General features: G+C 44.9%; 1 protein-coding gene and 1 non-coding gene across 5 annotated transcripts; both read left to right on the forward strand.

Annotated features, from left to right (window-relative positions):
- The first annotated feature begins 756 nt into the window (after positions 1–756).
- PRPS1 (phosphoribosyl pyrophosphate synthetase 1) lies at positions 757–41,968 on the forward strand. 4 transcript variants are annotated; one of them, XM_068962425.1, is made up of 8 exons: positions 757–997; positions 13,258–13,441; positions 18,214–18,312; positions 19,427–19,551; positions 22,681–22,854; positions 25,738–25,897; positions 26,483–26,607; positions 41,951–41,968. In XM_068962425.1, exons 1-7 carry the CDS (start codon positions 876–878, stop codon positions 26,573–26,575), a joined length of 957 nt encoding a protein of 318 aa, XP_068818526.1. In that variant the 5' UTR covers positions 757–875; the 3' UTR covers positions 26,576–26,607; positions 41,951–41,968. The 4 variants fall into 4 exon arrangements, with proteins under 4 accessions (XP_068818526.1, XP_068818527.1, XP_068818528.1 ...); XM_068962426.1 differs by lacking the exon at positions 41,951–41,968 and adding an exon at positions 15,405–15,407 and having other exon boundaries at positions 13,258–13,447; positions 26,483–27,913; XM_068962427.1 differs by lacking the exon at positions 41,951–41,968 and adding an exon at positions 16,892–16,894 and having other exon boundaries at positions 13,258–13,447; positions 26,483–27,913.
- TRNAG-CCC (transfer RNA glycine (anticodon CCC)) lies at positions 35,196–35,268 on the forward strand. Its single transcript has one exon. It is a non-coding gene; the product is annotated as a tRNA-Gly (tRNA).
- Positions 41,969–71,644: the final 29,676 nt, after the last annotated feature.

Consider the following 71,644-nt stretch of genomic DNA (forward strand, 5'->3'; position numbering starts at 1 on the left):
CCTTTCCAAGGGTCAGATAAATCAGACCCTTTATCACCCAGATATTGTGGAAAATCCATACTCCAGCACCTGTTTGAACGTACTTGGTCCTAGTGTTAAAAACAAAATGTGACTTCTCTTGCAGTGTCTCTGGATGACTCAGGTAGTTTGCCCTCAGTCACTTTCCCCTTGGGACTTGTCTGTCAGGCAAAGGGGATAGTGAAATTACCGGTTTGCCCTTTGGATGAGCCTGTGCTATGGCGTCTGTCTGTGATGCAATCATGCTTTAAGTTCAGCCCCATCCTTACAAAAAGACAAAAATCATGTTCAGAAACATGCAAACTTATGTTTGTATGAACTGTGGCTGCCATCCTGAGAAATAGATATTTTTAAAAGAAACTGTAAAAAAGAAAAGAGAAAGGAACTGTAAACCAGAGCCAGGTTTACTTTCAGGTGCTGAAGGAAAAAAAAAACAAAAAAGCGTGGCTGATTTCCCGCTTGCAGGAAAGATCTGGCCCTACGCGTCACCAGCATCCCTCCACCCCCATCGGAACCCGGGCTTCTAGGCGTTCTGCCCTCCCCAACTGCCTCGCTACAGCGGGCGGGGCGATTCGTTAGCCTCGCCCCTTTCAGAGCCTCCAGTCAATCCTCGAGACAGTCGGGGATAGGCGGAACTACAGCGGGGACCCACCAGCGCTCAGCCAATCGGAGAGGGCTTCCCCGCTGACTACACCTACCCTGCGCTGGCGATTAAGAGCCGCGCACCGGGCGGGAATGTAAGATGGCGGAGTAGAAACGCGAGTGCTTAGTACTGAGTCTCTGGGCCCACTCGGTTCGGGTCTCGGCGGCAGCAGCAGTGATCGTTAAGCAAAGAGAGCCTAGGGTAGTTGGCCAAGATGCCGAACATCAAAATCTTCAGCGGCAGCTCCCACCAGGATCTATCCCAGAAGATTGCCGACCGCCTGGGCCTGGAACTGGGCAAGGTGGTGACTAAGAAATTCAGCAACCAGGAGACCTGGTGAGGATGAAGTTGGGACGCCGACCGGCCTCACCTGCCGGAGAGGCCAGGGCAGCCGAGGGTAGGGGGATGAGGTCACAGCGTGAGTTCCAAAGGGCCGGGTTTGGGGGGAAGGGGCAGCTCTGTGACGAGCGTGCCTCACGGGCTGTTTCCGTTATTTTACCTCTCGCGGGAGGGTCACGTTCATTCTCACTGTGTGGTGGGTGGAGTCAAGATGGAGCAGGAGGCGAAGCTACTGGGTTTGAAGCCAAGGGCGGGGATGGTGGCTTCCTAGAGTGGCTAGAGGGGAAGAACGCCTGGGCTTCGCGCTGGGGACACGTGGCTTTGCCGCTTAGCTGTTGAGCCATCCAGACTGGGTTTTCTTCCGCTCTTAGACCGGCTCGCCTGGGAGATCCTACTGCGTACTGAGCCCTCGTGGTGTTCCTCCTAGTGTCTGAGAAGCAGCTTTTCAATTTGAAACCGTGTTGGTCCGATTTCCTGTTGAGGGAACTTGACATTATGTGCTGAGGGCGCCAAAATTAATACCGAGGACTTCCTTAGATTGGCGAGTGTTGAATTTTCACATCTTTAAACTCGAAGTTAAATCTAGTCGCTTGAATAAAATGATGCGTTAACTGCATCCCGATTGCCAGCATCTTGGTTTGAGCCATCCAGAAAATAATAGGGAACCTTAATTCTGGAATCCTTGATCTTCCCAAGCGTAGCTGTTTGTAAAACAGTGCAAAAGCATATTTTTCAGAACCAAAGTCTATCCTGAACTTGCACTTCTAATGTTGTGTGGGGGATTTAAGAAACATTTTAATCCCTGAATGTTAAGATAATAGAAGAAAGATAATGGAGTGGAAGGCTGGAAATGCATAGTTCATTGCAATGAATTTTTTGTCATTGCTTTGCTGATTAAATTTGCTCCCTCCCCCCCACTTCCACCATGCTCCTGAACCTTGGGGCCATCTTAGAGATAACTTGGTCACCAAATCCTTTCAGTACCACTTCCATCTAAATCTAGAATCTTCTGGTTCTGCTAAGTGTTTTTCTGTATTTTGTTGTTATCCTGTTGATCAAATCAGAACAGTACCCACAGTCAGTCCTCTATTAAGGGGAAAATTTACACCAAACCTAATGAGTCAGTTAAATTAGTGAAGATTGCCTTGAACATTTTTTCCTAAGTGCTTTTGTTTTCCTTTTCTCTTCCCAAAGTGTAACTTCCCCTGTCCTATGTAGACCCTGCTGGTAAAAGCATTCATCTGTAGTGGACAGCTTCCTTCTGGATGCTTGATCATTGTGCCATTGGTTGTGATGCAGATGATGGTGCAAGCCCTGATGCGGTCTGTAACCAGACAAAACCTTAGTCAGAAGGCTAGCCAAGCTGCTGTCTTTAGCTTAACCACACCATTATGACTCATGGGCTGTAATAAAACAGGACCAGACTTTGCAAGTGGCAGTATAGCTAGGGGACCAGAATGATTTTCATTTGGAGGTGGTTTTTTTTATTTTTTGTTGTTCCCTAGAGAACTGTGACTATTAAATCTTTTTTCTATGCTTCCAGGAAAAATACAAAGACTTTATTTTCCCTGTGCACCCTCTGCCTAGTGCACCACATCAGAACCTGAGGCTAAATTGGGAGAGGAGAGGAGAACAGTTTAGTGGTCTACTGATTGATTTCTCTAAAATTATCTGGAGCCCCAATCTACTTCGCTGAGCTAAAAGGCTGATTTCATTTTTAAATAACCAGACAGTAACATGCTTGGAAGCATTGAATAAGATTAAGCCCAGTGGAAAATTGCTGACTGGTTCGGTTGCTTTGTTTCTGGCTTAATTAGCTTTTTGGCTCCTTAGATGTCCTGAAATCTTCATTGAACATAATTGAATATGTTGCCTATGGAGCTTCCCCTCACCTCCCTCCCCCAACCTTTGGCTTTTCTGCACTGCAGAAGTGGTCATTGCTGCCCTGACTCTAGGATCTAAAGGTCATGGACAGGATAGCACCTACCCACAGTGGGTGCTGGGGGGTCATTAGATGGGGAACTGCAGAGCCCATCCTCAGATGAGACTGTTCTGCTGCAATTTGGCACAATCTCAGGGGTTGATGCTCTCTCGAGTAGTTTTCTCCTGAAGTCAGGATCATCCTTTGCTGTCCAGTTTTTTTAAATTCGTTAATTTTTTGTTGCACTGGGTCTTCCTTGCTGTGAGTGGGCTTTTTCTATTTGCAGCGAGTAGTATAGTTGGCAGGGGAGTAGGGGGGCGCACTGCTCTTCATTGCTGTGAACAGATTTCTCATTACGATGGCTTGTCTTGTTGTCAGAGAAGGGCTTCAGTAGTTGCAGCTCCCGGGCTCTAGAACATGGGCTCAGTAGTTGTGGCACATGGGCTTAGTTGCCTCGTGGTGTGTGGAATCTTCCCAGGAGGGATCAAACCCATGTCCCCTGCATTGGCAGGCAGATTCTTAACCACTGTGCCACCAGGGAGTTCCTGCTGTCCAGTTTTTAAGGAGAAACATACATACATATATGTGGGTGTATGGCACACGGATAGTTATGAGAGAGGTTGAGGGTTCAGGCTCTGGAATCAGAGAAGCTGGATTTGAATCCTAAGCCTTTCTTTGTCTCAGTAATCTCACCTGTAAAATATTATCTACCCAGAGTATTGTGGTGGCTCAGACAGTAAAGAACATGCCTGCCATGTGGAAGACCTAGGTTTGATCCCTGGGTCAGGAAGATCCCTGGAGAAGGGAATGGCTCTATAAAACTATAAAATAATAAATTTGGGCTTCCCAAGTGGCTCAGTGGTAAAGAATCCAGCTGCCAATGCAGGAGACTCAGATTCCATCCCTGGGTCGGGAAGAACCCTTGGAGGGGGAGATAGCAACCCACTCCAGTATTCTTGCGTGGAAAATCCCATGGACAAAGAAGCCTGGTAGGCTGCAGTCCATGGGGGTCTCAAAGAGTCGGACATGATTGAGCATACACGTTTTTTTGGAGTCTTTTGTGACAATTAAATGAGATGGGAGTAAAATTCTTAGAACATTGTCTTAACAGATTCTCAGTGTTGGTAAGGGATGGTGATGGTATTGCAAAAAATGTGGGGAATATAGGATAAAAGATGTCCCAAATAATTCTACCACCCAAGATAAACTGTTCACATTTCAGTTTATGACCTTCCAGGTGTTTGTGTGTTTATATACTTTTTAAAAAAAGTATGGCATATTGTTCATAGCTTTCTTCACTCAGCACTATATTTTGAATACTTCTCTTAATATTTAGTCTCCACTGTTTTAAATAGCTGTACAGTCTTGTCATGATTTTACTATAATTTTAGATCACCAAGTCCCTATTCAATATTTATCATTTTTGATCTAATGCTTTTATACGAAAACTCCTGGATCTCTACAAGAATTACTAGGTTAAAGGGTATACACTACTTTTCAGGCCTTTTAATACTTATTGCCAAATTGATCTCCAAAAAAGTTGAACAAGTCTCTGCTATTAGTAATGGTGATATTAATAATAATAAATAGTGAGTGCTTAAAATGTGCTAGTTCCTACGCTGAGTACTTTATACACATTTTACATTTAATCCCCTCCACACTGCTGTAAGAAATTACTCTTACAATCCCCATTTTATGGATGAAGGAACTACGATTCAGAGGGTAACTTCCCCACCTCTGGGGCAAGTCCTTTAATTTTTTTGCTGATACAATATTTATCTGGCTTTTGGAACTTCTGAATGTATTAAGTTTTTTACCTGAGGTGTAGTTGACATGCAGTATTCATATAAGGTTTCAGGTGTACAACAAAATGATAAATAATTTTTAATGTTATAGTCCATTTATAGTTATTATAAAATGTTGGCTATATTCCCTGTGTTGTACTATATATCCTTTTAGCTTTATTTTATACACAGTAGTTTGTACTCTTAATCTCCTACCTTTATCTTCCCCCCTTTCCCTTCTTCATTGGTAACCAGTGGTTGGTTGTGTGTGATTCTGTTTCTTTCTTTTTCAGAAATATTTCGGCTGTGTCGGGTCTTAGTTGCAGCATGCAGGCTCTTTGTTGTGGTGCGTGGGCTTAGTTGCCTTGCTGCACATGTGATCTTAGTTCCCCAATCAGGGATCTAACCCGCACTCTCTGCATTGGAAGGCAGATTCTTAACCATTGAACCACCAGGGAAGTCCCCTGGGTCTTTTTCTTGTTTTATTATATGTACTAAATCAGTTCAGTCACTCAGTCATGTCCAGCTCTTTGCGACCCCATGGACTGCTGCACACCAGGCTTCCCTGTCCATCACCAACTCCCAGAGCTTGCTCAGACTCATGTCCATTGAGTCAGTGATGCCATCCAACCATCTCATCCTCTGTCGTCCCCTTCTCCACCTGCCTTCAATCCTTCCCAGTATCAGGGGCTTTTCCAATGACAAAACATGGTCCACTGGAGAAGGGAATGGCAAACCAGTTCAGTATTCTTGCCTTGAGAACCCCATGAACAGTATGAAAAGGCAAAAAGATATGTACTGAATGTTTGGACTCAACTCTCTTCAATATTGTTAAATAACTTTGTTTTCTTTGGTTACTCTAGATAGGCTGAAAGGGGGGTGACTAACCTTGGTTCCCTAGGATTTTCCTATAGTTAATCCCCTGTGTTTTGCATGTGCCAGCACCCATCTAAATTCTTGAGATTTTCTTAAAAATACCACCAATTAAAAGGCATTTTTAAATTCACTTTATTTTCTGTTTTGTGTTCAAACGAAATGGATGGAGCTAGTCATCTGGCCTCCCCAGAACAGCTGAGAGAATCACTTGCCCAAAGCCAATTTGGAGGACATGCCATTAGCTAGGAGAAGGAAATGGCAACCCACTACAGTATTCTTGCCTGGAGAATCTCGGGGATAGAGGAGCCTGTTGGGCTGCCGTCTATGGGGTTGCATGGAGTCGGACATGACTAAAGTGACTTAGCAGCAGCCATTAGCTAGAGGGAAAGAACAAGAAGTGTTACCTTTCAGTTGCTAAACCAGGTCTTCCTACCTGGTTTAAAAGCAAACAGGTTTCAGGCACACCATCAATTCTTCTGCCATACACCACTGCCTAACTTATTATCTCTGAGACTTAGAGGAAACCATAAGAATCATATTAAGGTCTTTTGAGGATTCATTGAACTGTTTATTGACCAAACTGTATAATCTAAGTGTAGTTCCTGGGCTTTTGAAAAAGACTTTATGAAAAGACATCATAGTACTAACTGGAGGAAAAGATTGGTCTTAATTAGTGAGATTGGAATTGCATACAGTAAAACAAGGACAGTGTCCTAATTTACATGTGCTACTTTTATTTTTCATATAGTTAAATAACTTTTTCTAGTTATTAAATGCATGTCTGGTCATAACATCCTTCTATGCTTGAAAGGTAAGTGCTAGTCCTAAGTTTGGCTTTGGGAAATGGCCGCACTGTTGGTTGATTATCCTTAGGTGATATAATACAAAAGTGGTACAAGTTGGCAGTGAAAATTTAATTTTGTAATTAATACCTTGCCTGCTTTCAAGAAAGGTTTAGTGTTTCATGATAGTCACACATACAAAAGTTAGATAGGTACAGCAGAAGCCTATTAGAACAAAGGACTGTAGTAACTATGTGAAGAATTTGGCATAAAGTGATTACTGAAGTTTATTTAGTGTTACTTTAACTGTATCCCTTGGCTTCCTGGCAGCCACAGGGATAAAGACTTGTGCAATAAATTATGTAATTTTTATTTTCATAAAAATCTTTAGATACTAATTCCAGACACACAATTCTGCAAATTTTTTGGGTGAGATCCTTAAATAATGATACCCAGTAATATAATGAACAATGTAAGCAATTTTTTATATTGACTTTGATAGTGGAGGCATTTGTAAAAAAGAGATAAGCCACCATGGTGTTAGGTATGTTGCTTTCTGGCCTTATTTGATAAAAAGACAGCTTTAGAGTAGTAGATAATTAGCCTGTCCCTTATACTGTCTTAGATCAATTGTCAAACTGCTCTTTCCTGGCTCCTAATCCTGCAGTCTGACTGGTGAGTGAATGGAGCACAGATGATTCTCATAGTGTTCTTGACTCAAACAAGGGCCATAGGCTTCCTATACGAAATATGGAAGATCCAATTGGCTTTTATGGGCAATCAATGTGCCTGACTTTCATTCTCCCCGAGAGAAGTGGAGAGCTTGGTCTTGGACAAGGAGATGATGTAGTAGGGATGACAGTGGGCAGGACTAAAATTTTCTTGAGTTTTGAAGTTGCTCAGATATTTGAAATACTACTTTGTCAGGACCATAGAGTTGTGCACCATAAAACATAGAAGGGACTCCTAGCCTGGAACCTCTCAAAGGGCAGGCAGTGTTAGTAAAGGAGATTTGGAAGCACCTTGAAACTCCCTCAGCCTCTTGTTTGGGCCCACCTCAGTGAGGAACTGGCAGAGCAGGCTTAGCTCCACAGGTGTTACTGAATTCTATCCATTTGAGTGGTCTTTTTTTTTTAATTTTTGTTTATTATTTTATTTATTTAATTTTTTTGTTTGGAATATTTATTTATTTATTTTTATTTTTTTATTTTTACTTTATTTTACTTTACAATACTGTATTGGTTTTGCCATACATTGACATGAATCCACCACGGGTGTATACAAGCTCCCAATCCTGAACCCCGCTCCCACCTCCCACCCCATATCATCTCTCTGGATCATCCCCATGCACCAGCCCCAAGCATCCTGTATCCTGTATTGAACATAGATTGGCACTTCGTTTCTTACATGATAGTATACATGTTTCAATGCCATTCTCCCAAATCATCCCACCCTCTCCCTCTCCCTCAGAGTCCAAAAGTCCGTTCTATACTTTACAATATTGTATTGATTTTGCCACACATAAACATGAATCTGCCACGGGCGTACACATGTTCCCAATCCCGAACTCCCCTCCCACCTCCCCCCCCCATTTTAAGTTAACATGTAATCAATATAAAAATCAATTCATTTAAAAGAATTTTACTGTCTTCACAGAAAGGTATGGTATTAATATTACTTCGCATCTCAGTTCCCTTCCTCAGTTGCAGTAGCCACATCCAAGTGCTCAATAACCACACGAGGCCAGTGACTCCCACGTTGGACAGTAGTGCTCTTGGGCCTACTTTTGGACAACATGCAAGTTGTTCTTCCAGGAAGCTTTCCCTGGTCCCCTCCTGCCTGCTTATTTGAATTTAGAACAACGTCTCCCGAAAGCAATTTTGGCACTAGCATAGTTGACGTTACCGACAGATTTAGTCGTTTCTTTCTTTTTTAAAAGTATTTATTTGATTGCTCCAGGTCTTAGTTGTGGCACGCAGGATGCTCAATTTTCTTGTGGCAGGTGGGATCTTTAGTTGTGCTGTGGAGGATCTAGTTCTCTGACCAGGGATCGAACATGGGCTCCCTGCATTGGGAGTGTGGACCACCAGGGAAGTCCCTTTAGTTGCTTTTCTTTTTTTTTTTTTTTTTAATCTTTTAAAAAATGTCTTCTTTTTGGCTGTGCTGGCTCTTCGTTGCTGCGTGGGCTTTGCTCGAGTTGTGGTGCACAGGCTTCCCATTGCGGTGGTGGAGCATGGGCTCTAGGGTTTGCAGCTCCAGTAGTTTCAGCATGTGGGCTCAGTAGTTGTGGCTTGCGGGCTCTAGAGCACAGGCTCAATAGTTGTGGTGCATGGGCTTAGTTGACCCACCCCATGTGGGGTCTTCCCAGATCGAGCTCAAGTCTCTTGCATTGGCAGGCAGATTCTTTACCACTGAACCACCAGGGAAGCCCACTTTAGTTGCTTCTTAAGGCTGATCTTGGTAGTTAATAGATGTCTGTTCAAGTATGTCTTAGGGTCCACAAAATTGATGTTTGGCTCATTATGTTGCTTGGCATCACTATTTCAGGATCCCACCATAAAATTCTTTGTAGCCATCAAATCCTGGTGAACTCATCAGGTTGTAGTTCCACCCCCATTAAATATCTGTCAGCTGAGTGTCTGTTAAAGGGATGAGCAGATCTGTCAAAACCTTTGGAAGAAACATGTTGGACCCACTTACCTCTAGTGTGAGGTGAGTTAGTTTGTGAGGGACAATCAACAGTCTTCTGAATTCACAACAGCAGGCCTGCAGAAGGTTCATATTCTGCCTTAAAGTGAGCAGATTCAAGGGGCATCCTAATCCTGAGTGGTATTCATTCATTCACTCATTCATTCATTCTTTGTGTTATTGGCACTGGCTGGTTGGGAACGACAGATCCGGTTCCTGCCTTCATGGATCTGGCTTGCATTCTAGAGAGGGTAACAGATAAACAAGTGCATAAAATATAAGGTGATGAGAAATTGTGATGTGTTCTGAAAAGAATAACCAGGATAATGAGAGAATACCTGGGGAGAGTCACTTTATTTATTTAACTCAGTTATAGAACATTGCAAACATACATGCAGAAGTAGAGAGAGTAAATGATCTTCCTGCCTTTCACCCATCACCCAGTTCAGTTCAGTTCATTTGCTCAGTCATGTCCGACTCTGTGACCCCATGGACTGCAGCACGCCAGGCTTCCCTGTCCATCACCAACTCCCAGAGCTTACTCAGACTCATGTCCATCAAGTCAGTGATGCCATCAAACCATCTCATCTTCTCGTCCCTTTCTCCTCCTGCCCTCAATCTTTCCCAGCATCATAGTCTTTTCCAATGAGTCAGTTCTTCGCATCAGGTGGCCAAAGTATTGGAGTTTCAGCTTCAGCATCAGTCCTTCCAATGAATATTCAGGACTGATTTCCTTTAGGATGGACTGGTTGGATCTCCTTGCAGTCCAAGGGACTCTCAAGCGTCTTCTCCAACACCACAACAAACTGGAAGATTCTTAAAGAGATGAGAATACCAGACCACCTGACCTCCCTCCTGAGAAACCTATATTCAGGTCAAGAAGCAACAGGTAGAACTGGACGTGGAACAACAGACTGGTTCCAAATAGGAAAGGGGTATGTCAAGGCTGTATATTGTCACCCTGCTTATTTAACTTCTATGCAGAGTACATCATGAGAAACGCTGGCCTGGAAGAAGTACAAGCTGGAATCAAGATTGCTGGGAGAAAAATCAATAACCTCAGATATGCAGATGACACCACCCTTATGGCAGAAAGTGAAGAACTAAAGAGCCTCTTGATGAAAGTGAAAGAGGAGAATGAAAAAGCTGGCTTAAAACTCAACATTCAGAAAACTAAGATCATGGCATCTGGTCCCATCATTTCATGGAAAATAGATGGGGAAACAGTGGAAACAGTGAGAGACTTTACTTTCTTGGACTCCAAAATCACTGCAAATAGTGACTGCAGCCATGAAATTAAAAGACACTTGCTCCTTGGAAGAAAAGCTATGACCAACCTAGACAGCATCTTAAAAAGTGGAGACATTGCTTTGTCAAGAAAAGTCCATCTAGTCAAAGCTATGGCTTTTCCAGGAGTCATGTATGGTTGTGAGAGTTGGACTATAAAGAAAGCTGAGCACTGAAGAATTGATAACCTGGTTTAGCAGTTATCACTTCATGGCCATTCTTGTTTCATCTAATATTCCCCCTCCCCACACTTCCCATAATTGGATTATTTTGAAGCAAACCTTGATATTCTGTCATATCACCCGCATACATTTCATTGACCACAATACCATTTTCTCACCTAAAGCAAATTAACAGTAATGTGTCTTTTTTTAACAGTTGCTTGAATTAGTATGCAAATAAGGTTCACAGTAAAATTGGTTGATATTTTTAAAGTCATTTTTAATCTTATAGGTTCTTAGGAAAGTCACTTGTATTAAGATGGTCAGAAATGATATTTTGATTGGAGACCTAGGAAATTAATGAGTTAGGAGTAGGAAGAGCATTCCAGATAGTGGGAATATGTGTGCAAAGGCGGGAAAGGGTGAATCAAGGAATATAAAGGAAGGTGGTTTGACTGATGCATAGTAAAGTGAAAGTGAAGTCGCTCAGTCGTGTCCGACTCTTTGCGACCCCATGGACTGTAGCCTACCAGGCTCCTCCCTCCATGGGATTCTCCAGGCAAAGAGTACTGGAGTGGGGTGCCATTGCCTTCTCCAGGGGATCTTCCCGACCCAGGGATCGAACCCTGGTCTCCTGCATTCCAGGCAGATACTTTAACCTCTGAGCCACCAGGGAAGTCACCTAGTAAACTAGGGAGAAAATATTTTTCCAGATGAGCTACTTCTCAAGTTAACCTCAAACTAGAACTCATTTCTCAGAAAATAGTAATACAATCAGACTAGTTTCTTTTGACTTATTACAGAAGTGCCTGTTTTTAGATATATTGGATTGGCCAAAAAGTTCTTTCCATAGAATGGTACCAAAAACCAGAACGAACTTTTTGGCCAACCCAGTACTTTTATGACCTCAGCTTTCACTGAGGGCTGCAGTAATTTACTCAAGTATGCACAAGGTATAATATTACATGTTTTGTTAAAATAGAATTTTGAAGTCATCGTAGGTTAGCATGGAATCGTAAGAAATAACAGAGATCCTGTGTACCCATTATGCAGTTTTCCCAAGGTTCCCAACTCTAGTTTTCCAAACTGTAGTTTTCTTGGCTGTTGCTTTTATATAATGCAGCCACCAAGATATTGACATTGATAGAGTCAAGGAAAAAAAAAAAAAACATTCTGTCATCGCAAGGATCCTTCCTGTTGCCCTGCTGCAACCACACCCATTTTTATCTTCCTCTTCCTCTGTAGTTTTCTTTTTTTATATTGCCTTTGTCTGGCTTTGGTATCTGGGTAATACTGGCCTCATAAAATGAGTTGAAAAGTATTCTCATCTATTTTCTTGAAAAGATTATGCAAAAATCTGTTTTTATTTATTTATTTATTTGGCTGTGTCAGGCCTTAGTTGGGGCATGTGGGTTCTAGTTCCCTGACCAGGGATCTAACTTGGGCCCCCTGCATTGGCAGCTTGGAGTCTTAGCCACTGGACCACCAGGGAAGTCCCCAAAATTCGTGTTAATTCTTTAAATGTTTGGTAAGCTTCTCTGGTAAAGTTGTTTTAGGTCAGCCTTTCTAGAGGTTTATCAATTTTATTGATTTCCCTCCGACCAAGAGCTTTTTGTTTCAGTGGTTTTTCTTTATTGTTTTACTGTTTCATTGGTTCCTGCTCTTTATGTCTGATTTCTTCCTTCTGCTTATTTTGGGTTCATTTTGCCCATTTTTCAGTGCCTGAAGGTTTATCTCCAGATATTCCAAACATCCCTGTTCTAACTGGTTTCTGGTTTGATTTTTACCATTTGCTTTTATTTTTCTTGCTTTACAATATAAAGTAACCCCATTCTTTTAAAAAGTAGGATCCTTACAACTGTTACTTGGATTGGGAACAAATGAGTTTTAAATAATGATTATGTCTGATATCAGCTTCTGACAATGGAATTATGTCCTGTTGAAGTTTTCCTCTTCATCAGTACAGGTTATTAACTGTTCTGATCTGCTTGCCTACACAAGCATGCATGCACATATACCCACACACTCTCCTCTCCCCCATGTCACCTACAATATTAATTGGGGAAATGGTTTTGCTTTGAGGTATCATTGAGGTTATTATTTTTAATAAGTTATTCTTGGTAAGGATCCAAGTACAAATATTAAAACTTGCATTTTATAGTAAAATATAGCCTTATTCCATAATTAGAGTAATTTCCTATGGAATTCTTTAAAATAAGACTTACTAATTGGACCAGAGCACAGTAAGCATAGAATGAAGGCAAGGACCACATCTGTTCTCCATCATGTTGCTGGCACCTAGCACAGTGACTGGGATATGAGCATTTGTTCAGTGAACTGCCAGTGTGGTAGACATGGTACAGTCTTCTGTAGAAGGCATCATCCTAAAACAGTAGTGATTCATTCCTTGTACGAGCTTTCTGGTTCCTTTATTATATACTGATGACAGTCACAGATGCTGTATCAAATTTGCATTCATACATATAAAATGAGATACAGCCTGCTTACTGAAATTATGGTCCAATTACTAAGTACCTTAGCCAATTTTTTTCATGTCATGTCACCTATAAAAATAGGTATAGTACACTGGGGTAAATAGGCGATACACAGTTTCTGGTACAGGGGCTCCTTCAGGGGAATCTCCTATAATCCATTCATAGCATACTAGTGGGAAAGCTGTGTTTTTTAGACTTTACTGTAGATGTACAGTAGAGTGCTTTAAAATCTGTTTTGTTGTCTTTCCTTCCTTTTCCTATAGTGTGGAAATCGGAGAAAGTGTTCGTGGAGAGGATGTCTACATTGTTCAGAGTGGCTGCGGTGAAATCAATGACAATCTCATGGAACTTTTGATTATGATTAATGCCTGCAAGATTGCTTCAGCCAGCCGGGTTACTGCAGTCATCCCGTGCTTCCCTTATGCCCGGCAGGATAAGAAGGATAAGGTAGGAGTGGAATCTCTCTCTTTTTTTTTTTAATTCTTATTTTCTCAAATCAGGAGAAGCAGGAGCACTTGCCCAAAGTCAAAAAAACTTCCTTAATTATCAAATGTATATTTAGAGGATATTATTTTTTTTATCTTAGGCATTATCTGATTTTCAAAACAATTGATGTGATTGGTTTGTATAAAGCAACACATTTGCATTCTGTCTGTTTTATCCCAGTCATACATATGTGACTGTTGGCTAACTCGGTGCTACTGTTTTCATTGTATCAGTAAGACTAGGAGAAGGCAATGGCAACCCACTCCAATACTCTTGCCTGGAGAATCCCATGGATGGAGGAGCCTGGTAGGCTGCAGTTCATGGGGTCGCTAAGAGTCGGATATGACTGAGCAGCTTCGCTTTCACTTTTCACTTTCATGCATTGGAGAAGGAAATGGCAACCCACTCTAGTGTTCTTGCCTGGAAAATCCTACAGACAGAGGAGCCTGTTGGGTGCCGTCTATGGGGTCACACAGAGTCGGACACGACTGACGTGACTTAGCAGCAGCAGCAGTAAGACTAAGCACCAGCTCCCATGGAGCAGAGAATTTTTTTAAACTGGTAGATCCTCTGGGACCCTCTTGGTTATAGTTGTGACCTCTTCATAGAACTTGAAGTCTGTTACATGAATACACGCATGCACACCTCACCTTCTTTGGAGTATTAGAAGATAAAGCATATAGGTGAAACTTTGCTGGTCCATGTAATTGATGCCCAAATTTTATTAATATGTACGATACCTGGGAGAAGGACAGATACTTTTATTTCAATAGAATACAGTGCTGCTAAGGAGTAGAGTGTAGGACATGGGCCTTGTTATTTTATGCTGCAGTCAGGTCTGTTTGCCTGTTATTTAAGGGGGTTGAGGTTACTAGAAGTTTAGCCTCCGGATGAGTAAGGGGAGTGGTGTAATTAATAAAATAAAAGCCATCCAATGTTGAAGGTCAGGAAGGGTGGTGGTAAGGAGATACCCTTCATCCAAGGTAAGGAGCAGCGGCTGCGCTTTGCTGGAGCAGCCGTGAAGAGATACTCCATGCCCAAAGTAAGAGAAACCCACGTAAGATGGTAGGTGTTGCAAGAGGGCATCAGAGGGCAGACACACTGAAACCATACTCACAGAAAACTAGTCAATCTAATCATACAAGGACCACAGCCTTGTCTAACTCAATGAAACCAAGCCATGCCCGTGGGGCCACCCGAGATGGGTGGGTCATGGTGGAGAGGTCTGACAGAATGTGGTCCACTGGAGAAGGGAATGGCAAACCACTTCAGTATTCTTGCCTTGAGAACCCCATGAACAGTAGGAAAAGGCAAAATGATAGGATACTGAAAGAGGAACTCCCCAGGTCGGTAGGTGCCCAATATGCTACTGGAGATCAGTGGAGAAATAACTCCAGAAAGAATGAAGGGATGGAGCCAAAGCAAAAACAACACCCAGCTGTGGATGTGACTGGTGATAGCAGCAAGGTCTGATGCTGTAAAGAGCAATATTGCATAGGAACCTGGAATGTCAGGTCCATGAATCAAGGCAAATTGGAAGTGGTCAAACAAGAGATGGCAAGGGTGAACATCGACATTCTAGGAATCAGCGAACTAAAATGGACTGGAATGGGTGAATTTAACTCAGATGACCATTATATCTACTACTGCGGGCAGGAATCCCTCAGAAGAAATGGAGTAGCCATCATGGTCAACAAAAGGGTCTGAAATGCAGAGCTTGGATGCAATCTCAAAAACGACAGAATGATCTCTGTTCATCTCCAAGGCAAACCATTCAGGATCACAGTTATCCAAGTCTATGCCCTAACCAGTAACGCTGAAGAAGCTGAAGTTGAATGCTTTTATGAAGACCTACAAGACCTTTTAGAACTAGCACCCCCAAAAGATGTCCTTTTCATTATAGGGGACTGGAATGCAAAAGTAGGAAGTCAAGAAACACCTGGAGTAACAGGCAAATTTGGCCTTGGAATACAGAATGAAGCAGGGCAAAGACTAATAGAGTTTTGCCAAGGAAATGCACTGGTCATAGCAGACACCCTCTTCCAACAACACAAGAGAAGACTCTACACATGGACATCACCAGATGGTCAACACCGAAATCAGATTGATTATATTCTTTGCAGCCAAAGATGGAGAAGCTCTATACAGTCAACAAAAACAAGACCAGGAGCTGACTGTGGCTCAGATCATGAACTCCATATTACCAAATTCAGACTTAAACTGAAGAAAGTAGGGAAAACCACTAGACTATTCAGGTATGACCTAAATCAAATCCCTTATGATTATACAGTGGAAGTGAGAAGTAGATTTAAGGGCCTAGATCCGATAGAGTGCCTGATGGAATGAGGTTCGTGACATTGTATAGGAGACAGGGATCAAGACCATCCCCATGGAAAAGAAATGCAAAAAAGCAAAATGGCTGTCTGGGGAAGCCTTACAAATAGCTGTGAAAAGAAGAGAGGTGAAAAGCAAAGGAGAAAAGGAAAGATATAAGCATCTGAATGCAGAGTTCCAGAGAATAGCAAGAAGAGATAAGAAAGCCTTCTTCAGTAATCAATGCAAAGAAATAGAGGAAAAGATCAGAATGGGAAAGACTAGAGATCTCTTCAAGAAAATTAGAGATACCAAGGGAACATTTCATGCAAAGATGGGCTCAATAAAGGACAGAAATGGTATGGACCTAACAAGCAGAAGACATTAAGAAGAGGTGGCAAGAATACACGGAAGAACCGTACAAAAAAGATCTTCACGACCCAGATAACCATGATGGTGTTAGCACTAATCTAGAGCCAGACATCCTGGAATGTGAAGTCAAGTGGGCCTTGGAAAACATCGCTGCAAACAAAGCTAGTGGAGGTGATGGAATTCCAGTTGAGCTGTTTCAGATCCTGAAAGATGATGCTGTGAAACTGCTGCACTCAATATGCCAGCAAATTTGGAAAACTCAGCAGTGGCCACAGGACTAGAAAAGGTCAGTTTTCATTCCAATCCCAAAGAAAGGCAATGCCAAAGAATGCTCAAACTACCGCACAATTGCACTCATCTCACATGCTAGTAAAGTAATGCTCAAAATTCTCCAAGCCAGGCTTCAGCAATACGTGAACCGCGAACTCCTTGATGTTCAAGCTGGTTTTAGAAAAGGCAGAGGAACCAGAGATCAAATTGCCAACATCCGCTGGATCATGGAAAAAGCAAGAGAGTTTCAGAAAAACATCTATTTCTGCTTTATTGATTATGCCAAAGCCCTTGACTGTGTGGATCACAATAAACTGTGGAAAATTCTGAAAGAGATGGAAATATGAGACCACCTGACCTGCCTCTTGAGAAATCTGTATGCAGGTCAGGAAGCAGCAGTTAGAACTGGACATGGAACAACAGACTGGTTCCAAATAGGAAAAGGAGTACGTCAAGGCTGTATATTGTCACCCTGCTTATTTCACTTATATGCAGAGTACATCATGAGAAACAGGGGACTGGAAGAAACACAAGCTGGAATCAAGATTGCCGGGAGAAATATCAATAACCTCAGATATGCAGATGACACCACCCTTATGGCAGAAAGTGAAGAGGAACTAACAAGCCTCTTGATGAAAGTGAAAGAGGAGAGTGAAAATTGGTTTAAAGCTCAACATTCAGAAAACAAAGATCATGGCATCCAGTCCCATCACTTCATGGGAAATTGATGGAGAAACAGTGGAAACAGTGTCAGACTTTATTTTTTTTTGGCTCCAAAATCACTGCAGATGGTGACTGCAGCCATGAAATTAAAAGACTCTTTGGAAGAAAAGTTATGACCAACCTAGACAGCATATTCAAAAGCAGAGACATTACTTTGCCGACTAACGTCCGTCTAGTCAAGGCTATCGTTTTTCCAGTGGTCATGTATGGATGTGAGAGTTGGACTGTGAAGAAAGCTGAGTGCCGAAGAATTGATGTGTTTGAACTGTGGTGTTGGAGAAGACTCTTGAGAGTCCCTTGGACTGCAAGGAGATCCAACCAGTCCATTCTGAAGGAGATCAACCCTGGGATTTCTTTGGAAGGAATGATGCTAAAGCTGAAACTCCAGTACTTTGGCCACCTCATGCGAAGAGTTGACTCATTGGAAAAGACTCTGATGCTGGGAGGGACTGGGGGCAGGAGGAGAAGGGGACGACAGAGGATGAGATGGCTGGATGGCATCACTGACTCAATGGACGTGAGTCTGAGTGAACTCCGGGAGTTGGTGATGGACACGGAGGCCTGGCGTGCTGCGATTCATGGGGCTGCAAAGAGTCAGACACGACTGAGCGACTGAACTGAACTGAACTGATACTTTTCATCCTTTGATGTGCCTTTAAAATGTTGACATGTTAGATGTTGCACAGGTTTGAGTATGTATGTCTTAAAAGAGATTTTAATACAATTCTTTCAAAAAAGATTTGTATACAGTCTGCCTAATTTAAATAATTGAGCATTGGAAAGACTTTAATAGGCTGAAAATATGTACATGAAGAAAGTGAAAGGTTGGGAAGGTTTTTTTCTGACGTATGTATCCTGATTTGGAAAAATGATGTTCCACTTCCTATTTGTGCCAGATTGTGATGAACTGAAAATCAGTGGCTGTATCACTTTGTATGAATTTTCTGGTAGCACAGTGCCTTAAACACAATAGGTATACAATAAATAAATGCTTCTTGAGCAAATGAATTGTTTTTCAGATTGGCTTTTTTTCCTCTTTCCTTCCCTCCTCTTAGAGCCGGGCTCCAATCTCAGCCAAGCTGGTTGCAAATATGCTCTCTGTAGCAGGCGCGGATCATATCATCACCATGGACCTTCATGCTTCTCAAATTCAGGTATCATTGCAAGCTAAATATTAGCTTAGGGATTATTAGGGATTAGACATGGGGTAAGAGAGGACTGAATGCTGAAAACCACAGGGTAGCAAAAACTGCCCAAGTACAACTCAAACTAGACATTGATGACATTTTCAGCATCCTCACCTGAAGCATAGTTCATGGTCTTAGTCATGTGGGCTGATTGTACAGGGAGGCAGTTTGGGATTCTGGGAAGAACGTAGTAGGCTTTGGCATCAATCTGAGTTTGAAGACTGGCTCTGACACTTACAACCTTTGTAACCTTGGGCAGGTTATTTAACTTCTCTGAATACACACTGCTTTGTTATCGTGAGAATCAAACAAGAAATAAAATTCATAGTGAAACACCTGGCTCATGAAAGATATGAAATAAATGGGAGTTGTTATTGTTATCATTAAATTTAGAACCATAGATATTGGAGCCTACTTTCTAGCATTAAAAGAGTTGGGGAGCAGAATAGTACCTTATAGTTGATAACTTTTTAAAGAGACTTTGAAATCATTATCTTTGGAGGCTTCTGAGAATTCAGTGAGATACAGGCCAGATGATTATATACCCATTTTATAGAAGAGGGACAGATAAGTTGTGAAGTACAACAACTCAGTAGCAACTAGTATTAGAACACAAATCTCCTGACTGCTAGTTACTGTGACCATTTATTATAAATGCCTTCCACTAGGTTTATATACCATAGCATCTCTAACTGGTGTACCGTTAGCTTTGGCTCTCTTAACAAGCCAGCCCAACATTGAGTGGCAGAAGGTAGTAAGTATATATTACCCCTTGGGTCTGCACACTGGCTGGGTAGTTCTGATCTTGGCTGGACTTGGCTGTTTTCCTCAGGAGCTTGTTCATATGGCTGTGGTCAGTTGCGGGTTATCCGGGGGTTCACTTTGTGGCTGGGCTTTCTTGCACAACCCACACTCTAGGAGTCTGCTTTTACAGTCTGCCATACTGGGCATGTTTTCGGATCAGTTTGAATGTTCCAGTAAAGTATTCTTTGGGCAAGTTACTATTCTCTTTGTGTTCATTATTTGTAAATGGAAGAGAAGGGAAACAAGCCAAACTGACCCAGGTTCGTTCTTTCTGCAGGGCTTTTTTGATATCCCAGTCGACAATTTGTATGCAGAGCCAGCGGTCCTCAAGTGGATAAGGGAGAACATCTCTGAGTGGAGGAACTGCACAATTGTCTCACCTGATGCTGGAGGAGCAAAGAGGTATGGTTGAAATTCATATTATTCCCAACGTAGTAGGGAAAGTTTTCAGACAGTTGTGTCAGGAAGTGATCTTTTGTTGTTGAACTGAGTTTTTCTTTTCTTGAAGTATAGTTGATTTACAATGGTAAGTTTCAAGTATACAACAAAGTGGTCTGAAAAAGACTATAAAGACTACATATATATATATATATATAAAGTCTTTTTCCAATTCTTTTTCAGTATAGGTGATTACAAGATACTGAGAAGCAACAGTTTTTAAGTATATGGATGTTCTGATAGCTTAGGACATGGGCTGGATATGGTTTTACTGGCCTGAGTCACTGCCTGAAAGATAAGATAGCAGCAGAGGGGCACAAAATAGTCTGGCATCATGGGCTTGACCAAAATCCATCAGTGACTCAGCACTGCAGGGTCAGTGACAGCGCTATGACCCATTAGGAGGAGGCAATTTGATTTTCTAATGAATGCCACTTGCTATCAAAACCTATGATGATAGTGAACAAGTAAGCTTTTACATGGACTTCCCCTGTGGCTTAGCAGTAAAGGATCCGCCTTCAATGCAGGAGACACGGGTTCAATCCCTGGGTCAGGAAGATCCCCCAGAGGAGGGCATGACCACCTACTCTAGTATTCTTGCCTAGAGAATCCCATGGACAGAGGAGCCTGGCGGGCTACAGTCCAGAGGGTCGCAAACAGTCGGACAGACTGAAGCAGCCTAGTACTCATGTACAACCTTTTGTGCATACCTCTTAATGTTGTTGGTTAAACCATTTTGACCTTTTGAATTAGAATACTAAGCAGGTCGGAAAAGAAAGTGTGATTTTCTTTAAGCCAAGCGCTGAACAGTCGAAACAAACTGATTGCCAGGGATTGCCAGTTGCAGTGCTTCAGCTCACGTGGTACAGACTAAGAGCTTTTCATTTCCTTAGTGGCTCACTCGTTAGTAATGCATTCAGAAGTGTGACGCATGTTCTTCTTGTTGTGGAAATAGAATGAAGAGCTACAAAACACAGATGATTAGGAAATGCCAATTCACATCTTTGCAAAAGTCATTCAAATTTTCAATGACTATTTCTCAACGACCTCTTTATTTCAGGAACTTCAACAGAACTGATAAGCTGAGAGCTTGAGTTCTGTTCTCCAGCCAGATGCATGGTTTTGCGAGTCTGTTGTTGTTGCTAGTTACCATCTATGACACTAGAGATAGAGCCTAAAACACATCCCCCTCACAGTGGTTGTCATGCTTGTGAAGATCATCTTCCACAGAGACTGAGAAAACAGTCTCATTTGAAATAAGTAATCAAGCACAATTTTCTTTCCAAAGTTGGGTACAGAAAAACTGCCTTCAGTAGATGGTTTAAAGTGAAAGTGAAGTCGCTCAGTCGTTTCCAGCTCTTTGTGATCCCGTGGACTGTAACCCTCCAGGCTTCTCTGTCCATGGGATTCTCCAGGCAAGAATACTGGAGTGGGGTGCCATTTCCTTCTCCAAGTAGATGGTTTATTGCTCCATAATTGTGTTTACTGTTTTCTTTTTTAAATCATTTATTTGTTTATTACTGTCCTGGGTCTTCATTGCTGCTCTTGGACTTTCTCTAGCTGTGGCAAGTGGGGGCTAGTTGTGCGGTGTGGACTTCTCATTGTGGTGGCTTCTGTCGTGGAGCGCAGGTTCAGTCGTGGTGGTGCATGGGCTCAGTTGCCCTGAGGCATGTGGAATCTTCCTGGACCAGGGATCCAATCCGTGTCCCCTGCATTGGCAGACAGATTCTTAACCAGGGAAGTCCTGTAATTTTCTTCTAGTGATGGAATCTTTTCAAAGTGAGTGGCTATCACATCTGTCTTGGCAGGGTTTGGGGGCTAGGTAGAAATGCCTGTGCAGTTGTGACCTGCATGCAGTTCTCCCCTCAAGGACACAGGGAGTGACTTTTTGGAGCCGTTCATACTTTGTCAGGCACTGAGTTTGTTGGCCACTGAGTATGGATGGCTTAGGATGCTTGAACGAAGTGATCATGCATTTGCCTCATCTAAGTAATCATTCCAAGCAGATGGGTGACTCTTGATGTTATGCGCCCACACAGTAGGGATGGAGAGCACACAGGATATGGGGCGTTTAGATCAGGTGCAGATGCTGCCTAGGTTGTGGTCCAAGTCTTGTCTGTTCTCTATTATATGGTCACAGCTTCTCCCGTATTCTGCACAAACTCAAAATATGTGAGCGTAGTCACAAGGGAAATAGGACATGATACTCGGTTGGATCAGCACTCCATTAAGAAACAAAGCCCAAAGCACAGGCCTCTTCACACATAACAAGATGGCAGGGTGGAATGTGGCCGCAGATGTCACAGGCAGCACAACCATGCGCTGAATGGATTGCTGCTTGAGAGATTACGTGATACTTTGTCACCAGACAGATTTGTCTTCTATCCCACCTTCTAGTCTGGTTTGTATTACCTTGTAATTTAAACAAAAGGAATTGTTTTGATTTGGAAATCCTTTGGTCTGTACAGCAAGATGCCCAGTTTGCCTGCTTAATTGGTATAACTTTCTTTCTAGCAGTCATTAAAGGAACTCCCAAGCTTGGTGTCCAGGTACGGTTGACATCAACAGTTGGTAGATCACTGAGGAGAGTGTGATGAGGGCACAACAGAACAGGCTGGGCACTGCTTCTCTCCCACCAAATTCAGGTTCACTTTTCACCACATTCACATGTCATAATGGGACCGTCGACACTCCCGGCATTGGTTAACCAAGTTGTATATTTCTCCCCTTCTGCCAGTCCAGTAAACGAACATGCCCTAGCATTCATTATACTGCTTCCTGGGATTGCTGAGAGTTAGTTGTCTATCTCCTACTGTAACCCAGAGTGAATTTTAATCTAAGTTTGACTAATAATTCATAAACTACTCTTAAGATGTGGGAGGCATCTTGGAGTATGAAGCCATTCATCTATGAAACCCAATTTGTGATGCCAATTAATTGCAGTTACTTTCTTCCAACCCTGGGTCCCGTTGAGTTTCATGGAGTATTCTCACCTAGAAAATAAGCCCATCCTTTAGTTCCTTTCTTTGTCTTAAGATACACACACACACTGGTTTTAAGTGAGGTTTTAACTGTGAATACCCGGTGTTGCAGAGTGACTTCCATCGCAGACCGGTTGAATGTGGACTTTGCCTTGATTCACAAAGAACGGAAGAAGGCCAATGAAGTGGACCGCATGGTGCTCGTAGGGGACGTGAAGGACCGTGTGGCCATCCTCGTGGATGACATGGCTGACACTTGTGGCACAATCTGCCATGCAGCTGACAAGTGAGTGCCTGCTGGTGGGGCTGGGCGCTGCACGTGAAAAACTACTGTCTGACTGCCCTAAGCCTGCTGATTCTCTTTGCAACTCAGTTTAGGGAATTCTAACTGACTGTTTTGTCACCCTAGGCTTGAATTGCAATGCATGTAGATTGACGGGTATTCTTACTTTTTTTCCTCTAGAGTTTCTTAGTTTTATTTTTCCTTGCTATTGTGCTAGACTGTATACAACATGAAATTTGCCATTTTAACTGTTTTTGGGGGGATCGTGCAGCTTTTGGGATTTTAGTTGTCTGACCAGGGATTGAACCCACAGCAGTGAAAACAGAGTCCTAATCACTGGATCACCAGGAAATTCCCCATTTTAATCATTTTTAAGTGTGCAGCTCAGTGACATTAGTTATAGTCACAGTGTTGTGCAGCACTGTATTTCCGAGAAATTATCTCATCTCTCTGAGTGACCATACTTTGCGGCTTGTGGGATCTCAGTTTCCTGACTAGGGATCGAGCCTGTGCCCTTGGCAGTGAAATCGTATGGGGTCCTAACCACCAAACTGCCAGGGAATTCCCTGAGTAATCTACTTTTGATAGTTCTTTAAAACAGGTTAAGGTAAGAAATCCATAGCCCTGAGCAGACAGAAATATATTCCCATATTTATTTATTTTTTATGTTTTTTTAAATTTTATTTTCTTACTTTACTGTATTGGTTTTGCCATACAATGACATGAATCCACCACAGGTGTACATGAGTTCCCAACCCTGAACCCCTCTCCCACCACCCTCCCCATAGCATCTCTCTGGGTCATCCCAGTGCACCAGCCCCAAGCATCCTGTATCCTGTATCAAACCTAGACTAGCGATTTGTTTCTTACATGATAGTATACATGTTTCAATGCCATTCTCCCAAATCATCCCACCCTCTCCCTCTCCCTCAGAGTCCAAAAGTCCGTTCTATACATCTGTGTCTCTTTTGCTGTCTCGCATACAGGGTTATCATTACCATCTTTCTAAATTCCATATATATGTGTCAGTATACTATATTGGTGTTTTTCTTTCTGGCTTATTTCACTCTGTATAATTGGCTCCAGTTTCATCCATCTCATTAGAACGGATTCAAATGTATTCTTTTTAATGGCTGAGTAATACTCCATTGTTTATATGTACCACAGCTTTCTTATCCATTCATCTCCTGATGGACATCTAGGTTGCTTCCATGTCCTGGCTATTATAAACAGTGCTGCGATAAACATTGGGGTACACGTGTCTCTTTCAATTCTGGTTTCCTCAGTGTGTATGCCCAGCAGTGGGATTGCTGGGTCATAAGGCAGTTCTATTTCCAGTTTTTTTAAGGAATCTCCACACTGTTCTCCATAGTGGCTGTACTAGTTTGCATTTCCACCAACAGTGTAATAGGGTTCCCTTTTCTCCACACCCTCTCCAGCATTTATTGCTTGTAGACTATATTTTACCTAAGTGGGAAACCCTGGCCTTACCTCTAGACTGTCCATTTTTGCTGCTACTTCCTTCATTCTTACTCTTTCTCATCATTTGCCTGCGCTGTTCTGAATTACTTTGCCTCTCTTCTCTGCTGCCATTTACCAGTCTCTTACCTCCCAGTCCATCTTTCACATTGCTGCCCCACTGGCTTATCTTCCTAAAACTAGATTCCCCTCATGCCTTCTTTAAAACTGTAAATGGCTCCCCATTGCTTATAATCCAAGTCACTGTGGACAGCATTGTTTCTCATAATTTTTAAAAATCTCATACATATATATATATATATATATATATATATATATATATATATGTTGTTGTTTAGTTGCTAAGCCGTGTCTGACTCTTTTGCAACCCATGGGCTGTAGCCTGCCAGGCTCTTCTATCCATGGGATTTTCCAGGCAAGAATACTGAAGTGGGCTGCAATTTTCTTCTCCAGTGCGTGTGTGTGTGTATGTGTGTGTGTGTGTGTGCGCGCGCGCGCTTTAAAAAAAAAAAACACTTGTATGCAGAGTGATTTCCTGGCTTGGATCCTGGAGTATGAATTTATAAAACTCCTTTTATCTGTCATATTAGTAAGATAATGCTAATTACTCATAACAGATCAACTCCCTTAATACAGTAAAGTTACTTGTTCATGGTATTCTCCAGTGCAAGTATGCCCCTTTCAGTCTTATGGCGCTGCGTCTTTAACATTTCCATTGTGGCCAGCCAGAAAGGGAAAAGAGCATGGAGGATCATCCATGGGAAGTTTTTTATAAGAATCTGTCCACATTTAGATAGCCAGAATTAAGTCACTTGGCCATACCTAACTATGCAAGGGAGGCTGGGAAGTGTCTAGCTGTGTACTAGAAAGAAGAAGAGACAGATTTTGTTGAGCATAGCTGTTTGTGCCACAGTCCTTTAACACTAATCCAGACCTATTCAGATAAGTTATTGACTGAACTATATCACCTGAAAATTCAACCCTAACCCCCAGTGTGATGGTATTTGGAGATGGGACCTTTGGGAGGTAATTAGGTTTAGGTGAGGGCATGAGGGTGGGGCCCTCGTGATGATATTGGTGTCCTTATAAGCAGAGACACCAGAGAGCTCTTCCCAACCCCATTCTTCCTCTCGATCTGTGCACACAAAGAGATCACATAAGCACATAGTGAGATGGCCACCAACAAACCAAGAGAAGAGGTCTCAGAACAAAACCTACCTTGCTGGCCCCTTGATCTTAGACTTCCCAACTTCCAGAAACAAGCGAGAAATAAAATTTAGTTTAAGTCATCCAGTCTGTGGTATTCTGTTATGGCAGTGCAAGCTAACTAAAACATTCCTCTTCACTAACTTGGATTTTATAGTAACAAGTAAGACTACTCCTAATCAACTCTCCTTTTTCCTCTAGACTTCTCTCAGCTGGAGCCACCAGGGTTTATGCTATCCTGACTCATGGAATCTTTTCTGGCCCAGCCATTTCTCGTATTAATAATGCATGCTTTGAAGCAGTAGTAGTCACCAATACCATACCTCAGGAGGATAAGATGAAGCATTGCTCCAAAATACAGGTGAGACTGAGATTCTTGCAAAACAAGACTCCTCTGAGTATTTAGGAGGTGATTACATGTGTTGAATTAGGTCTCTGGGTGGGTTCTGAAGATTTCCTCCATTGCTCTCAAGGGTTAGCCATCAGGATCTGTGACCCAAAAGGAAGGATCATGTGTCTAAAAATTCAAACAGCTTGACCTCAGACTCTCTGGAAGATGGAACCCAGGATTTTGTGTTTTAACAGACTCTCCCAGTGTTTGTGATGCACATCAGGTCCATGCTTTACCGTTTGTGTGTGTCACTCTTGTCTGTCAGCCCCTGCAAACATAATGTAAAACCTTCAAACTGGTTTTTAAATGCCAGCCCACCACCATCTTGGTGAGTCAAGAGTGTTTCCTCCACTGTCATTTTGACTCTTTCTTAAGTGGTTGGTTGTGTTTAAAATGTGAGTATGAAGAGCAGCTGGTTGTGGGCTCACTTGGGGAAACAGCACAGTGCACAGTCTTAAGAGGAAGGCCCCTCATTGGGCTGCTCATCAGTGTCTGCAATGGCCAGTCAATCATCTCTGTCTGTATACTAACCCGATGCTCCCCTTGCCTTCCTAGGTGATTGACATCTCCATGATCCTCGCGGAAGCCATCAGGAGAACTCACAATGGAGAGTCCGTCTCCTATCTGTTCAGCCATGTCCCTTTATAATAGAATAACTCCTGAGGCTTTTCAAAAATAAAGTGAGCCCCACCCCTTGTTTTTTTCTTTGGTGTTTGATGAAAAATCCAGCAAAAGACCCAGCTTGTTGCAGTGTAGTTCTCTACATCCCACATCAGTTATATGAGCGATACTACTATTGTATTGGCCAAAAAGTTCATTTGGGTTGTTCCTTAACAGCTTATGGGAAAACCTGAATGAACTTATTGGTCAACCCAATACGTTATAGAAATATAGAGTGACAGTAGCTGCTGGGATTTTCTACCTGTATTGTCTCATCCTGGCTTCTTTGATCTTGTGAGCCTTGCAGCTTTAACTGTTCAGCTTCTACAAGATGTCGGACTTTGGAAAGCTTTGTGTAGAGTGTCCAAATATGTTTGGGGAAGCTCAGACTACTTTGCATGTGAATGCTTCAGCAACTGCCCCCACCCTGCAATGTGTGATAAGTTCTCTAAAGTCTGTACTAGATTATGCAAGAGCCTAGGGAAACCCGAACCCAGATCTGGTGGCTGAGCCCCTGTAAGGCTAGAGAAGCCCTCGGGCAGGAGCCTGAGGGGAAGCAACCCACCATAGAGCAAATGATTCTTGGGAGGAAAAAGCCTGATCCATCCACCCCTTGCTTGGATTCTGTCACTTGGATTCTTTTTTGTCCCTATTCCTTTCCGTTTGGCCTGATCTTCTTTTCCTGGCCAAATATCCACTTGGTCCCAAGTGATTGTTGTGCCATAGTTTTCTGGAAAGCAAACTCAATTCCTGCTCTGTGATCTGTAACATTAACATGAGATGATTCTGCTGTAGCTTAATCTTCCTTAGCCCACTACCACTGCGGTAGTAGGTTTTAGGTGGTGGTGTAGTGCCTTTTGATTAATTTAACTGTTTATCATCTTTCTTTGGATCTATTTGGCCTCTCAAATGACCTGAGATTTCTGTTTTAAAAAAGTTGATATTACTGTCTCTTGTAGAAGAAACTAATAAAGTTATCTCTTTGATTGTGGGTCTATATCTGTACTGGTTTCCCTGCTGAAGCTTTGGTTTAGGTGTCTTGGCCGCCCAATCATGGTTCTTACTTCTTTGTTTCCAAGCTGTTAACTGTATTGTTAAGCCAATAATAGACACAGCTGCACTTTTCTTCAGTTATAAGAATTGAAGATGCCTGGGGTTAATTGAGAACTAGGTATAGTGTAATTCTTTGCATTATACCTAAGTTATAGGCTGTATATGCCTGTTGGATCTCTGGTTCTTAATCCTGATGTTAGGAATTAGGTCTTTTCTTAGAGGAAGGGAGTAGTTTTTATAATTTATTCATTTTTTGAGCCAGTTTTGCCAAATGTGGTTAAAACTTCCCTCCATCTGTAGTTGACATACATTTAGCATTTAATTTCAGCTCTTCTAATTATAATGCATTCCAAAATGTTACATGAGGGTTTTTTGTGTGAGTGTGTGTGTGTGCATTATCAAATCAGCACACTGACTTTTTGAGAAACTAAATGCTTCTAGAGCTTTGTGAAGGGTGCTGCCTTGTCTTTGAAGCCTGGTTCGGCTTTTGTTTTTGTTGTATATTGAGTATCAGGGTATTTACAATGATCTTTTGGAAAAAGTGATTCAAAAGGGAACCGAATTGAGCTGTGAAATGTGTTCCTCTGACCCTCTAGGCCTCTTTGCTTTCAGGTCTTTGATCTGGGGCCAGCTGACGTGGAACACTGATGCCATAAATTGCTTATTCTGCTATTTCCTGAAGTATTGGGTCACTGAATCAGGGTTTGCTATGTCAGAATTTTTTTGACATCAGGACCCCCTACTCTGGGCCCTCTTGGGCAATCCGGTTCCTAGGATGAGCTTTTGAGGCCCTCAGGAAAGGCCCTTAGCCCCCATCTTTGATTCCTGTGCCTGAGGGCAGGTCAGGATTCAATTCCCTGTGACACCCAGCATAGTGCCTGAAGTACTGCCAGAACTGTTCTTTTATCCTCCAGTGAGAGTCCCAAGTGTCCTGGATGGCAAGCAATTCTTAACTGGGGAACAGTAGCAGGAACAGGCCTGGAGGGGCCAGGGAGGAGGCATAAAAGCTGAATGGAGTTGCAAGGAAAGCACAGTTGAGAAGAGACTAGCCTTAATAGCCGTGTAATTACTTCTGAGCAAAAGACATCACCAGGTTTGATTTCACATGCCCTCACCTCCCCTTACCCTTAGAACCGGAGAAAAGGAGATTACTTGGACCAAGGCTGAACTAGGCAACTCTCAAACCTAATGTCTTTATCAGAGGTTTATTTCATCTCAAGTTGGGGCTTTTCCAGATTTGGAATAAAAGCATTTTCTGCTCAAGAGTTTTATTAACTTGCCCATCAGTAGTATGTAGCCCTTAACCTGAGGGTTATTAGAATCATGTAAAAGTTGAAATTAAAGCAAAAAGCTCTCCTGTTAACTTGCCCTCCTACCATCTCCCTCTTGGTTGTGGGGGAAGGGGAAGAGACCTCCAGAAAGAAGTCACGTTGTGAGGTGTGGGGGCAAGATAGAAAGCTCTGTATTGCCACCCCGAGGGCCTACCACTTGGACTGGAGACCACTAAAAGTGTAAGTACCCTATTTGCAAGAATAGCCCTTATGTCCGCAGTCAGGAATTGGAGCCAGCCCCCTACCCTGGCTTGAGTCTGCACCTCCGGTCTCGAGGTGGATGCTTCTTCAGCCCTGATGATTGGCTCTTGCAGCCCTGAGCCCCAGTCTCCTCTGTGTCTGGTTTTCCCTTGCCCTGCCTTTGCCAGGGATTCATTTTCATTACCATGAAAAAAGGCACAGGCCTTTTGCAACCTGTGCATCAAGGACCAAAAGAGGTCCTTATAGGAGGGCCCTGTGTCTGGGGTCTTCTAAGGATCCCAAAGGGGCTTCCCCTGGTGGCTCCATGGGAAAGAATCCACCTGCCATTGTAGGAAACTAGGGTTTTTAAATTTACTTATTTGGCTATGCTGGGTTTTAGTTGTGGCGTGCAGAATCTTCCATCTTTGTTGCAGTGTGCAGGATCTTTAGTTGTAGCATGTGAACTCTTAGCTGCCGTATGTGGGATCTAGTTCCATGACCAGGGATCAAACCCAGGCCCCCTGCATTGGGAGCGTGGAGTCCTCACCACTGGACCACAAGGGAAGCCTGAAACAGGTTCTTCTGACAGTCATGATTGAAATGGAGCTACAGCTTTATTCTTGAGGCTTGTTTTCTCTTGGGCTTTTCTTGCAAGTCTTACACGCCTTGTTTAAAAATAAAGCAAATTCTCCAAATTATGACAGATTTTTGATGACTTGATGTTCTGTAAAATCTTGCTTGGTTCAAATATTTCTTCTAAAAAATCACCTTTTCCAAAGTCTAGGTCTTGGTAGGACAACCGCAGGGGAGTTAAGATGCTAACAAGTATGTTCAGATCCCTTGTACTAGGCACACATGAGAGTTGGGATCCATCGGGCCTTGCCATTGGTTCTTGGGTTGCCCTTCTGGGTTGATTTCTGCTGGGGCAAGTGATGTTAGCTGCCTCAGACTTCTATGCTGTTAAGAAAACCCTGTGTTAGGAAAACTTGTTTCAGGGATAAAATTGAATGTAAGGCCAGATGTTAGTTGTCAAATCTCAAGGAAATTGCAGTGTAAAGTCAGTTTCCCATAAATCTGATAACCAAGAGACTGATTTGAGGTCACATTGGGGCTCTCCTGGTGGCTCAGAGGTTAAAGCGTCTGCCTCCAATGCAGGAGACCCAGGTTCGATCCCTGGGTCGGGAAGATCCCCTGGAGAAGGAAATGGTAACCCACTCCAGTATTCTTGCCTGGAGAATCCCATGGACGGAGAAGCCTGGTAGGCTACAGTCCATGGGTTCGCAAAGAGTCGGACACCACTGAGCAACTTCACTTTCACTTTCTTTTGGTTCATTTGGATGGTGTTGGGCCCACTGTATGCTTTTTTTCTTTTGGCTGCAATTTGTGGCTTGCAAGATCTTAGCTCCCCAACCAAGGATTGAACCCAGGCCCGGCAGTGAAAGAGCTGAGTTCTAACCACAGGACCACCAGGAATCCCCTTGAGTGTATGTTTTTTTCCCTTTTTATTGGAAGATAATTGCTCTACAATGTTGTGTTGGTATCTGCCATACATCAACATGAATCAGTCACGGGTATAAATACTTCCCCTCCCTCCCTTGAATGTATGTTAATGAGAAGGATTGAAATGAAGGGCGGGAGATACAGAGGGTGATATCAACCTACAGAGGTTGAAAGAAGCAAGGGTTCTTTCCTTAAAGCTTTCAGGAAGTTGAATTGGCCTCTAAGATTGCAAAGGCCTTGCAGGGGCTGAACAGGCCCTACTGCTTCTCCCTTCCCGAGGCTGCTTTCCTGTCTCAGCACCGAGGGCCTGTCCACCACCTTCCATTCCCCCCTACCCCATTTTCCTGCCTGGATGCCCTTAGCCTCTGATGTTCCTAAGGACATTGATTATGCCATGAAGGTCTTTAGGCCCTGTGTTTTTGAGTATGTTCCCTTGGTTTTTAGCTTGCAGAATGAAAGGAAACCCAGAGGGGCAGGGAAACTTTCCATCCCAACCCTGGGTAACCTTACCTGCCCCAGAGCTTCAGAAAGCTGGCTCCTCTTCCAGCTGAGTCCCTGTGGCTAGCTCCACTTTGCTGCTGATCTATTGTATGCCCCCCAGTGACAGCTCACTGTCCCCAACCCATGCCTGGAGGGAGACCAAAGCCAGCCATCAGAGTCTGACTGTTCATCTTTCCCTTTCCCCAAAGTCTTTTCCCCAGCACATTTCTCCAGTAGCTAGGCAGCCACCTGTGAAAAACAGAAGGGATGGGAAGGGGAACTTCCAATCCAGTGTTAAGACCGCACAGCCAATGCAGGGGGCACGTGTTTGATCTCTGGTCAGGGAACTGATTCCCACATTTCTCACAGCATGGCCAAAAAGTAAAAATTTTAAAAGGTAAAGAGTGATACGTTGAAAAAAAAAAAAAAACAAATGGAGAGGAAGGCTCCTTTTGAGACAAAAATCTCTGAAGCCCTGCGGAGTGACAAGAAGCCTTTGTCCCATTCCTCTCTATCCTTTGGTTTTTTAACTGGCTCAATTCTGTATCTATTCTCCAAGTTTACCTCCACACCTGCTGTTGCAGCCAGGTCTTGTCACTTCACCCATACAGTTGCCATGAGCACACACACATATTGGGGTTTTGATTAATGGTTTGGATATAAAAACAACAGTCAGCCTTGTCCGTTTCACCCGGGCAATACCAGAGCAGTAAGTCAGCCTGGAGCCACTCCACTGAACTGTAGTTCTCATCCTCAAAGTTCTTGGGGTAGGACATCTGATGACAGGGGTTGGGAACTTACTATGCAGGAGGGGCTGCAGCAATGGGGAGAGCTGCTGAGGAGGGCTTGAGGAGGATTCCCCCTCCCATCCTTGTCCTGCAGCCGTTTCCAACTGGGCCTGTTACTACTACTCAGCTGCCACCAGGGGGAGCCAAACCTGCTCAGGGCTCAAAGCACCTGCTAAGAGCTTAGAGCTCTCCAGGTCCCCTCTTCCCTTTTATGTTGCCAGCAGTCAGGGTGACAACACAGTGCTCAATTCTCACTCATTCAGCAGAGAGGAAAGTGCACACAGTGTAAGCGCATTTCAAGTGCCATGCTAGATGCTAAGAACTGAGAAAGGAAACTGTTCTTTACCCAAAGCGCTTGTCTAGAGGGTGAAATAAGGCATTACAACTTGGTGTGATAGAGATTATGATGAGGGAAGAGCCAAGTGCGATGGGAGCACAAGAGGGTCACCTGAGCCAGTGGTGGAAGTCAGGGAAAGGTTCCTCAAGGAAAACATTTTGACTTAAAGCAGTTGCTTACAAGTTGGCCAAAGGGGTTTGGGGAGAAGAGTTTCAGGCAAAAAAAAAAAAATATATAGCAAAAAAGAACGTAGCTGAGGAGGACTTCCCTGGTGGTCCAGTGGTTAAGAATCTGTCTTCCAATGCAGGGGATGTGGGTTTGATCCCTGGTTGGGGAACTAAGATCCCCCATGCCCTGGGGCAACTAATTCTTTGCATGGCAATGAAGACCCAGGGTAGCCAAAAAAGAATGGGGCTGGGGTGTGTGTGTGTGTGTTTACAGGTAAGATGGGGAGCTGTGATGAGTAACGGGGGTGGTAAGGCCAGATCATAAAGGATGGTATAAGAATGAGTGGATGCCTGCCTTCCCAGGGTACATAGTAACAGCACCCCCTTACACGCTGTCCTGGTTTGGATAACTGAGGAAGCTATCACATGCTTTCCTACTTGTAAGACATACTAAGGAGTATGAACTTCATCCTAGGAGCAGAGAAGAACCACTGAAAGTTTGAAGAGGGACCTGACAGGATCAGATCCAGACATATAAAATAGACTGGCAGTATGTGAAGAATGGATTGGGTGGAGCTAAGTGTGGAGAGAGGTCAGTTATGGAGCCATGCAGTTGTCCAAGGGAGAGATGAAGGTGGCCAGGGCGAGAGAAGTGTTGGTAGGGAGAAAACCAATCTGTACTCTTGGGCAGCAAAACGCAACAGAAGCTGGTGGCTGCTGGCACTGTGGAGGGCGGGGCTGCCTGTGGAGAGGTTGTGGTCATCAATATATTTTTGCCCAAATGTCTTTTCCTGATAGTCATGAGGCAGTGGGGCTGCAAACCGGGCCAGCCTGAAGTATCTTGGATATTTGAATCCAAAGGATAAGGAAAAGTGGGGGGAGGATATGGAACAGGAGGAAAGCTAGGGAACAGTGAGGAAAGGTAAAAAGAGATTTAAATGCACAAGGTAGAAACCTGGATTATAGGTTATGTAAAAGAGAACAATAAATGGAAGCCAACATAGAAGGCTCTACAAGAAAGAAAGGTGGATATTTTAAAAATTACAGTTTACAACAGCATGTGTCCATTAAGGGAGACGAATGTAAAAAGCCTTCACCCATAATCTGCTGCTCCATGACAGGGATGATGATTTTGGTGTATTTGGGAGGTAGGCATGAATGAAGCAAGAGCGGAAACAGCAGGTGAACTACAGAAACTCTATGGTAACAGTTTAACAGGGTCCAAGGCCAGATTTAGAAGGCTACATCAGCAACCCAGCTAAGGAATGGCAATGGGAGACTCATTGCAAAGGAGGGCAAAGGCTTCAGAGCCTTGTGTCCATGCTGAATGGGATCCTTGTTTTCTTCTTAATTAAAATGTTCATTTTTAGATAGTTACAGATTTGCATGCAGTTGTGAAAAATAATTCAGAGATCCCATACCCCCTTTACCCACTTTCTCCCGCTTGTCACAGCTTGCAGAGCTAGAGTGTAATATACAACCAGAATCAATATATTGACACAAGCAAGATACAGACAGTGCCATCACCACCGGGAGCCCTCACAGCCGCTTCCCTGCCACCCCTGCACCCTCCCTCGTCCCTGGCAACTACTAATCTGTTCTTCATTTCCATAATTTTGTCATTTCAAGAGTGTAATGTAAATAGAATCACACAGCATGTAACCTTTTGGGACTGACTTTTTTTCTTTTTAAACGGAGCCTAATTCTCTGGCTATTAATACTAAATGCATGTTATCAATAGTTTGTTCCGTGGTATACCCGTCTCAGGACATCTGGTTTCCAGTTTGGTGCTATTAAGAATAAAACTGCTGTGAACATTTATGTACAGGTTTTTGTGTGAACAGAAGTTTTTTATTTCACTGGGATAAATGCCCAGAAACACAGTTGCTGAGTCTTATAGTGGTTGCATGTTTCATTTTTTTTTTTTTCAGAAATTGCCAAACTGGTTTTCACAGCGGCTGCACCATTTTAACATTCCCAGTTTTTCCGCAGCCTTTGGTTGTGTCACCATTTGGATTTTCGGCTTGTGTTTAGCCAGTCTGAGTGGTGTGTAGTAATGTCTCCTGGTTGTCATTTGTGGTCTCTAGGCTAATGATGTTGAGCATCTCTTTTTGTGCTTACTTGCCCTCCTTAGATCCTCTTTGCTGTAGTGTCTGATCGAATTTAATGGGGTCTTTTCTAAGCTTTCTGTTTCAGCTTAGCTCCCTCTGACAGGGCTCTAGTGCAAAAAGGGGAGGGGATTGGGGCACCACCACAGGACTGCCAGCTGGGGGTCAAAACACAGGTCCCCACTCAGCCTCCACAGACAACTGTGTAGAGAACCTCCCTGTTACTGGTGGGCAGGGTTGGGTGTTCCAGTCTCCACTGATACCTCCTGGCTGGGAGGCATAGGAATTCCTCATTACCACTGCTCAATAGACATCACAGGTGGAAAGGGTATGGCTCTGTTACTGCTGGGTGACAGAGAAAGTCTTAACTCTCTACTAGAGCGCCTGACAGCACCTAGCCAGGAAGGGAAGTGTAGTAGTCGAATTACCACCTTGTGGGTGTGGAAGTCCTGGCTCCCCACGTGGTCTCCACTGATGCCCAAGCAGGGAGCAAATTACCACCTAGCTCCCTCCTCTGCCTTCTCTGGCATCCTGTCTGGCAAGGGACTCAGGTGGGAGCTTGGGAGCCTGACGTTAAAATCTCTGCTCCCTACTCAGCCTTTGCTGGTGGATGTGCTCAGCGACACTAGAGAGCTTCTTATCTAAAATGGTCTGTCTTGGGCCTTCCCTGGTGGTCCAGTGGCTAAGACTCTGTGCTCCCAATGCAGGGGGCCCAGGTTCCATCCCTGGTCAGGGAACTAGATCCTGCATGTTGCAACTAAGGGTTCACATGCCCCAACTAAAGATCCCACATGCCTGCATGCTGCAACTAAGACCTGGTGCAACCAAATAAATAAATAAATGAAAGTAAAAAGATAAAAATAAAGTGTTCTATCTTGCTAAGCTGTCCCCCTCCTAGAGAGAGACGACTTTTCCTGGGGCTTTTAAATCTGCAACCATTAGCCTTTCCAGGTTGTCAGTTTCTTGAGCTCCAAGGGTGAAAAAATGAGGCAAGAAGAAAACTCAGGAGACTCACCACCATGTGTCATTGCTTGAGTCCAAAAACCCCTAGCCTGTCTGCCTTCTCCATCTTTCAAAGTCTCTTGTGTTTTTTTTCATACAAACTGTCCAGAGTTGTCAGTTTTACTTAGCTGAAGGAATCGGCAAAATTAAGTCTACCCTGGCTTCCCTGGTGGCTCAGATGGTAAAGAATATGCCTGCAATGCAGGAGATACAGGTTTGATCCCTGGGTCAGGAAAATCCCCTGGAGAAGGGAATGGCCACTCCAGTATTCTTGCCTGGAGAATTCCATGTACAGAGGACCATGGCGGGTTACAGTCCATAGGGTCGCAAAGAGTCGGATACAACTGAGTGACTAGCACTTTAATTATCATCTTCCTAAACCTCCTTTTGCCTTTGGAAAAAAACCGTAACTTTATATTGATGAGTAACATATTGGAAAGTGTGCGATTCACAAGTTTACAGCTTAATGAATTTTCACACACTGAACCCATCTAGCATCCAGATTAAAAAAAAGATGAAGAACATTACTAGTACCCCCACAAGTCTCCTCACAGCCCTTTTCAACCACATTCTCCACACTGGAGTAGCTACTGCCTCTGTGGCTCTTACATGGTGGCCCAGCAGAAGGGCAGCAACAGCTGGTGATCCACCTTGACTGGTTTGTAGCTCTCTTCAGCGTGTGAGCATGAGTGCATGTGTATGTGTGTGCTCACACCTGTCCCCTCATGCACAGGCTGGTAGAGTTTTTCACACAACTTCTATTCATCTGACCTTCTCACCTAGGCACCTTAGGTTTGCAAGTTCTTCACAGACCTGGGTTGAAATTTGAGTTCCATTATTTACCGAAAGTTTAGTATAGTGACTAAGAACGTGGGCTTTGGGGTCAAGCTGTGCTAAGTCACTTCAGTCATGTCTGACTCTGTGCGACACTATAGACTGTAGCCCACCAGACTCCTCTGTCCATGGGATTTCCTAGGTAAGAATACTAGAGTGGGTTTCCATGCTCTCCTCCAGGGGATATTCCCTACCCAGGGATTGAACCTGCGTCTTTTATGTCTCTTGTGTTGGCAGGCAGGTTCTTTACTATTAGTGCCACCTGGGAAGCCCCCAAACATGACTTAAAATCCAAGTTCTCCTACTTGTTGACTGTGTGGTCTAGAAAAGGGTAATAACAGTAGGGCCTTATGTCTAGGCGCTGTGAGGATTACATGAAACAACTTATGCGAAGTGCTTAGAACAATGCTTGACACAGAGGCCAACCAACCCTCAATCAGCTTAGGTATTAGCATGGTTAGTGTGAGGGCTGTTGTGACTCTTAAAGGATATCAGTTATGTCAAGTGCCTGTTACAGTTCCTAACAGTAAGTGTGAGCTCTCCTCCTTCTTGCCTGCCTGCCTAGTCACTCAGTCATGTCCAACTCCTTGCGACCCCACGGACTGTAGCCGCCAGGCCCCTCTGTCCACGGAATTCTCCAGGCAAGAATACTGGAGTGGGTTGCCATTCCCTTCTCCAGGGGATCTTTCCGACCCAGGGATGGAACCCGGGTCTCCTGCATTGCAGGCTGATTCTTTACTGTCTGAGCCACCAGGGAAGCCTTGCAGGGGAACACTAAGGAGTTGGTACTGGTAATTTTATTGTCATGGGTCGGGGGAAGAGAAGGAAAAGTTTCAGTGGGGATAGTAGCTGTGCTGTGGTGTCCTTCCCATGCTTCCTGGGAATATGCATTAGGTTCCCTTTTGACAGATTTCCTTCTCCTGCTTGGAAGCAAACTCAGCTCCCACTGCCCCCCTTCATGCCCTGACTCAAGACTCTTCTGGGGAAAGGTCTGGATGGAGCAGAAGGCAATGCTCATGGGAAAGCCAGCCTCCTCTCCACAGGTTAAGGTGGACCTGGCCCCTCAGCTCTGACGCTATTGTATTTCCTCCTTCATATGGCAGAATAAAGGCCCTGGAGGGTTCCAGGCTAGTACCACTCCATATTCCAGGATGGCCCCTGTGAGTCTTTTCCTTTCTCTGGCAAATGGTACCGACTGCCATGCCCAGACCTACTTCCATGAAGCTACAAGTTGTCTCCCAGTTTGGGGGTTAAGGAGAGAGTTTGTCACTAAATATCCAAAATGTAGTTTGACATAAGTTTCATTTTCAAACTATCTCACTACACATTTCTGTGAGAAGAGAAGGAAAGAGTATCTTGAAGTTGAAAAAAGCTAGGGCATTACAAGTCCCCAAGTTTGGGGATCAGCTACTGTGCTAATTGAATGTAATTTATCAACTGCTCTGCCTTGTTTCAGTGTAGAAAAATTTGCCACACCCTCTAGATTTATGGTGTTGCCCTTCTCTCTGCAGACAGCAGAGGGCCGCATTAGCACAAACTCAACGTCACTGACATACATGGGAAGGGATGTTTGTAAGGTTCTCAGTTCAGTTCAGTTCAGTCGCTCAGTTGTGCCTGACTCTTTGTGACCCCATGAACCGCAGCACGCCAGGCATCCCTGTCCATCACCAACTCCCGGAGCTTACTCAAACTCATGTCCATTGAGTCAGTGATGCCATCCAAGCATCTCATCCTCTGTCGTCCCCTATCCTCCTGCCTTCAATCTTTCCCAGCATCAGAGTCTTTTCCAATGAGTCAGCTCTTCACATCAGGTGGCCAAAGTATTGGAGTTTCAGCTTCAGCATCAGTCTTTCCAATGAATATTCAGGACTGATTTCCTTTAGGATGGACTGGTTGGATCTCCTTGCAGTCCAAGACACTCAAGAGTCTTCTCCAACACCACAGTTCAAAAGCATCAATTCTTCAGTGCTCAGCTTTCTTTATAGTCCAACACTCACATCCATACAGGACTACTGGAAAAACCATAGCCTTGACTAGACAGACGTTTGTTGGCAAAGTAATGTCTCCACTTTTTAATATGCTGCCTAGGTTGGTCATAACTTTTCTTCCAAGGAGTAAGTGTCTTTTAATTTCATGGCTGCAGTCACCATCTGCAGTGATTTTGGAGCCCAAAAAAATAAAGTCTGCCACTGTTTCCACTCTCCCCCCTTCTATTTTCCATGAAGTGATGGGACCAGATGCCATGATCTTAGTTTTCTGAATGCTGCGCTTTAACCCAACTTTTCCACTCTCCTCTTTCACTTTCATCAAGAGGCTCTTTAGTTCCTTTTCACTTTCTGCCATAAGGGTGGTGTCATCTGCATATCTGAGGTTATTGATATTTCTCTTGGCAATCTTGATTCCAGCTTGTGCTTCTTCCAGCCAGCGTTTCTCATGATGTACTTTTCATATAAGTTAAATAAGCAGGGTGACAATAGACAGCCTTGACAAACTCCTTTTCCTATTTGGAACCAATCTGTTGTTCCATGTCCAGTTCTAACTGTTGCTTCTTGACCTGCATACAGATTTCTCAGGAGGCAGGTCAGGTGGTCTGGTATTCCCATCTCTTTCAGAATTTTCCACAGTTTGAGGTGATCCACACAGTTAAAGGCTTTGGCATAGTCAATAAAGCAGAAATAGATGTTTTTCTGGAACTCTCATCCTTTTTCGATGCCAAGGTTCTAGAAGCACTGTAAAACTTTGCTTAACAGAAATGTGCAACAAAATTGGCTGTTTAGGTTAATTCCCTAAAAAAAGAAAAAGATTTTCTGAGTTAATAGGGGTTAAACAGAAAGAAGGGCTTCCCAGGTGGTGCTAGTGGTAAAGAACCTGCCTGCCGATGCAGGAGATATAAGAGACGCGGATTCGATCCCTGGGTTGGGAAGAACCCCTGGAGAAGGCATGGCAATCCACTACAGTACTCTTGCCTGGAGAATCCCATGGTGTAGCCTGGTGGGCTACAGTCCATAGGGTTGCACAGAGCCTGAAACAATTGAAGCAAGTGCGCATGCAAGCAGAAAGGAATCAATAAAAGAAGGAATCAAGTCTTAGAACATGAGGAAAAATGAAAGAACATGGTTAAGCAAAAACATGGGTAAATGTAATGGGCTTGCTTTCTCTTCTTGAGCTTTCTAAATTATGTTTGATGGTTGAAACAAAACATAGCTATGTCTAATGTGGTTCTCAACATATATAGAAGTAATATTTAAGATAATTATATATTTATAAATTATACTTTATTAAAGCTAGAAAAAATGTAAGAAAATAAGAAAAAAGACCACTATATTACAAATAATGGCATGTAAAGAGAGATAAGAGTTTTATACTTCACTCAGACTGGAAAAGAATTGACACCATTAGGCTGTCATAAGTTTATTATATTATTATATATAACATATATTATATAATGCCTCAAGAAGCCACTAGAAAAATTATACAAACAGCTAAACCCCAAAAGCACTACAGATAATTAAAATAAAAATCTAAAAATGATGCAAGTAACCAACAGGATGGAGAAGGCAATGGCACCCCACTCCAGTACTCCTGCCTGGGAAATCCCATGGGCGGAGGAGCCTGGTAGGCTGCAGTCCATGGGATCGCGAAGAGTCGGACAGGACTGAGCGACTTCACTTTCACTTTTCACTTTCATGCATTGGAGAAGGAAATGGCAACCCACTCCAGTGTTCTTGCCTGGAGAATCCCAGGGACGGGGGAGCCTGGTGGGCTACCATCTATGGGGTCGCACAGAGTTGGACACGAATGAAGTGACTTAGCAGCAACCAACAGGAAGTTAGAAAAAGGAAAACAAACAACAACAACAACAAAAAAACAGAATAGAAAAAAAAAACAAAACAGTAAAATAGTGGTCTCAATCTCCAGAATATATAGCAAATAATTCTATCTGATGTACTATATATGGTTTAAATATACCTAAAAAGTCTTCAAGTTACATAATCGATTAAAAAACATGAAAAAAATACTGGATGGATGTTAAGTAGATTTATTGTGGTAATCATTTCAAAAAATATATGTATAGCGAATCATGTTGCACATCTGAAACTAATATACTGTCTTCTCTCAATCAGATCTGCATTTGTAAAAAGCTAAAAAAATACTGGGCACCCAGCTAAGTTTGCATTTCAGATTAAAATGAATAAGTTTTGAAAAAAATGAGTGATTTCTGTGATATAAGTAAGTCCTGTGCAACTGCTTTTTTACATTCCTCATAGCTGGTTCTTTTCTTCCCAATTTTCAAACCTCTCATAGAAAAATCAATAGTTTGAAGAAAACTAAGCAGTTTAACTCAGGTCTCTTCTCCAAGGAAACTGAGTTGATTGTCTATGAGGTAGATTTCTCTCTCTGGATTATTGTGTGGATTAGACAAGCAAATGGAAATGAAAGCTCTTAGCACCCAGGAGTTGCTCAATAAATATTAACTTTCCATAAACATCAAGGAGAACTTCCCAACATCCTCGGCCTGTCTGTGCCTCAGAGATAAAAACCCAGCTGACCCTCGGAACTGTGCATGTCATTATAATTTTAGTAACGAATGCCTTTATTGAAGAGATAAGACATGGTTAACAAAAATCCAAGCAGTACAAAATGGTATACTATGAAAAGAAAGTCTCTCCTATCCCAGCCACAGTCCTCCACTTCCTCTCCCTTGAGGCAATCTCTGTTACCAATTTATTCTTCCGGAGTAGCCCTATGCATATGTATGCCTATATATAACCTTCTTTTCCCACCAGTGTGAACATACTAGCCACACAGTTCTGCACCTTCACACGCTATTTTTAGCATTTAATTGCCTGACTGCAGTGGGATACAGGCTACCGATCCTCAGGGTCCTTATGAAAAACAGTCCTTTGAAACTTGTTGCTACCGCTGTTGTAAGGATGTCGTCAAGGATGTTGTTCATTGTATCCCACAGCATCCTCTCTGAGGACCCCCACCCCCACCCCGGGAGGAATTCCTGTCTGTTCTGAGTACTGGAAACAGTTGCCATTCTGAGCAATTAGTTTGTTTTTATCTCCTGGACATTGTGAATTGTATCCAAGATTTCTTTCCCCTTTCCTGTTTGCTGCTAGAAAGCTTAGAGGTGACTTTCAGGCCCACCCTTGGTGGGAGCAGAGGTTTTGATGGTATGCATTCCTACCCTTATTCTTGGCTCTATGTTCTGCCCACTCTTGTTTTTCTATCTTTAATCTATGCTGTTTTATCTTGTGAGCCCTGGTAAGCTACTGCAAATCTCTTCTGAGAAACGGCGAAGTTGGAATAATTAAATAACCTGGCTTTATTTACTCCCTCCCTCCAGTCCCCACTAACCCTCCAACCCCCATCATATCCTTTCAGCTGCTTCCGGCACTCCCCTCTGGCCTGCTTGGTAATTACTCTCCCCTCCAACCCTTTATCTCAACTTGTTTTCATTGGTCTTGGCCTTGAGGGACTTCTCTTGCTTGTCATTGTCCCCTCAACCCCTCACCATCATCCCAACCTCAATATACTTTGTGGGCAGCTTTTCCATGCTTCGTTTGATCATTCTAGGACTGAAGACTCTGCTGCCTGGCCACACATCAGAGGCTTTCTCCATCCACCCCAGGTACCACCTTGTGCCCCTGACAGCCTGGCCTGCATTTCATATTGTCATTGGTGCATGATAAAAGAACAGAGCCTTCACAGACTCAGCTTGCATCTTTGGACCAACATGGTCAAAGCTTCAAGGGAGGATTCCAAGAAGAGATGAATTCATTTTGAAGGGAGCTGCTTTCTCAGGCTTAACCTTGTTTTCCAGGTAAAGGATTTGCAGGGCCAGGAAGGCAGGGTGGCCTCTGGAAGAGATCCTGCAGACCCACCAGAAAAATTTGGAGTCTGGAGTTCTGTTCCCAGACTTGCCACTGAGTGGCTGGGCAATACTGGACATGTCTTGTCTCCTCCTGGACCCTGCTTTTCTGAATTCATAATGATAGAAAAAATAGATAGAAAATTAGATCATAGATGATCTCTAATGGGCCTTCTGGGCTTCCCAGGAGGTGCTAGTGTTAAGGATCCCACTTGCCAATGCAGGAGATATAAGAGATGTGGGTTTGATCCCTGGGTCGGGAAGATCCCCTGGCAGAGGGCATGGCAACCCACTCTAGTATTCTTGCCTGGAGAATTCCATGGACAGAGGAGCCTGGTGGGCTACAGTCCATGGGGTCACAAAGAACCAGACTTAAGCAACTTAGCATGCATGCAAGGGCCCTTCCAGCTTTCATAGTTCATAGTCTCATACTCGGGATCACTCTTTTTAGGGCCTCTATGTACTCCTCCTGCCCTGAGGTGTTTCCCAGCCTCTGTTAGCCAGTCCACAGATCTAAGCAAGTCGACTGGGTCTATTCCCGCTGGACAATGTGCTCACCCCTCTCATCTGTTGCAGGTCTGCCTATCCTGGCCTCCCTACTGAGACACTTCTACCCCTTGGCCACAGAAGAGCAGTTTCAGCAATTGCCAATCTTCCAAACTGGCAGAGACGCTCCTTTTGACAATAATAGTCTGAATTCAAGTTGAACAGTGTAAGTTCAAGGGAAATGCAGCTGGAAGATCTGATGGGCCCACCGCTTAGCTAGTTGTGTTTTTGTTTCGATGCCTCTGCAGTATCGCCCATTTCACACTGCAGCGCTACGGTAGGTAAATGGTCTGGATTATAATGAATGGTATTAGCACAGTGATCATTCCCCTAGGAGCTCAAAGTGCTCAGAAGTTAATTGTTACTTTTTCCACAGAGTGGAAATACATATTTAATAAAATTTGAAATCCTTCAAACACACAGAAAAATAAACAATAATAGCTGCCTTGAAACGTTCATACTGGAGTGCAGTAATGTACCAGTTCTATTCAAAGTACTTTTGGTGGATTAACCATTCTTCACAACAACCCAGTGAAAGCAGTACTGTTATAATAAACACTTGCATAGCCACCTGCCAGATTTAACAAATGTTCCCTTTTTCCCATATTTACCTAGGATCCTTTCAACAGCAAACAAGAAAGAAATATGACACTGCAGAAACAGTTAACATTCTCCCTAGCCTGTTCCTCCTCTGCCGTCCCCACTGTCAACTATTATTGTGGAGTTGCTGGTCGGTGGGAAAGGATTTTTCCTAGTTATGTTGGTTTTTTTCTTAATGTCAGTAGTTGGAGACTTTATGTATTCTGACTGTGCCACATGCCATTCAGGATCTTAGTTCTTTGACCAGGGATTGAATCCATGCCCGCTGCATTGGTGGCACAGAATCTTAACCGCTGGACCACCAGAGAAGTCCCACCTAGTTATGCTTTGATAGTTTTACTACATGCTGTATATCCACAAACATTCTGTAGTATTGATGTATATAATTTTTAATTTTTAAAATGCTTTCCTATTTTTGTTTTTTGGTGGTGCTGGGTGTTCACTGCTTCATGGGCTTCTCTCTAATTGTGTGGCAGGGGCTACTCTCTGGTTGCAGTGTGAGGGCTTCTCATTGCGGTGGCTTCTGTTGTGGAACATACAGGAGATGGGCTTAGGACATAGGCTCTAGGACATAGTTGAGCAAGTGGGCTCAGCAGCTGTAGTTCCCAGGCTCTAGCAGCAGTTCAATGGGTGCGGTGTGTGGGCTTCTCATTGCCATGGTTTCTCTTGTTGCAGAGTAAGGCCTCTGGGGCAGGTGGGCTCAGTAGTCGTGGTTTGCAGGATCTAGAGCACAGGCTCAGTAGTTGTGCCACATGAGCTTAGTTGCTCTAGGGCACATGGGATCTTCCCCAGACAAGGGATCAAACCCATGTCCCGTCTTTGGCAGGCAGATTCTTTACCACTGAGCCACCAGAAAAGCCCCAATTTTTTTTTTTTCTTATTTTCCACTACTGGTGTCATTATGTACATTTCTTTTGGAAACGAGTGCTTAATTTGTATCTTGCTCTAGTACAGTGGTCCCTAACCTTTTTGGTACCAGGAAATGGCACCCCACTCCAGTATTCTTGCCTGGAAAATTCTATGGGCAGAGGAACCTGGTGGGCTACAGCCCATGGGGCTGCAAAGAGTCAGACATGACTGAGCAACTGAACACACATTCTTGTCCTAGAATCCATTCTCCATACATATAGCAGATATATCTTTATCTATATATATAAATTTTGATATTTAAAAACTGCTGCTGTGGACAATGCTGTGCTATGCTTAGTCGCTCAGTCATGTCTGATTCTTTGTGACCCTATGGACTATAGCCCACCAAGCTTCTCTGTCCATGGGGATTCTCCAGGCAAGAATACTGGAGTGGGTTGCCAGGCCCTCCTCCAGTGCTATGGACAATGGGCAGATACTAAAGGATTGGAGAGTAAGCAAGCTGATATATTTGACTTATGTATGTATTTGACTTATCACAATCTTTGATTTATCATATATATGCATATGTATATGAAAGTATATAAATCAAGTTCCCTATTCCAAATCATTTGACATTTGCCCACTGTCCACAGCAACAGGTTTGAAACTTCTGTGTGGTTGGTGGTTTTAACAGAGGAACTTTCTAAAAAGTTTTTATGGAAACAAATGAAACTTTTAAACAAAGGTCAGAATGGAGCTGTTCTAGTTGGAGAGGGGCAAGTATCCTAAAGCCCCATCTGCTCAGTGTCCCTCCATGTCCCTTCCTCCCCTCTCAGGTCCCAAGGAAAGCAGGGCAGCTCCACGGAGGCCATGGGGAAATGTGCAGAATAAAGTCTAAATTAACAAAACAAACAGCAACAACCCATGCTCTGGGTTCTGCTCCCCTGCCCATCTTGCCACCCTACCACATTCCTTATGCATTGGCCAAGGCCGCAGCACGGCCCTCAGCACCCCAGCAGCTTCAGTCCCCTGGTGCATAAGTGTCATGTAATGTCCCCAGGGGGAGTGCCCCATGCCCCGTGCCTTGTCTCACTCCAACAAACTTCTCTTTCAAGAGTCAGTGCAGGGATTTCCTTGGCAGTCCCACGGTTAAAAAATAAAAAAAAGAAATAAAATGCATTTACTAGTAGAAAGAAAGAGTTAAAATAATGATCTAAAATAAAAATGAAAAAAATTTAAATATAAATTTATTTATTTTAATTGGAGGTTAATTACTTTATAATATTGTATTGGTTTTGCCACACATCAACATGAATCCGCCACAGGCATACACGTGTTCCCCATCCTGAACCCCCCTCCCTCCTCCCTCCCCGTACCATCCCTCTGTGCCGGGGGAAACTTTTAGGCAAGCTAGAGAGCTATCAGAGGGGTTTAACTGAAACATCCCTTTCAAATGCAGAAGACTAAAGCCCTGATTTGACTTTTTCCAGAGAATATTAGAAGAGTGGAAAAGCAGGCAGACTCTGGTCTTGGGGGGTGGATGCTCAAGAAATTCCAGGGGGAACCCCTGAAGCCTGATCACGTCCTTGCGTTTTGTCAGGCTTCCTTCTGCATGACCTTGTCACGGGCGGGATTCCTCACGCTGGCCCCCGGCACCTCTGGGTCGTCCCAGTGCACCAGTCACAAGCATCCAGTCACAAAAGTCCACACTGCCTTTTTGAAGCCTTGCCTTATTCCTCTTAGGAGGACTTGTATAGGTGAGGTCTGAGGTTCTTTAATCTCTGTGTTCCCATTTTCTTGGCCTGGGTGCCCTGGAGAGCAGGCAACTTCCTCTACTTCTCTGTGTGAACCATGGCGCCTGGCTTGTAACAGGTACCCAATCAATGGCTGGGGAGACAGAAGTGATGGTCTTGACCCCATGAATAGACCCTATTAATATATTGCTTTAACCAACAGGACTAAGTAGATAGAGCTATCTTTACTGATAAGAAGGAACTCCCCAGAGCCCAGTTTCTTCTCTCCTATTCTGGAAGCCATAAACAATGTTTCCCCTCTGTTTCAGGTTCCTGAGAGAGGAAGAGAAATTTCCTCAAGCCAGCTGCTCTTGGCAGCTTTCCTCAACCATATCTAACCCGTGTGGGAGCCCAAGGAGTCACCTCCAGGTTAAGGAGCACACAATGGCTACAATGTGCTGGGCTCTGGGTGAAGAGAACAATCTCTCTAGTCTTTATTGTTTACAACAACTTAACAAAAACACTGCACTCAAGTGGAGGAGTGGCAGCCTAAGACAGATCATCACAGGGAAGGAGTGGAGGATGATGGAGGAGGGAGTCTAAAAATGCAACAACAACCCTCCCTGGAAATCAGACTGAGGTGGCACCTGCTATCTCCTGATGGGGTGGTTGTTGTTTTGTTTTGGTAGCCAAGGAGGCACTGAAGAGGAAAAAAGTGGCTTAACAGGTCCCAATTATTAAGAGTTCACTATGCACCAGATACGCTTCTCTGATAGCTCAGTTGATAAAGAAACCTCTTGCAATATAGGAAACGCTGGTTTGATCCCTGGGTTGGGAAGATAGGCAACCACTCCCATATTCTTGGACTTCCCTCGTGGCTCAGCTGGTAAAGAATCTGCCTGCCTGCAATGTGGGAGACCTGGGTTCGATCCCTGGGTTGGGAAGATCCCCTGGAGAAGGGAGCAGCTACCCACTCCAGTATTCTGGCCTGGAGGATTCCATGGAGTGTATAGTCCCTGGGGTCATAAAGAGTCACACAACTGAGCAACTTTCACTTTCATGTACCAGATGGGTTTCCCTGGGGGCTCAATCTGTCTGCAATGCAGGAGACCTGGGTTTGATCCCTGGGTCGGGAAGATCCCCAGGAGAAGGGAATGGCAACCTACTCCAGTATTTTTGCCTGGAGAATCCCATGGACAGAGGAGCCTGCGGGCTACAGTCCATGGGGTCACAAAGAGTCAGACACAACTGAGCAACTAACACTTCCCTTTTCAAGCTCTTGAGATGATTACTATCCTTATTGTCCCCATTTTACAGATAGAGACACTGAGGTGTGACAAGGCCAAGTAGGTTGTCCCAATTTACACTAGGACTGAGCCAGGATTCAAGCTCCTCCACAGTCTAGCCACAGAGCCCACACCGTTTACCATGGCACCACACTCTCTCCCACTTGTTGTACAAAGGCCATGGCAGTTGCGGCCGTGGTCCTCGTGGATTTGACAAAGAAGGCAATCAAAACCAACATGGTCTTCAAGTGGAGAGGATATGACCATAAGTACACAAGGCAGAAATAGTAACTGAAGCCCAGAGAGGCTCACCAGTCAGAGCTGGTGCTGAGAAACTTTGGCAACAGCCTAAAGGCAGGATGGGGCTTCCCAGGTGGCTTGGTAGTAAAGAATCCACCTGCCAGTGCAGGAGACACAGGAGACCCAGGTTTGATCCCTGAGTCAGGAAGTTCCCCTGAAGAAGGGCATGAAAACCCACTCCAGTATTCTTGCCTGGAGAATCCCATGGACAGAGAAGCACAGCAGTCTATGGTCCAGGGGGTCAAAGCATGCATGTTGCGGCAGAACAGGGTGAAGTGAGGAGCTTTTCCTAGAGATGCTGATAGGTGTGCTGAGACAAAGCAGAGTCAAGTTTCCTCTGAGGAGGGCCAAGCCACTAGCCTGTTGTGGGGAAGGGGCTAATACCACAACATCCATTCTAGGCATATTTGCCAAAATGAAAGCAGAGACTCCAACAGATCTTTGAATACCCATATTCACAGCATTTTTCACAATAGTCCAAAGATGGAAACCCAAATCAACAGATGACTGGGTAAACCAAATGTGGTCTCTACATGCAGTGGAATATTACTCAGCCATAAAAAAGAATGAAATGCCAACGCATGCCACAACTGGCATGTAAATATTGATGACATTATGCTAGTCAGTTTGGTCCTCAGTTGTCGTGTCTGGACCGCGGCATGCCAGCCAACTCCCAGAGCTTGCTCAAACTCATGTCCATCGAGTTGGTGATGCCATCCAACCATCTCATCCTCTGTCATCCCCTTCTCCTCCCACCTTCAATCTTTCCCAGCATCAGGGTCTTTTCCAGTGAGTCAGTTCTTCGCATCAGGTGGCCAGAGTATTGGAGTTTCAGCTTCAGCATCAGTCCTTCCAATGAATATTCAGGACTGATTTCCTTTAGGACTGGTTGGATCTCCTTGCTGTCCAGGGGACTCTCAAGAGTCTTCTCCAACACCACAGTTCAAAACATCAATTCCTTATCACTGAGCTTTCTTTATAGTCCAACTCTCACATCCATACATGACACTGGAAAAACCATAGCCTTGACTAGACAGACCTTTGTTGGCAAAGTAATGTCTCTGCTTTTGAATATGCTGTCTAGGTTGGTCATAGCTTTTCTTCCGAGGAGCAAGCGTCTTTTAATTTCATGGCTGCAGTCACCATCTGCAGTGATTTTGGAGCCCCCCCAAAAAAAGTCTGTCACTGTTTCAATTGTTTCCCCATCTATTGTCCATGAAGTGATGGGAAGATTCCATGATCTTAGTTTTCTGAATGTTGAGTTTTAAGCCACCTTTTTCACTCTCCTCTTTCACTTTCATCAAGAGGCTCTTTAGTTCTTCTTTGGTTTCTGCCATAAGGGTGGTGTCATCTGCATATCTGAGGTTATTGATATTTCTACCAGCAGTCTTGATTCCAGCTTGTGCTTCATCTAGCCCAGCATTTCACATGATGTACTCTGCATATAAGTTAAATAAGCAGGGTGACAATAGACAGCCTTGATGTACTCCTTTTCCTATTTGGAACCAGTCTGTTGTTCCATGTCCAGTTCTAACTTTTGCTTCCTGACCTGCATGTAGGTTTCTCAAGAGGCAGGTCAGGTGGTCTGGTATTCTCATCTCTTTCAGAATTTTCCACAGTTTGTGGTGATCCACACAGTCAAAGGCTTTGGCATAGTCAATAAAACAGAAATAGATGTTTTTCTAGAGCTCTCTTGCTTTTTTGATGATCCAACGGATGTTTGAAATTTGATCTCTGGTGCCTCTGCCTTTTCTAAATCCAGTTTGAACACCTGGAAGTTCATGATTCATGAACTGTTGAAGTCTGGCTTGGAGAATTTTGAGCATTCCTTTGCTAGCATGTAAGATGAGTGCAATTGTGCAGTACTTTGAATATTTTTGGCATTGCCTTTCTTTGGGATTGGAAACTGATCTTTTTTAGTCCTGTGGCCACTGCTGTTTTCCAAATTTGATGGCATATTGAGTGCAGCACTTTCACAACATCATCTTTTAGGATTTGAAACAGCTCAACTGGAATTCCATCACCTTCACTAGCTTTGTTCGTAGCGGGCTTTCTAAGGCCCACTTGAGTTCACATTCCAGGATGTCTGGCTCTAGGTGAGTGATCACACCATTGTGGTTATCTGGGTCATGAAGAAATTTTTGTATAGCTCTTCCGTGATTCTTGCCACCTCTTAAAATCTTCTGCTTCTGTTAGGACCATACCATTTCTGTCCTTTATTGAGCCCATGTTTGCCTGAAATGTTCCCTTGGTATCTCTAGTTTTCTTGAAGAGACTTCTAATCTTTCCCATTCTGTTGTTTTCCTCTGTTTCTTTGCACTGATTGCTGAGGAAGGCTTTCTTATCTCTCCTTGCTATTCTTTTTTTTCTTAATATATATATTTTATTGAAGTATAGTTGACTTACAATGTTTCATGTACACAGCAAGGTGATTCAGTTATACATTGCATTCAAATGAGTGTATCTTTCCTTTTCTCCTTTGCCTTTAGCTTCTCTTCTTTTCTCAGCTATTTGTAAGGCCTCCTTAGACAATCATTTTGCCTTTTTTCATTTCTTTTCCTTGGGGATCGTCTTGATCACTGCCTCTTGTACAGTATCATGAACCTCTGTCCATATTTCTTCAGGCACTTTGCCTATCAGATCTAATCCCTTGAATCTATTTGTTACTTCCATTGTATAATCATAAGGGATTTGATTTAGGTCATACCTGAATGGTCTAGTGGTTTTCCCTTCTTTCTTCAATTTAAGTCTGAATTTGGCAATAAGGAGTTCATGATCTGAACCACAGTCAGCCTCCTGGTCTTGTATTTGCTGACTGTATAGAGCTTCTCCATCTTTGACTTCAAAGAATATAATAAATCTGATTTCAGTATTGACCATCTGGTGATGTCCATGTGTAGAGTCTTCTCTTGAGTTGTTGGAAGAGGGTGTTTGCTATGACCAGTGCGTTCTCTTGGCAAAACTCTGTTAACCTTTACCCTGCTTCATTTTGTACTCTAAGGCCAACTTTGCCTGTTACTCCAGGTATCTCTTGACTTCCTACTTTTGCATTCCAGTCCCCTATGATGAACATCTCTTTGGGTTGTTAGTTCTAGCAGGTCTTGTAGGTCTTCATGGAACCATTCAGCTTCTTCAGCATTACTGGTTTGGGCATAGACTTGGACTACTGTGATATTGAATGGTTTGCCTTGGGAAAGAACAGAGATCATTCTATTGTTTTTAAGATTACATCCAAGTACTGCATGTTGGACTCTTTTGTTGACTATGAGGGCTACTCCATTTCTTCTAAGGGATTCTTGCCCAAAGTAGTAGATATAATGGTCATCTGAATTAAATTTGCCATTGAAGGGAATGGGAAACCACTTTAGCATTCTTGCCTTGAGAACCCCATGAACAGTATGGAAAGGGAAAATGATATGACACTGAAAGAGGAACTCCCCAGGTCAGTAGGTGCCCAATATGCTACTGGAGAAGAGTGGAGAAATAACTCCAGAATGAATGAAGAGACAGAGCCAAAGGGAAAACAATGCCCAGTTGTAGATGCTGATGGAAGTAAAGTCAGGTGCTGTAAAGAACAATATTGCATAGGAACCTGGAATGTTGGGTCCACTAATCAAGGTAAATTGGAAGTGGTCAAACAGGAGACATTATGCTAAGCCAGTCACAAAAGGACAAATATTATATGATTCCACTTACATGAGGTACCTAGAATAGTCAAATTCATAGAGATAGAAAGTAGCATAGTGGTTGCTAGGGGCTGTGTAGAGGGAGGACTCAGGAGTTATTTATTGTTTAATGGGTACAGAGTTTCAGTTAGGGATGATGAAAAAATCTAGAGATGAATAGAGGTGATGGTTGTACAATATGTGAATATACTTAACGCCACTGAATTGTACACTTAAAATGGTTAAAAAATAAATAAAATAAAAACAAAACAGGCCCAGCAGCGGCCTGGTACCCTGAGCTTGCAGCCCACAATAAATGGGTTTTGAGGTCCCAGGACAGAGCCTGAGACGTCAGAAGCAGGTCACACACAGAGAAGAGCGGCAGTGAGTGGCATTGCCTCAAGAGGGTGCCAGAGAGCTCTGGGAGCGCCTTACTCCACCCCACCCCACGCACAGTCTGTGCCTGTACACAGACACACACACCCAGATACATACACCCTCTACACACACACACACACACACACACACACACACACACACACACACACACACACACACACACACACACACACACACACACACACACACACACACACACACACACACACACACACACACACACACACACACACACACACACACACACACACACACACACACACACACACACACACCCCCCTCTGCAGAGAAGACACTGCGGGCCAAGCCAGCAGTGTTGGGTGTGGCCTGACTCTCCGGGAGTCCTGGGGAATCCCTATAACTGGGCAAAGGTCATGCCTGTTTCTCCCAGCTTCTCCAGGGAGTAAGTCCTCCCCTCCAAGGCCTGAGTCGGTTTATTCTCCAGTGAAAAGATTGCTGGGAGGTGCTACATGTCCAGGCTTCCCAGGTGGTGCTAGTGGTAAAGAACCTGCCTGTCAATACAGGAGACAAGAGACACAGGTTCGATCCCTTGGTCGGGAAGGTTCCCTAGAGGAGGGCATGGCAACTCACTCCAATATTCTTGCCTGGAGAATCCCATGAACAGAGGAGCCTGGCGGGCTACAGTCCATAAGATCCCACAGAGTTGGACACGGCTGAAGCAACTTAGCATACACATATGCTACCTGTCCAGTCCTCAGGAATGCTGGGGGGAAAGGAGGCAGTCTAATCCAAGTGGCAAGATCAGGGATTCAGACTAGGGTTCAAATCCTGATTATGCCACTTGGTAGTGTATGACCTTGGGCACACTGTTTAACTCCTGTGTGCCTCACTTTCCTTGTCTGTAAGATGTGACTGATACTAGTACAGGGACTGCTCTTCAGGTGTTGTAAAGATTAAATGAGATCTGTCAAGTGCTCACAACAGTGCCTGCACAGAGAGGAAAGCTATGGTTCATGGTCTCTGGGGAAGACGGTGAGAGCTAGTCCCCAGAGAGCCCTGCCTTGCATCCCCCTAGGTTGTTATTGGATGGGTCTCAGGAGGGAAGCCAAGAGCCAGCAGCAGAGAGCTGGTGGTAATACTGACCTTCCAAGCCCCAGACACCTTCAGAGAAGGAGAACGGGAAGGGGATGTGTCCTTCTCATGTCTCCTAGGGCCAGCTGTACAGTAACAGCCACTGTTTCGATTCCCCCCTCCTGATGTCTAAGCTTGTTTTTGTGGCTGTAGAGGAAAGGCATGGGCGGGGCTCTGCTGCACAGCACCAAGAACCACAAACCCGTCCCCTGAGTTGAGGGTACAGAATGTACCCAGACTGCAAACCACACCCTGTGGCTTGGGGAGGCCCCTGGGGCAGGCTGGGAAACTGTCACACGACATTGTTTGAGAGCCCTGTGCCTAGCAACTAGCTTGGGATGCCACAGCATTTGGACAATGGGATGCCCCAAGAGGGCCAGGACTGAGTTAAGGGACCTCCTGCCAAAGGATTTCCCAGGACCCTGGGTCCCTCTCATCCGAGAGAGGTCTGGGACCCCTGGCACCCTCCTGGGCCAAATTAGGTCTGGAGCTGACCTAGGAGAGCTTCCAGCCTAAGACCACCAAGAGGGAGCATTCCCAGTCCCAACCAGACCCTCCTCCACCCCAACCCATTTCGGGGAACAGATTCTGCCCTCCCCTCCACCTGTCTGCTCCAAGCCCAGGAGGCCTCACCAGGGTTCCCAGAGCAGTGAAAGCACAGAGCCAGATGAGACCTTTGGGGAGGGTGGAGACAGTTTCTTGAAGCAATTTGAAAATGAAAGCAGGTTGGGAAGAGGCCAAACCCACAGAAAATGACGGAAGGACTTCTGGTCAGATGAGTTGGAGAAAGAAGGTCCTTTGAAACCAGATGAAATTCAGTGGGGACAAGTGCAAGGGGTTCATTAGTGACAAAACCTGACAACATAATTTGGCTCAACACAAATAAACACGAAAACACCAAGTGAAGGAGGGAGTTGACCACAAGTTGGATACGAATCAGCCTCAGAAGAGAGCATGGCTCACTTACATCGGCTGCATTTTCCAAACCAAAGATCAGAATGCCTATTAAGCAAGGATGAGTATACTTAGGGGAAACAAGTTTCAGTGGTTGGAATTGAGACTCTCTCCCCAGCAAACCTAAGTCCTAGGCTCATTGTGACCATGCTCTGTATGAGAGCTATGTCCAGAATCTGGGGGAAATGGAGAAGGTTCAAAAGAAGAAAAAAGGTGAGAAATGGGACCTCTGAGTAAAAATTGGCAAAGGAAAGGTAGCACGAGAAGGTGGAAAGAACCCAGGCACCAACATTCAGGAGCTGGACACTGAGCTACTTTGCAACATCAGGAAAGGTACTTAACCTCCTGAGCTCCAGTTTCCTTGTCTTTTAAAAGTGGAATCATCATATCTGCCATAACAATTTTTGTGAAGATTTAAGTGATTCCAGAGACAGAAAGCACAAAACACATAGTAGGTCCTCAATAAATGCATAGCTGTCAGTTTGGAGAGGGAAGAATAAGATACAGAGGATTTTATGAAGAGGTTGTGAAGTAGTTGTTCTCCCATATCCATGGAACAAGGAGAAATGGACAACAACCGGAGTAGGAAGCACTTTGGTAGGAGTGGGTCAGAACCTGGTGATCATCAGAAATTGCAAACTGACAGGCTGAATCCAGCCCTCAGGCATGTTTTCTTTGGCTCAAACAGTGTTTTCCAAAAATCTGAATTACTTGCCAACCTTTTAAAATGTGAAAGATCTCACATGAAAGTACATATTTCTGGCCTCTCTTGAGAAAGCAGAAAATCTAGCAATCCTGGACCCACATGTTTGCATGACAGTGATTATGGGAAGGGAGCCAGCAAGTGCTGCTTCTGCAAGGTCTCTCCTCACACCAGTGTTTCTCAAACTGTAATTCTCGGAGTAATCACCTGATGTAGGTGCTAAATTGCTTCAGTCACATCGGACTCTGCGATCCTGTGCACTGTAGCCTGCCAGGCTGCTCTGTCCATGGGATTCTCTAGGCAAGATTATTGGGGTGGGTTGTCATGCCCTCGTCCAGGGGATCTTCCCCACCCAGGGATCGAACCCATGTCTCTTACATCTCCTGCACTGGCAGACGAGTATTCTGTTAAAATGCACATGCTAATATCCAGAAGAGGCAAATCCACAGAAAGTATAATAGGGGCTGCCCATGCTTATTGAACTTATATGCAGAGTACATCATGAGAAATGCTGGACTGGAAGAAACACAAGCTGGAATCAAGATTGCTGGGAGAAATATCAATAACCTCAGATATGCAGATGACACCATCCTTATGGCAGAAAGTGAAGAGGAACTAAAAAGCCTCTTGATGAAAGTGAAAGAGGAGAGTGAAAAAGTTGGCTTAAAGCTCAACATTCAGAAAACGAAGATCATGGCATCTGGTCCCATCACTTCATGGGAAATAGATGGGGAAACAGTGGAAACAGTGTCAGACTTCATTTTTTTGGGCTCCAAAATCACTGCAGATGGTGACTGCAGCCATGAAATTAAAAGACGCTTGCTCCTTGGAAGAAAATTTATAACCAACCTAGATAGTATATTCAAAAGCAGACACATTACTTTGCTGACTAAGGTCCGTCTAGTCAAGGCTATGGTTTTTCCTGTGGTCATGTATGGATGTGAGAGTTGGACTGTGAAGAAGGCTGAGCACCGAAGAATTGATGCTTTTGAACTGTGGTGTTGGAGAAGACTCTTGAGAGTCCCTTGGACTGCAAGGAGATCCAACCAGTCCATTCTGAAGGAGATCAGCCCTGGGATTTCTTTGGAAGGAATGATGCTAAAGCTGAAACTCCAGTACTTTGGCCACCTCATGTGAAGAGTTGACTCATTGGAAAAGACTCTGATGCTGGGTGGGATTGGGGGCAGGAGGAGAAGGGGAAGACAGAGGATGAGATGGCTGGATGGCATCACTGACTCGATGGACATGAGTCTGAGTGAACTCCAGGAGTTGGTGATGGACAGGGAGGCTGCAATTCATGGGGTCGCAAAGAGTGGGACAGGACTGAGCGACTGAACTGACCGACCAATGGCTGCATGGAGGAGGGAATTGGGGGAGGCGGGGTGATTACTAATGGGTACCAGATTACTTTGAGGGGTGATGAAAAGTAAATCAGACAAGAGGTGGTAGTTGCACAAATTTGTGAAACTTCTAGTAAAAATGATTGAGTTGTCCTCTTTCAGAGCGTGAATTTTGTGGTGTGTGAATTATATCTTTTTTATATATATATTAATTTATTTATTTTAATTGGAGGTTAATTGCTTTACAATATTGTATTGGTTTTGCCATACATCAACGTGTACCTGCCACAGGTATACACGTGTTCCCCATCCTGAACCCCCCTCCCTCCTCCCTCCCCATACCATCCCTCTGGGTAGTTTCAGTGCACCAGCCATGAATTATATCTTAATAAAGCGGTTACTTTAAAAATGCAGAAACTGATTCAGTAGGGCCAGAGGTGGGGCTGGAGAAGCCCGAAGTTCAAACAAGCTCCCGGGCGTGGCCAGGGCTGTGAGGCTGGAGACCAGCTCACTGAGGCTCTAGACACCGCGGGCTCTCAACCTCGGGTGCGCACTGGAACCACTTAGGGAGTTTTTAAGAACTACTCACATCCGGGTCCCACCCCCATGGACTCAGATCACTTTGGTCTGGGGTGAAGCCCGGGCACCGGGATTTTTTTTTAAGCTCCTCAGTTGATTCTTCTTGACAGCCAACTTTGAGAACCCTTGTCCTGGCCGGTGGCTGCTTTCCCCTTTGCTTCATTGGCGCTCCCCAAGACATCTGAATCCCTGCTCCACTCCAAGCCCCCCGAAAGAAGGCCGTGACTGGCCACCCTGGCCCTGCCCACCGCCCTCATCCCACGCTGGTTCTGGGATTCTAAACCCAAACATCTCCTACCCAACTCCTCCCAAGTGCCTGGGAGTTCGCGTAGGTCGTTTGGTTTTCCCAGGCAGCTTTGGGTGAGGACGTTTGTCAGAGGCTTTTGGGAAATCGAAAGAGCCCCAGATCCTCCTAGGTGCCTCTGGTAAGTAAGCCGGGACTCGCCAGGAACCCAGGTAGGGCTCCGCGGCCGCCGGGCCTCCACTCCCCACCCAGCCCTCGTTGGGCGGCTGCCCGGCCCACGCACACGCCCTCTAGCTTCCCCGGCCGGCCGCCTCCGCATGGGAAGCCATGTGCCCACCGGGGAGGGTGAGCGGGAGGCAAGGGATGCCTTGGATGCCGCTTAAGAACCAACCACAGCGACTCTTCCTGTGGGACTAGGGCAGCAGTGGGGCAGGAGAGCGGGCGGGGGAGGAGAGCGTCCGCTGAGGTTGACTTGGGTAACTCACGATTGTGATTGCGTGAGAGCGTCTTAGAGCGGCAGCCCTGAGCAAGGTCCAGACACGGGCAAGTCATTCCAAGTGAAAAGAGGTTATAACCACAGAAAGAACATTTCGTTCTGAGTGGGAGGAAGACATCTGGGCAAGGCCAATGGAAAGCCCCCCACCCACCCAACCAGCCTTGCTTTTATAGGACTGACACCATTTCCCAGATGTTTTAAGGATAACATCTATATTTTCTCCCCCACTGACTACTTATTTTCTCTGTGTAGTTGCCTTGAATGCAGCTATTTGTGTCTTCTTTTTCTCAAGTGCTTGTCTCTTTTTCCTAGAGATTGGAGAAGATCTAATTGGCTTCTATCTAGAAGGTGCAGTAAAAGCTGTTGTTAAAGGCTAGATTGCCAAGGCGATCCTAATTGATTTAGCAGCGGAGACATTTTCACACTTGCTCTTGATAACTCCTGGGAGGTGCAGGAACAAGGAGGTGCCTTTGAGATCTGGTGTACAGTTGGGAGAGCAAACAGATGCCTCCAGTGGTGGGTCACTGCCTGGCCCTCCAAGACTCCCTCTGTTTTCAAGACTAGCTTTTCTCCTTCGTTTTTCGGTGTGTGGTATGAATCTGGGCACATGGGTGCCTGCACTGGAGGAGGGTAGTTGAGCGGCCACGGGGATGGCTAGGTAGGAGGTGATCTTTGAGTTCTTTGAGCTCCTTGTTCCTTCCACCCAAGAGATCAGAGCTTGGGGTGGGAGGGGTGGGGGGGGCCATTCCCCCCACCCCACCCTCCCTCCGCCACATACACCTGCTGCTACCTCCCAGCATGCCTGCTTAGGGCAAGAGCAAGGTTGGACATTCTTACAAAACTTACTCCCTTGGCGGTCTGCCTCCCCACACTGAAAAAGTGCTGATTGGACAGACTGTCAGCATCTCCTTGGCCCTACCTGGCGTAGCCTGCTGGCTCTCTGCCCTTGCCCTTTGCCCTCTGTCTCTGGCTTCTTCTCCAACAATGGCACACGAGATAAAAGGCAAAAGGCTGAGCCACTGAGGCAAGGTGCTGTGAATTAGGATGAGAGGCCCTGGAAGGACCACTGTCTGTGGAGCAAGGACTGAGTCCCTGAGACAAGGGTTCTTAAGCAGGGCTCTGTGACCACGCAGTGATGGCCTGAAGGGGATGGTTCTGAGCTGTGACCCTGGGGAAAAATCTGGTAAGGGGAGATGGACATAAAGGTGGGCAGTTATACCCTTTAGCATTTATTGAATGCTTCCTAAGTGCCAGGTACAGGGCTAAATGCTTTACGTATATAATCTCATTTAATCCTCCCAACTATGTGCATGCTAAGTCACTTCAGTCATGTCCAACTCTCTGCAACTCTATGGACTGTAGCCTGCCAAGCTCCTCTGTCTATGGGATTCTCCAAGTAAGAATACTGGAGTGGGTTGCCATGCCCTCCTCCAGGGGATCTTCCCAACCCAGGGATCGAACTCGCGTTTCTTATGTCTCTGGCATTGGCACGCGGGTTCTTTACCACTAGTGCCACTTGGAAAGTCCCCCAACTACCCTAATTGGCTCCGTTTTACCCATGGCTAGTAGCAATTCTGGCTCAGAGAGGTTAAATAACTTGTCCAAGGCCCATAGGTAGTAAAAGGAAAGTGAAGCCTGGACCTCAGCTCCATCTGAGTTTAGAGCCATTACCCTTGGACCAATAGCCTCCTCACCACTGGTATAATGGCCTCAGAATTACCAAGAAAGGTGCTGGCAACTCCAGCCCAGGCCCTGAGGGACCACTGCCTCCCAGAGATCCTGAAGAAAGACAGTCGGGCTTGTGGGGAAAAAAATCTCATCCCATTCTCTGTGCCCAGCTTTGCAGCCTGTGATGAGCCCTTTCCTTCTGTCAGCAATAGGTGTCTACCCCAGCCGTGTGTAGATCCACGTGCAGCCCCAAGGATCATGGGACCAGGCGGGACCAGAGGGTGCTGGTGGGAAACAAATCAACATGCAGGAGGCTTGGCCTTCTTGGCTCTTGCAGCCCCAGGGAGCCCTAGGTTTGAGCTGGGAGAGTGTTCTAGATGTTCCTGGCCAGCAGGGCTAAGATGGGGCATCTCTTTCATCAGCCGTGCTAAAAATTGTCCCTCAGAGAAAGCCAGCATTGTTTAGACACCTGTTGTTTTCCTCGGTGTGTACTTTTCTGTAAGGGTTTGCACCAGGGGGCCCTTTGGGGTGGCCTGGTCCTTATCCCAGCAGGCAGGGCTTTCTGGCCAGGGAGAGTGAATCACCCAGCCCAGAATTCATGCATCTGTTTGGGAGAACACTGTGTGCTCTGGACTGGCACTGGAGCCCGAGGGGAAAGGGAAGAGTGCAGAATGGAAGAGAGTGGGGAGACTGGGAGGGGCTTCTGCTCTGGCAGCTGCTCAGTCTCCTCCTCCTAAGTGTCACCACTGACGCTGGATTCCCCACCTTGGGTGGCAGGAAGTAGCAGGTGAAATCACTCGCGGGTGCCCCAACTTGGAGGCAGCTCCCACGATGGCCCTAGGTGTTGAGTCACAGCCCCCATGCCTTACTCCTGCCGTGTGAATTTAGCATTAATGGACCATCATCTGATTTGAGCTGGGTTCTCCACCCCTTCCTGTGCCCACCATTTCTGCCAGGACTCAGACCCTTGAGCGTCTGTCTTCTAAATTACTGTTAAGGCCTCCAGCCACCACCACCATGCCTGAGCCCATTACCCTTGCCACTACCTGAACCATCGTAAAAGGTATCTATTCACCTGTGGTTAAAACCCTCCAGTGGCTCTTCATTACCCACCAGAGCACAGGGTGAACATTTTGGTGTGGCATTCAACTTTCTCCAAGTTTGGCCCCATCTTGCTCTCCACCAGTGTAGGCATGTTAGGTGAAATGCAGGGGTGCTCAGTTAAATGTGAGTTTCAAATACACACAACATATTATTTTTTAGTTAGTGTGTCCCTTGTATTGTGTCCTGTATTTTCATTTGCTAAATCTGGAAACCTTACTTCAGCTGTGTTGCCATTCCTACTGATAGAGCCCTATTTCAGGCCCTTGGCATCACACTCTCTTGGATGAAGTTGCCAAGGAGTCAGCATCCAAACTGATTGCTTCACCCCTGGGCTCTCCCTCTTCCAAACCATCCTACCCTCCATCCCAAGATGTTGCTTGGGTCATTCTCTTGCTGCCATGGAAGACTGCTTTTTACATTTCCTGCTCCTGTCCAGACCCCTCTCCACACTCGAGTTCTTCCTCCATTATGCTCTGTTCAAGAGTCTTAACATCGGTCACTGCCCTGTCTTCTGGAATGCCCTTAGGACATCGCACTATTGCAGCTAAACACTTGGTTATGTCGTGGTTTCATTGCAATGCACTGATCAGTGGAGAGTGCATCTTGTCTGCATCCTCATCATGGCTGCCATCATGTGTGGCTGCTCAGTCACTTCAGTCCTCTCTGACCCTTTGCAACCCCACGGACTGCAGCCCGCCAGGCTCCTCTGTTCATGGGATTCTCCAGGCAAGAATACTGGAGTGAGGTGCCATGCCCTCCTCCAGGGGATCTTCCCCACCCAGGGATCAAACCCAAGCATCTTATGTCTCCTGCACTGGCAGGTGTTTTTTTTTTTTTTTTTTTCACCATTAGTGCTTTTATTTCTTTCCTTCCTCCCACCATCACAGAATGGGGCCTCAATCAATGTACACTGGTGAATCAGTGGTTTATTTGCTCTCTCACAAGACGGTGAGCTCCTCAAGGGTGGTCTGTGGACTCAATCTCATGCAGTTCTCTTTGGTTTGACAACTGTTTCTTTTAAATTGGAGGATTCTTGCTTTAAAATGTTGTATTGGTTTCTGCCATGCAACAATGTGAATCATCCATAATTATCTAATCTAATCTAATCTATCTCCCCTCCTTCTTGAGCCTCTTTCCCACCCCAACCCCCCATCCCACCCCTCTAGGTCTTCACAGAGCACCAGGCCATACTCCCGTGCTATGGAGCAACTTCCCACTAGCTATCTGTTTGACACATGGCAGTGTATATATGTCAATGCTACTCTCTCAATTAGTTTCACCATCTCCTTTCCCAGCTATGTGCATAAATCCATTCTCTATGTCTGCATCTCTATTGCTGAGGATACAGAGATGGCACACAGGGGGCATCGTGCTACTGCTCAAGGAACTCATGGTGTGTCTAGAGAGGTATGATCAGTATGGTTACTTACAGAGCAACATGAGTTGTGCAATGAATAAAGCATATACAAAGTGTAAAGTGCTTACAGAGGAAGTGATAAGCAGAATTTGGGATATGGAATGTTGGAGACGTTTTACCAGAGATTATGCCTCTTTAGGGGAATGGAAAGGGCCTCTGGATGAGGGTGAAAGAGGAGAGTGAAAACACTGGCTTAAAACTCAACATTCAGAAAACTAAGATCATGGCATCTAGTCCCAACACTTCTTGGCAAATAGATAGGGAAAAAGTGGAAATGGTGGCAGATTTTATTTTTTTTTGGGGGGGGGGCTCCAAAATCACTGTGGATGGTGACTGCCACCATGAATTAAAAGATGCTTGCTCCTTGAAAGAAAAGCTATGACAAACCTAGCCAGTGGATTAAAAAGCAGAGACATCACTTTGCAGACAAAAGCCCATATAGTCAAAGCTATGGTTTTTCCAGGAGTCATGTACGGATGTGAGTTGGACTGTAAAAATGGCTGAGTGAAGAAGAGTTGATGCTTTTGAATGGTGGTGTTGAAGACTCGTGAGAGTCCCTTGGATAGCAAGGAGATCAAACCAGTCAGTCCTTAACAGAATCAATCCTGAATATTCATTGGAAGGACTGATGCTGAAACTGAAGCTTCAATACTTTGGCCACTTGATGCCAAGAGCTGACTCATTAGAAAGGACTGTGATGCTGGGAAAGATTGAAGGCAGGAGGAGCACGGGATGACAGAGGATGAGATGGTTGGACTCATCCAGCACTCAGTCAGTGGACATGAGTTTGAGCAAATTCTGGAAGACAGTGAAGGACAGAGAAGCCTGGCATCCTGCAGTCCTTAGGGTCACAAAGAGTCAGAGACAAAGTTAGTGACTGAACAACAAAGTACATTCCAGGCAGGGAAATTGCAGGCACAAAGGTGTGGAGGCAGGAAAGAGTGTATTGGATTGGCCAAAAAGTGCATTCCTATATGTTAGGGAACCATAGGGTAAGGTATAAATAACCTGGAACAGTAACATGAGGTGTCTGATGGGTGAATGATGAACAGCTGCTCAAGATTTTTTTCCCAACTTTATTGAGATGTAATTGACATAAAACATTGTGTAAACTTAAGGTGTATCTGATGATTTGATATACATTTATATTGTGAAATGATTATCACAGTAAGGTTAGTTAACACGTCCCATCCACCAGCTAATTATCATTTCATCCAAGGGTTTTAACTGAGCATGTGTATATTAAGAGAAGCAATCAAAAAGCCCAACACAAAAGACCACATATTGCATGATTCCATTTATATTGAAATACCCAGAAAAGGCAAATCCATGGAGACAGAAAGTAGATGAGTGCTTGTCTGAGGCTAGGGGTGAGAAAAGGAAGTGACTGCTAATGGGCACGAGGGACCTTTTCAGGATGACAGAAATGTTCTAAAATTGGCTTGTGGTGATGATTACACAACTCTGAATATACAAAGATCACTGAATTATATGTTTAAAACAGGTGAATTGTATGGTGTTGTGTGTTGAGTGGTAAGTCACTTCAGTCATGTCTGACTCTTTTTGACCCCATGAACTGTAGCTAGCCAGGTTCTTCTGTCCATGGGATTCTCCAGACAAGAATACTGGAGTGGGTTGACATATCCTCCTCCAGGGGATCTTCCCGATCCGGGGATCGAACCCACATCTCGCATGTCTTCTGCTTTGGCAGGTGATTCCTTTGCCACTAGTGCCACCTGGTAAGCCCTGAATTGTATGGTATATAACATATATCTCAATAAAGCTGTTTCAGAATAAGACCATCAGTCTGGTCACAGTGTGGGAAATGGATCAGAGTGAGGCAAGCCTGGGCTTGGCAAGAGCAGTGAAGAAACTTCTGCAAAGGTCTGCGAAAGAGCGAGCTGCAGTGCTCAGGCAGTGCTGGAGGGGTTGGGGGAGGAGGGCTGAAATCACTAGACATTTAGGAGGTGGAATCAATGAGACTTGGTAAACAGATTGCCTGGAGGGGATAAGGAAGAGAGATGGAAGGGTCTAGGACAACACTCTGGTTCCTGACTTTGATGGGTGGCCAGGTGGTGGCACCATCAAACCTCACAGCACTTAGTACAGTGCTTGGCCCTCAGCACAGGTCTGTGGAATGAAGAAATGATTGGATGAATGAATGGAGTGCATTCGTGTCATCTCCTGCTCTGTCGCTCTATTTCACCCATAGGCTAGACCTTTGGACCCCGGTGTACTCACTGCCCGTTTGGAGACGGAGCAGCCTGGAGATTCCACTGTTCCCGGTTCACCTCTAAGAAACCCGCATCTTATTCTTTCCCTTCTGGTCCCCAAACCACCCGAGCACACAAGGGATCCTTGGTCTAGGGGTGGGGGACACATGGGAACAGAAGGCCCCATAGGCCCTGAGGACTCTTGTCATGGGCTCAGGACTCTTACATCCTTAACCGCCACCCTCACCCAGACTCTGTTACTTAACCCTAACCCCTCCCGCATCCATCAGCAATGCATCCCAAGTGCTCAGGAAGTACCGTCATCCTAAGCTTCCACTTAAGTTCCCACTCAGGCATGAGTCGCCTGCCAGAGCAATGGGCCAGTGTCCCTCTAAGTGCTCTCTTTAGATCCCCTGCCTCAAGATGATGTGACGGGGGATAGGGGAGGGTGTTTATTAAACAGGCAGATAGCCAGACGCCACACTTGACCCCACTCGATCACAATCTACAGGGCTGAGTAGGAGGAAGGAGTGGGTTCCACATATTTCAGAAATTCCCTGGATGGTTGTGAGAGCCAGCAATGTGTGACTGTATTCGGGGCACTGGTGGCCCTGCTACCCCAGCAGGCAGTCCCTGGTGGCCACCCGATGGACAGAGTCCACCCCAAAATGCTGCCTCCGACATGGACATCCTTCTTTCCATCAGGAAAAGCACTCCTGCCCCACCACTAATTTGATCACCCTCTTGCACAATCTTCTGCCCCCCCACCTTCCCCCACTAAATTTCCACAGGACAATCAATTCTCAATTGCTCTTTCCTCTGTCCTCCCGGCACTCAGCACAGGCTGCAGCGTGTGAGAGCTGGTTGTTTACACGTGAGCTCTTTCGGAGCCCAATACATTTAGACCAGCAGCCTTGAGGAAAGGTCAAGCATGCTGTAGGTGCTGGATGGATACTAGGGGGGAATGAATCACTAAAGAAAGGAGCAAGAGGACTGAATGACATAAACCAAAATCCTTCACATTTGCCTTTCGGACACCATGTTTGCCTGCCAGGGAGGTCAATAGATCAACACTGCTGTTTTCGAGCCCCAGAGAGGATGGGAACACAGTGACCAGATTAAGGAGATATGGGGCTGACATTGTGGGCTGCCCAGGCCAGCAAGGAGCTTCATTCATTTACTCATTCGTTCACTGAAGCAAATGTGCCAGGCACTGCACAAGGTGCATTCTTATTCGCTCAGTCATGCCCAAGTCTTTGTGATGCCATGGACTGTAGCCCACCAGGCTCCTCTGTCCATGGGATTTCCCAGGCAAGAATACTGGAGTCAGTTGCCGTGCCCTCCTCCACGGGCTCTTTCCAAACCAGGGATTGAACCTGGGTCTCCTGCATTGTAGGCAGATTCTTTATTGTCTGAGCTACCAGTCAGGGAAGGTACTAAAGATAAAAAGAGGAACAGGACAGACAAGACTCCTGCCCTCACAGAGCTTACAGTTTTGTGGGGAAGACAGATGTCAGATAATTGTAGAAAGACTTATAGTTGTGAGAGAGCTATGAAGGCAAAAAGCAGTGTCCAGTAAAAGCGTACATTTGGGAGGGGCAAGCAGGGACGGGGGAGCCTGGTGGGCTGCCGTCTATGGGGTCGCACAGAGTCAGACATGACTGGAGCGACTTAGCAGTAGCATGCTGTCTGTACAAGGAGGATTTTCCCAGGGAGCTGACCTTGAATCAAGACCATAAGCATAACCAGAAGGTAAATAGGCAAAAGGCTGGGGAAGGGCATCTCAGGCAGAGGGTACAGCCATGTGAGGACCTGAGGCAGTTACAAGCTTGACATGCTTGTGGAACGTGCTGGAATGCTGGGACTGAAACAGAGGGAGTGAGGAGGCAGGGGGTGGGGGGCAGGTGAAGAGACTAGACCAGATCACATGGGGCTTTTTGTGGGTCGTGGTAAAGACTTCAGATTTTTTTTAAAGTGGGATGGGAGGCTTTTAACCTGGGAAGAGTTACGATTTAATTTGCATTTTTAAAGAGGGTCCCCTGGCTGCTGTGTTAGTAATGGATGAAAAGGGGGACTGGAGTGGAAGCAGAGACAAATCAGGAGGTTATGATGGTGACCTGGCTGAGAATAGTGGCTATGGAGACCTCAGTGAAAGGGTTCAGCCCACACGTTTTACAGATGAGGAAACTGAGGCCCCGAGAAGGGGAATGATTTGCCCACACTCACCCTGCCCCCAGTCCTATTCTCCCACAAGAGAGAGGTTAACAGTGGACCAAGCAGAGAAAGCTGAGTGCATTCTGGTAGGATGAATTCATGGATGCCTCATGGCACATCTGGGTTCTGGCAGCCAAAGCAGATGCTTGGAGGGGGAAGGAAATGAAGTGACTCTGGTATCCATTATTTGGGGGTGCTCTGTAGTTCCACTGCCCGGGGGTGCAGTGAAGCCAGCACCAACCTTCAGTCACATATCTCAGCTCTGTTTAGTCTGGCCGTGGCCCAACCAGGAGCTAAGTACTTACTGGCCAGTTCCTTCCTGCCTCCATAGTATAATGAAGTGCTGAGCTGGGCAGAACGCCCAGTGCTCCTGGGTCCAGGAGCAAGCAAGCAGCAACCTCATGCAGGGCCACGTGAGGTCAGCGGGCGGGGCCTGCACTCCCAAGCTTGCGTGGAATTGGCTGCTTGTTGACACACCACTTCCGTGGATGGCCAATCACAAGAGCCACAACATCCTTGCTTTCTCCACCCCGCCCCTCACTTGTCCTTGTGAAAACCACAGAACTTCCCACCACAAAGTGAGCTGGGTAGAGAAGTCTCTTTCTTCTGCTACCTCACACCAGGCCTTGGGAAGAGGCGTCCTGCTCACAGTCCAAGGAGTATCAGTGCTTTGCTTCCCAAAGCGGAATGTTTGCTTTGGGGGGAGAACTCCATTGAAGACCTATTAGGGAATTCAGTTCAGTCGCTCAGTCCTGTCTTGCAATCCCATGGACTGCAAGACGCCAGGCTTTCCTGTCCATCACCAACTTCTGGAGCTTACTTAAACTCATGTCCTTCGAGTCGGTGATGCCATTCAACCGTCATCCTCTGTCGTTTCCTTTCCCTCTCGCCTTCAATCTTTCCCAGCATCAGGGTCTTTTCCATTGAGTCAGTTCTTTGCATCAGGTGGCCAAAGTATTGGAGTTTCAGCTTCAGCATCAGTCCTTCCAATGAATATTCAGGCCTGATTTCCTTCAGAATGGACTGGTTGTGTCTCCTTGCAGTCCAAGAGACTCTCAAGAGTCTTCAACACCACAGTTCAAAAGCATCAATTCTTCAGTGTTCAGCTTTCTTTATAGTCCAATTCTCACATCCATACATGACTGCTGGAAAAACCATAGCTTTGACTAGGTGGACCTTTGTTGGCAAAGTTATGTCTGCTTTTTAATATGCTGTCTAGGTTGGTCATAGCTTTTCTTCCAAGGAGTAAAGTGAAAGTGAAGTCCTTCAGTCATGTCCAACTCTTTGCGACCCTGTGGACTGTAGCCCACCAGGCTCCTCCGTCCATGGGATTCTCCAGGCAAGAATACTGGAGTGGGTTGCCATTTCTTTCTCCAGAGGATCTTCCCGACCCAGGGATGGAACCCAGGTCTCCTGTATTGCAGGCAGACGCTTTAACCTCTGAGCCACCAGAGAGTAAACATCTTTTAATTTCATGGCTGCAGTCACCATCTGCAGTGATTTTGGAGCCCCCCCAAAACAAAGTCTGTCACTGTTTCCATTGTTTCCCCATCTATTTGCCATGAAGTGGTGAGACCAGATGCCGTGATCTTAGTTTTCTGAATGTTGAGTTTTAAGCCAATTTTTTCACTCTCCTCTTTCACTTTCATCAAGAGGCTCTTTAGTTCTATTAGGGAGAAATGACTCCAAATGGATAGTCAACCAAGGTTATAGCCTTTAGGTGTAGCTAATCACGAAAATAACCCTAGACGGGAAAATTCTTACAAAGCGTCGCTTGCTAGTCAGCTCTGGTGCCTCCATACACTGCACAGGCCAAAGAGGCATTTGCCATCTGCTCTCCCTGGGCCCCAACGGGTCAGGCCTGGCCTCACTACCTACCCTCTGCTTTGCAAGTGCCCTTCCTTGGGCAAGAGAGGCATTGAAAAGGTGCATTGAAGAGTCAGGGAATCTTTCCTTTTCTTTATTTTTTATTGGAGTTGATTTACAATATGTAAGTTTCAGATTTACAACATGAGTGTGTGCTTGGTCGCTCAGTTGTGTCTGACTCTTTGCGACCCTTTGGACTGTAGCCGTGTCCATGGGATGCTCCAGGCAAGAATACTGGAGTGGGCTGCCATTCCCTTCTCCAGGGGATCTTCCTGAGCCATGGATCAAACCTGCGTCTCCTGCATTGCATGCAGGTTCCTTACTCACTAAGCCATTGATTCAATATTAGTATCAATATTTATAGTTATTATAAAATATTGGTTATAGTCCCTGTTGTTATACATATATATATAGTAGTTTGTACCTCTTAACCCCTACCCTTATCTTGCCCCTCCCCCCTTTCCTCTCCCCACTGTAACCACTAATTTGTTCTTTATATCTGTTGAGTCTGCTTCTGTTTAACCCTGGTTCTTTTATTAGGAGTCTAATAGCTACGGTGCACCAGATACCAGGCCAAGCATTTTACATTCCTCATCTCATTAAATTCCCACAGCAACTCCTGTGACATAGGTACTATTATGTCTCACCTCCTCCGACTTCACAGATAAAGAAAATGAAGCTCAGAGACGCTAAGTGACTTACCCAAGAACACAGCCAGCGAAAGGCAGAGCCAGGATCTGAGTTCAGGTCTATCTGATCCCACATCCCATACTCATAACTGCTTCCTTAAGCTGTGACTTTACAGGCTCCACACCATCCAAACTGCCTTTGGAGCCCAAGAGACAAGCTGGGAAGGCCCAAGAGGCAAATGACCTTACCTCCTCATTTTACATTTTGTGTGCCAGCCTGTTATGTTGGTAGATGGGCACTTTTCTGCCATGAGCTGACGGGTCAAGAGAAGGCCTCTTTCAACTAGTTCCTGGCAAGGGTGCAATGGTGGGGAGTCCTGGGGGCCCAGGGAGAAGCAGGAGGGCACTGCCAGCTGGGAAAACTGGCAGGAGAAATGCCCCATGAGGGCATCATCCGATTTATAGCTTCAGATCCCTTCCCTGGGTTCTGGGATATCTGACAAATACTGGACAAGTTCTCAAGTCTATACCCTAATGATATTAATGAGGCAGGGGAGCTTAGTGAAAATTTAATAGACAAGTATAAAAAGTTTCACAGACTCTGTCTGCAGAAGTTCTTTTGAAGGTCTGCACAAAGCCACAAGGGCTGCTTGGAACTATTTGTCCAAGGAAATTATTAACCTTCCTCATTTTTGGAGAACGATGCAATCTGTTTATTAAATGCCTAAATTAAAGGGAGAGGATACAGTGCAGTTGGGGGTTTTCCATCATAATTCATTGGAGGCTCTCAGTCAGGGAAATTCGAGCCTGGGGCTGACTGGGCTTCCTGACCACTTCCGGCTCCCAGGCTCCCTCCAACCCTGTTCCTCTAATAAGTTCAGGTTGCTGGGAGTTCAACTCTCATTAACCCTTTGAAGTCTGGGTAGATAAGTTACAATTAAAGTCCACGAACCACTTAATGTACATCAAAGATTGGCCAAGGAAGCAATTGTTCCAGCATGGATGCTTCTGTTGTATGGATCAAATGAGATAGTGTGTGTGTGTGTGTGTGTGTGTGTGTGTGTGTGTGTGTGTGTGTGTGTGTGTCTGTCTGTCTGTCTGTCTGTCTGTCTGTCTGTGTATGAAAGCCCTTTGTGATCCTTGAAGCACAGTAAATTACTTTTATTATTTTTCTGAATAGGATGGTTTATTTATTTACAAGATGGATGCCTGTCCTCATTAGATACCTTTGAACAAACCAAATTGGTATTCATTGAGCCTAGAAAAGTACCAAACTTTCCTTGAACTCCCTCCTTTGTTCCTCAAGCTGATTGAGACAAGAACCTTCTGATAGGTCTGGAGCCTTGTGCACGTGGAGCCAGTGTAAAATTTGCTGATTGTTTTTCTTTCACAAATAATGTGAAAGGCAGAAGATGCAGGAACATTGCCAGCAATGCAGGGCGTGGGTTTCTGCCTTGCTCCACCCAGAAGGAGAATTCTCAAAGGGCAGGATTGTGTGCTGAGAGGCTGAGCAGCCTTCGTATGTGCTGGGGTGGATCCGTCACAAAGACAGGTGAGGGCTAGGAAACAGCTCATGCCCCTGAGAAAACCCTCTTCCAAAAATTCCTGAGGTGACTCTCATATATTACTGGTGGAAAAGAAAATGGATACAACCCTTCAGGGGAGAATTTGACAATATCTCACAAAATCATATATGCATTTACTTTTTAACTTACCAATCACATTTCCAGGAACCTACCCAGGTGGCTCAGTGGTAAAGAAACTGCCTGCAATGCAGGAGATGTGGGAGATGTCAGTTCAATCCCTGGGTCAAAAAGATCCCCTGGAGGAGGAAATGGCAACCCAGTCCAGTATTCTTGCCTGGAGAATTCCGTGGATGGAGGAGCCTGGCGGGCTACAGTCCATGGGGTCGCAAACAGTTGTACATGACTGAGCACACACACACACACACACACACACAGACACCCTGACAATACACCTCAAACAATGTGAAAATGTATATGCACAAGGTTGTTCATTACAGCTTTGTTTATATATATGCAAAATATTTGAAATTATTACCTAAGCGACTGAACTGAACTGAACTGAAGTATCCTTACAGAGGAGAGTGGTTGTACAGACTTTGGTACAACCACAGGATGGAGTCCCAAGCTGCTATAAAATAGAAGGAGGGTGCTCTTTATGAACTGATAGGGAGTGATTTTTAGAATAGGTTGGTACATGAAAAAGGCCAAAAGCAAACAAAAAAAGTATCTGTAGTATGCTTCCTTTGGTGTAAAAAGAAGAGGAAGTAAGTAAATATAGATGCATCTGCTCATTTGTACAGAAACACAAGAAGCAGAAGCTGGAAACTCATAGAATTGGTTACCTACAGAGAGGGTGGGGGCAGCACATAGTAGGTGCATTACAGGCATTTCCTAATAATGACCGTTGGGTGCTATAGAGGACACTGTGGAAGGAATGGTAGATTCAGCTGGGAATAACAGGAAGAGTTTCTATTGTCGTCTTGAAACATGAGTCTGTGGTCAAATTGTTGGCTGGCCATTTTGAGAGATTGTACCAGGCAGAGGGAAGAATTGTGAGCAAAGTCCAGAAAGGGGAGAGAGCGTGGCAGGGAAAGGGGCTGGGACGGGGGACTATTGTGAGAACGGCTGGATAGGGCAGGCGGGAATCCGAAAGTAGACTTTCTTTTATGCAACGGTAGTGAGTTTGAATTTTATTCTTAGGAGCATGAGAAGCTGTGGGAATATTTTGAGCAGAGGAGTGATATGGTCAGTTTATGCTACATTGATCCCTGTGGCTATAATGTGGGCTGTGGACTGAAGTGGGAGAGAGTAGAAGCAGGGAGGCCACTTTGAAGCTGCAGAGGATGGTGACTTGGAGCAGGAAGGTAGTATTGGGTTGGCCAAAAGGTTCATTCAGATTTTTTCCGTAAGATGTAGTGGAAAAACACAAATGAATTTTTTTGGCCAACCCAATAGTAGAAATGGAAAAGAGTGGTCATGTGCTGGATATGTTTGAAGGTGCAGCTGGTGGGACAAACTGATGGATTGGGTGTAGGGAAGGACGAAAGAGGAAGAGGGGTCTGGATAACTCCCAGCTATCTGGCTTCAGTGATTGGGTGTCTAATGGAGCCATTCAGCAAGATGGGGACGACAGTAGAAAGAGTAGAATTTGTGGGGAAAGGTCAAGTCACCTCAGATGTGTCAAGTGTGAGGTGTCAGCAGATTGGATCTGTTGGATGTATGGGTCTGGGGCTCAGGGGAGAAGTCTGGGCAGGGACCATAGATGTGGAACCATATAGATGGAGGTTGGAAAGATGAGGCCAGAATAGGAGAGCGTAGGTATCACTGTGAGAAGAGATCCAAGGGCAGAGTCCTGGGGAACACGAACAGGAGAGGCAGAAGATGAAGACCTCATGAAGGCGGCTAGAATGAAATTGTAGTGGAAATAGCATGAGGCCCAGGAGAGAATAGGGTCTGCAGGCCCAGGGGGAGGGAGT

Source organism: Capricornis sumatraensis, chromosome X (genome assembly GCF_032405125.1).
Source record: "Capricornis sumatraensis isolate serow.1 chromosome X, serow.2, whole genome shotgun sequence".
NCBI classification, from domain to species: domain Eukaryota; kingdom Metazoa; phylum Chordata; class Mammalia; order Artiodactyla; family Bovidae; genus Capricornis; species Capricornis sumatraensis.

Coding starts and splice junctions, on each gene's coding strand:
- PRPS1 (XM_068962426.1), top strand. CDS start 876: ATGCCGAACATCAAAATCTTCAGCGGCAGCTCCCACCAGGATCTATCC. Junction 18,313..19,426: donor TTCATGCTTCTCAAATTCAG/GTATCATTGCAA, acceptor TTCTTTCTGCAG/GGCTTTTTTGATATCCCAGT. Junction 19,552..22,680: donor GATGCTGGAGGAGCAAAGAG/GTATGGTTGAAA, acceptor CCGGTGTTGCAG/AGTGACTTCCATCGCAGACC.